Source organism: Protomyctophum parallelum (genome assembly GCF_964188405.1).
Source record: "Protomyctophum parallelum genome assembly, chromosome: 12".
NCBI lineage: Eukaryota > Metazoa > Chordata > Actinopteri > Myctophiformes > Myctophidae > Protomyctophum > Protomyctophum parallelum.
This window is the reverse complement of record NC_139712.1, coordinates 12,294,702-12,347,201: the sequence shown is the minus strand read 5'-3', so window position 1 is coordinate 12,347,201 and position 52,500 is coordinate 12,294,702. Positions and strand designations below refer to the sequence as shown.

At 42.9% G+C, this 52,500-nt stretch overlaps 1 protein-coding gene across 1 annotated transcript; it reads left to right on the top strand.

Annotated features, from left to right (window-relative positions):
• Positions 1–16,435: 16,435 nt before the first annotated feature.
• LOC310867510 (uncharacterized protein) lies at positions 16,436–43,404 on the top strand (the record flags this gene model as incomplete). Its single annotated transcript, XM_083777624.1, has 13 exons — positions 16,436–16,447; positions 23,038–23,261; positions 24,335–24,494; positions 28,791–29,017; positions 31,918–32,087; positions 33,104–33,286; positions 34,553–34,620; positions 35,002–35,161; positions 37,423–37,500; positions 38,471–38,583; positions 41,148–41,222; positions 41,422–41,578; positions 42,400–43,404. The coding sequence occupies exons 2-13, from the start codon at positions 23,039–23,041 to the stop codon at positions 43,402–43,404; spliced, it is 2,619 nt and encodes an 872-aa protein (XP_083633750.1). The 5' UTR covers positions 16,436–16,447; position 23,038.
• Between the last annotated feature and the right edge of the window lie 9,096 nt (positions 43,405–52,500).

The window sequence follows — 52,500 nt, the reverse complement described above, 5'->3', positions numbered from 1 at the left end:
TAATTTCTAATGGGAGAGTGAACGTGAACACAGCTTCTGAACCATTCCTTAACTCCATGGTCACTGGACTAAATACTGGACCCGATCCAATGAAAGATATTCATAGTATTAAAATATTAAAAGTATTAAAGTAGGAGGAGGAAGGAGAAAATCTACTCTGTTATCGACCTTTCTTTATAGTCTGGTATTTCCGCAGGATTTTTTTGCTAAAAGTGATTTTTTTCCTTTTTTGGCTTTCATAGGGACCAAACTGTCAGAAAATGATGGGGTTCAGATTTTCCCGACCCCCACCCCTTATTTGGGGGGTCATATATTTTTGGACCTCCCATAATAGTACGCCAGACAATGAATGTCCGATTTTCATAATATTAGGGTTGTTTTATAGGTTTTTGTTGATTTTTTACACTTTGAAAGTAGCCATAATAATATTTTCTGACTTTTGGTTGGGGTCTTTCTTCACCCGGGGCCCCCCGGACTCATCTCGGTACTCATTACATTCCTCGCTCTGCTCCTGTTCCAGAACAATGTCAAATTAGATTATAATATAAGCATTAAAAGTTTTTGTAGCTGGGCACTGATTACAAAAATGTGTAGTAGCTAATACCAGGGGTCTTCCACAGGGGGTCCGGGACCAGTTTTGCCCCTATTCTTGCACCCATGTATGTGTTTTGCAAGTATTTCGAATATAATTAGAATATCTTTTATGTAAAGTACTTTGATAGTGTATTAGTATTCTACCATTATGGTTGACAGGTGTTACTGCAGAGAATAAAAGTATTGCAACTTCTCACTTTATGCACGCATAAAGTGTCCATTCATTTCACACACTGCACTCACACTAACAACACAACACGCACACACCTATCCTCTTAACCCTTTCCGGGCACAGGGCGAGATCGGACGAGATTATTTTTTGATTTTATGCCGCCTAGGACGAGGTTGGACGAGATTTGTTTTTATATTTGCAGGCGCTATAAGACACACTCCCCCACCCTGTGACAAAGTTTGGTAGCGCTGCGATAAAAGACAGGCCCTAAAGTATTCAATCACACCATGACAACACAGGCTGAGCCAAAAAATGTTCCCATGAGCCACAAAATCCTCCACTCCAGTCTGACCCACAGTCGTCGGGACACACTGTCACTGACCCACAGCACATAGCAAGACAAAAGCAGATCAAAGACACCAGCGATCGATCAGGGCTAAAATGCCCCCCCAAAAAAAACCTGGCCGGACCCCCAAACGAGCCAGCGAGACGCTCATGCCAGGCTACGAGCGAGCCAGCGGGCAGCCTGTTGGTCGCCGCCGTGGAGCCGTGGAAGTCCCCGCTGAAGTGCGCGCTGGACCCAGCCGTGGACGAGCTGGCAAGCGGCCGCCAGGTAATCCAGGCCCTGGCCAAACCACAATGTATGCCTTCCTGGTTGCCCTTCCAAATCCAGAGACTGGATCAGAGATGGAAAGTTCAGACGAGGAGGAGGAACAGTCCAATACGCAAGGAAAAGAAAAAAGAAAACGAAAACAGTACTGTGACTGTCCGATGATACACTGTCTGCATCGGAGGATGCAACAGTGTCCGCGCCGCGGTCACCGGATCAGCTGGGAGCGGGACATCCGGCGGGGGCGGGACATCCGGCGGGGGACGAAGGTGATTGGCTTCCCATGAGACCGAAACGAAAATGTGTTCAAAGGATAATGAGTAGGCTAGTAAGTGCAATTTTATTTAGTTTTATTTAGTTTCGGACGGGGGTGATCTCGTTGCGACCGGGCCGCCGGATGGAGTAAATGGAGTTACTGTTTGAGTCTCATTCATGGGGTGAAAATAAGATTTATTCAACAAAAACACTTTTTTATACTTTTTTTTAACTTTAACTGCTTGAAGACAAATACTGTACATATATCAGATAAGTCACTATAGAAAAAGAAAAAAGTTTCAAGTGAGTATTCTGCTTGAGAGAGTGTCTTTCACAAAAGTGCTGTTTTCTCAGACAAATTATTTCAGAGGGCTGATTTTGATGAAACCATGACCTATTCAACTGCCTATAACTAAAGAACGGAACATGCTACAAACATAATTCTTTTTTTGGGGGAAAGATGAGACTTATCACTTTCATATGAGTTATTTCATGACATTGGGACATATTCACATAATATTATATATGGGCTTTGACAGATTGGTCAAATGTCCACATGCCTGGAGGAGAAGGGGAATATAATGAAAACAAACATGGCCTGGAAAGAGTTAAAGAGCCCATGGTCAATTATGCCTACAATACATTATTTGCAAGATCTATTCATCTTCGTCATCATCTTGAATGTCCTCCCTGATAGTGTTGACACAGTCTCCACCATAGCATTTGCAGAGAGCAGTGCAAGGCAGGTTATTGTTTGAGCAGCTGCACCATCCCTTGCAACCTGCTTTGCAACCACATGTGATGAGCTCAAGTAATAATAATAATAAAACTTTATTTGTATAGCACCTTTCATGACATGAAATGCAGCTCAAAGTGCTTTACAGAACAATGGAGAATAAAATAAAAGCAATTAAAAGCATTAAAAAACAAGCAGTAATGCAGTACAGTGAGGACATGAAAAATAAAAAATAAAAGATCAATTAAAAGCAATGTTGTAGAAGTGGGTCTTGAGCTGAGCTTTAAAAATGTCTACAGAGGCTGCCTGACGAAGGTACAGTGGGAGCTTGTTCCATGCCGACGGCCCGTAGAAGCAAAAAGCTGCTTCCCCGTATTTTTTAGTTGCCATTTTTTTGGGCAAAGCGAGCAGGCCAGCAGTGGAAGACCTTAGGGGGCGGTTTGGGACATATTTAGGCAGGCAGTCTAAAGTACTGCCTTTGGAGCACTGTAAACACGGCATGCAAAATGCTCCAATGACTCCAATGGTGATGGAAGCTTGCCGTTAACAAGCTCAGGAGGAATGGAACCCTTTCTGTGACGTCCTAGCCTCGGTACCAGGCTTTCATTTTTGTTGGTGCAAAAATGTAAAGCCTGGAGGAACGCATTGGCCGCTCTGTTCTAAAAGTGGGAGTCAACCCTTCTGGGTGGATGTCGCTCCAAATGATGTGACGTAGCGCTGCACTAGGGGGGAGAGGAGGGGCCGGGGGTGACGGACAGATCGATGAGATCCAATCAGGGCGTGCGCAAATCTGAGCCGCGACCCGCCCCCTCTAGACCAGAAACCTAACACGTTAGCTCAGGCTAGTGACGTCCAAGAACTTGAAAATATATCTATTTCCCTTTTGTTTGTACCTTTGCCTGTTGAAAATCTCAGAGAAGTTGGAGCTGCAATGCAATCACAAGACACCAAGTCAAGTAACAGCAGGAGAACGTCAGTGTCGGGTGACCAAACACATATTGATTTTTGTCGTTGCCTTGCTTTTCTTTTATTCTCCATTGTTCTGTAAAGCACTTTGAGCTGCATTTCATGTCATGAAAGGTAGCTATACAAATAAAGTTTTATTATTATTATTATTATTATTATTATTATATGTCTCGCAAAGCACCATTAGCAGCAGAGGCAAAGGACTTGGTGAGGAATCAGGGTATCAGCCTCTTCATGTGTGTGCACCTCCTCAAAATGACGTCCCTTGATTAAGTTATCATTATGACAACCAGCGTGAAAGAGCTGTCCCTTTGAGAAATACTCAAGCAGTCCCTGGCCTAACATACATGTCAGCTTGCTCTTGGTTGATGATGCAGACAGGGGTTCCTTGATGGACATGGTGAGCCTCATCTCTGGATGGATGTCGTATTCTACAGATGAAGTTGCTCTCTTCTGTCGAGTCTTATTCTTTAAAAACTGATCCATGTACCGATCAAAGACAATGTGTCCCTCATTATAGCCAGCCATCATCGTTTTGATGCGTTTGTTGAATGCATCCTGCAGATCTTACACTAATTACACTAATCTATGAGACAGGATAAACGGATCTTTATTTAGCAGCAATATTTGCTACACTTGGGTCTGAGGCACCTTACTTTGAAAATAGCTGATCTACAAGCTGAAACTACAACCATCAGCTAGTGTTGGCTAAAGTTCTCCTTGGAAAAGGGTGATGGTTTAAGTGGTTTAATGTAAAAAAAATAAAAAAAATAAAAAAGTTCCTATCCCACAATGATTTGGTGGGCCCCTGTAGTAACTCTGAGGGCCCCCTGTGGAAGACCCCTGGTATTGGCTACTACAATCTTTTTATATCAGAGCCCAGCTACAAATACTTTTATGCTTCATTTATGATCTAATTTGACGTTATTCTGGAGCAGGAGCAGAGCGAGGAATGTAATGAGAACTGGGATAGGCCCAGGGGTCAGTCCGGGAGGTCCCATGTGAGAAAACACCCCTACCAAAAGTAAAAAAAATAATCTTCTGACCACTTTCAAAGTTTAAGAAATCAACTCAGAATGTTTTAAAACATACTAAACAATTCTAATATTATGAAAATCGGACATTAACTGGCTGGCATACTGTTCTGGGAGGTCCCAAATAGATGACCCCCCCCCCCAGAAACGGGGTGGGGGTCGGGAAAATTTCAACCCCATCATTTTCTCATAGTTTGGACTCTATAGAACCAAGATCTGCAAAAAAAAAATTAGCACAACATTTTTTGACGCATCGTACCACACTATTATCCCAGCAACAAACTCTCACGAGATTTGAGAGGAGTCAGGAATCCTCTCTCTGTCCATCTGCAATTTGACGGACGACACATAGGGGGCGCTGGCCCCATATTTAAGATGAGAATATGTGATATATGTGAATAATATTATGAAATGAATGGACAGTGAAATAAAATGTGTGTTCCAATGCTTAATAATATATACATGTCCATGACTCTTGGTTGCGGTCTGTCTGTCTGTCTGTCTGTCTGTCTGTCTGTCTGTCTGTCTGTCTGTCTGTCTGTCTGTCTGTCTGTCTGTCTGTCTGTCTGTCTGTCTGTCTGTCTGTCTGTCTGTCTGTCTGTCTGTCTGTCTGTCTGTCTGTCTGTCTGTCTGTCTGTCTGTCTGTCTGTCTGTCTGTCTGTCTGTCTGTCTGTCTGTCTGCCTGCCTGCCTGTCTGTCTGCAGAACCTGGCAGCAGAGAAGACGTACAATAACCTGGACATCACGGTGACTCAGGCGTTAACCCATCGCTGTCAGTACTTTGAGGGCGTGGTCAAATGTAACCGCCTGGAAACCATGGAGACCATCATGGAGAGGATCGTACAGGCTGAGGCACGCACACACACACACACACAAACACACACACACGCACACGCACACGCACACGCACGCACGCACGCACGCACGCAATTTTTTATATTATGCAAATGAGGCATTATGTTGGAAAATATGCAAAATAATCAAAAATATGAAAAAGCTACTACTGTGGAAGGGTTATCATGTATTAATTTACTTTTATTGATCCTATAAACAATTTAATATAGGGTATAGTTTGCCCACCAATTTTGGAGCTCTGGCTCATGGACTAAAAACCGAAAAGAACTGAACCGGTTCCCACTGGGAACCAACCGGTGGAAAAGGGGCCTCAGACTCCTGTCTGTCTACCCGTCTGTCTCTCAGGTCTACAGACTGGTGGTGGTGGATGACCTGTCTGTCTGTCTGTCTGTCTACCTGTCTGTCTCTCAGGTCTACAGACTGGTGGTGGTGGTGGTGGTGGATGACCTGTCTGTCTGTCTGTCTACCTGTCTGTCTCTCAGGTCTACAGACTGGTGGTGGTGGTGGTGGATGACCTGTCTGTCTGTCTGTCTGTCTACCTGTCTGTCTCTCAGGTCCACAGACTGGTGGTGGTGGACGACCTGTCTCACATCGTGGGGATCGTGTCCCTGTCTGACATTCTGCAGGCCCTGGTGTTAACCCCCGCAGGTACGTACGCACGCACGCACGCACGCACGCACGCACGCACGCACGCACGCAGTGTGATATTTAAAATCTACAGGCTTTAATGTGTTACGTAGGCTAATGTATTGTCTGTCTGTCTGTCTGTCTGTCTGTCTGTCTGTCTGTCTGTCTGTCTGTCTGTCTGTCTGTCTGTCTGTCTGTCTGTCTGTCTGTCTGTCTGTCTGCCTGCCTGTCTGTCTGCCTGTCTGCCTGTCTGTCTGTCTGTCTGCCTGCCTGTCTGTCTGCCTGTCTGTCTGTCTGTCTGTCTGTCTGTCTGTCTGTCTGTCTGTCTGTCTGTCTGCCTGTCTGTCTGTCTGCAGGCGTCAGCAGGGAGGAGAGTCTGAGCGATGGAGAACCAGGAGCGGATCGGACCGTGGTGGATCTGGAGTCTGGTCTGATGGAAGCCGGGCCGGAGTCACAGCCGACCGGAGCGGAGTCAGACGACAGACAGACAGACGACCTGCAGGCAGACAGACGGGCACGGGGAGAGACAGGCGCAGAGACAGACAGACAGGCAGGTGGAGAAACGGAAGACACGGAGCAGGGCGGACAGGAAGAGGAGGAGACAAAGGAGGGGACAAGGGAAGGAGATGAGGAGGTAGGAGATGAGGAGACAAGCGAAGGAAAGGAGGAGTTAGGAGATAAGGAGACGAGGGAAGGACATGAGGGCATAGGAGATGAGACGAGGGAAGGAGCTGAGGAGGTAGGAGATGAGGAGACAAAGGAAGGAGAGGAGGAGGTAGGAGATGATACAAGGGAAGGAGATGAGGAGGTAGGAGACGAGGAGACAAGGGAAGGAGATGATGAGGTAGGAGACGAGGAGACAAGGGAAGGAGAGGAGGAGGTAGGAGACGAGACAAGAGAAGGAAAGGAGGAGACAAAGGAGGGGACAAGGGAAGGAAAGGAGGAGTTAGGAGATAAGGAGAAGAGGGAAGGACATGAGGGCATAGGAGATGAGACAAGGGAAGGGGATGAGGAGGTAGGAGATGAGACAAGGGAAGGAGATGAGGAGGTGGGAGACGAGGAGACAAGGGAAGGAGATGAGCAGGTAGGAGATGAGGAGACAAAGGAAGGAGAGGAGGAGGTAGGAGACGAGGAGACAAGGGAAGGAGATGAGCAGGTAGGAGATGAGGAGACAAAGGAAGGAGAGGAGGAGGTAGGAGACGAGGAGACAAGGGAAGGAGATGAGCAGGTAGGAGATGAGGAGACAAAGGAAGGAGACGAGGAGGTAGGAGACGAGGAGACAAGGGAAGGAGATGAGGAGGTAGGAGATGAGGAGACAAGGGAAGGAGAGGAGGAGGTAGGAGATGAGGAGACAAGGGAAGGAGAGGAGGAGGTAGGAGACAAGACAAGAGAAGGAAAGGAGGAGTTAGGAGATGAGGAGACAAGGGAAGGAGAGGAGGAGGTAGGAGACAAGACAAGAGAAGGAAAGGAGGAGTTAGGAGATGAGGAGACAAGGGAAGGAGAGGAGGAGGTAGGAGACAAGGAGACGAGGGAAGGAAAGGAGGAGTTAAGAGATGAGGAGACAAGGGAAGGAGAGGAGGAGGTAGGAGACAAGGAGACGGGGGAAGGAAATGAAGAGTTAGGAGACGAGGGGACACAGGAAGGAAGCGATGATTTAGGAGATGAGGAGACAAGGGAAGGAAATGATGAGAAAAGGGAAGGAGATGAGGTGTTAGGAGACGAGCAGAAGAGGGAAGGAAATGAGGATCTAGCAGACGAGGAGACAAGGGAAGGAAATGAGGATGTAGGAGATGAGGAGACAAGGGAAGGAAAGGAGGATGTAGGAGATGAGGAGACAAGGGAAGGAAAGGAGGAGTTAGGAGACGAGGAGACAAGGGAAGGAGATGAGACAAGGGAAGGAAGCGAGGACGTAGGCTATGAGGAGACAAGGGAAGGAAAGGAGGAGTTAGGAGACGAGGAGACAAGGGAAGGAAATGAGGAGTTAGGAGATGAAAATAAGTGATGAACAGGAAGAAGTAATTGACAACAGGAAGGGGCGGGATCACGAGCATCAACGCTGTCGGAACAATCTCATTGGCCAGCAGTGATCAGGAAGTGGCTGGGATCGATGTGCTGTGATTGGCCGGAGTGGCGCCTGGTTTTTCGGGGCCTTAAGGATGATTGACACTTGAGTCCAACCAATCAGGGATTGTGTCTGAATGTCACATGTCTCTCAACAAGCAGCACAACCAATCATAATGGAGATATATATATATATATAGAGAGAGAGAGAGAGAGAGAGAGAGAGAGAGAGAGAGAGATAGAGATGTTGTTGTTTTAAATTCCAAATACTCTTTACAATTTTAATTTGAAATAAATCAACACATTATAACCATCACTAAGTATCTACATTTACACAGATAATAATGATTTAATAATATATTGATTATCAGATAATGTATGTATAGATTATATATGTTTTATTGTTATTTTATGTTATATTTTAAAATTGTGTAAAAAAAAAAAAAATCATTAGATTTAGATTTAAGTTACATGTATTTATTCTCAAAAACACCTTGACCGCTGCAGATTCACACAAAAACGAATTCACTCAGAAGCTATTATTCTAAAATGTATTATTATTACTATTATTATTATTATTATTATTATTATTATTATTATTATTATTATTATTATTATTATTATTATTCATAACCGGTTCATGGACCGCGTTCAAAGTGTTACATTGAACTTTTTACGGTAAGTAGATTTCGTAGCGTAACTTAGTTCTATACTTTCTACGGTAACTAGATTTCGTAACGTAACTAGTTCTCTACTTTTTACGGTAACTAGATTTCGTAACGTAACTAATTCTCTACTCTTTACGGTAAGTAGATTTCATAATGTAACTTAGTTCTCTACTTTCTACAGTAAGTAGATTTCGTAACGTAACTTAGTTCTCTACTTTCTACGGTAAGTAGATTTCGTAACGTAACTTAGTTCTCTACTTTCTACAGTAAGTAGATTTCGTAACGTAACTTAGTTCTCTACTTTCTACAGTAAGTAGATTTCGTAACGTAACTTAGTTCTCTACTTTCTACAGTAAGTAGATTTCGTAACGTAACTTAGTTCTCTACTTTCTACAGTAAGTAGATTTCGTAACGTAACTTAGTTCTCTACTTTCTACAGTAAGTAGATTTCGTAACGTAACTTAGTTCTCTACTTTCTACAGTAAGTAGATTTCGTAACGTAACTTAGTTCTCTACTTTCTACAGTAAGTAGATTTCGTAACGTAACTTAGTTCTCTACTTTCTACGGTAAGTAGATTTCGTAACGTAACTTAGTTCTCTACTTTCTACGGTAAGTAGATTTCATAATGTAACTTAGTTCTCTACTTTCTACGGTAAGTAGATTTCGTAACGTAACTAGTTCTCTATACTTTCTACGGTAAGTAGATTTCATAACGTAACTTAGTTATCTACTTTCTACCGTAAGTAGATTTCGTAACGTAACTAGTTCTCTACTTTCTACAGTAAGTAGATTTCGTAACGTAACTATAGTTCCTGCTTTAGCAGTGTGGCGTCACCGTTGTAGACACTGATATTCTCGGTAGGTTATGTGAAAAGAGACATAGGACAGTGGTTCCCCCACTTTAGGGTCACGGTGGCACAGTTTGGTAGTGCTGTCGCCTCACAGCTAGAAGGTCCTGGGTTCGATTCCCGCTCGGGACGCTGTGGGTGCTGGCGGCGTGTTTCCTCCTCCGCGTCATCAGTGCCCATACCCGAAGGCGGGGTTGGCGAAAGGGCCTTTCTGTGTGGAGTTTGCATGTTCTCCCCGTGTCCCCTAGGGTAGGTACTCTCACAACAAACATGCAGTAATCCTGGTCACTAAACTGCCTCCCCCTGGCCAGCCGGGGCGCCTGATGGAGGGGAAAGGAACTGGTTGGAATAACGTGTTCCTTCCACGCGCTACGTCCAACCAGGGAAACTCCCCCCTGTCAGGTGTAAAGGAGCAACTTGGACACTCAGGCATGAAGGAAGCATGAGTTCAAGTCCGTTGCTCTCCCCTTGTCCCCCATATATGGGGACTAGGTTGGTCTCCCCTTGTCCCCCATATATGGGGACTAGGTTGGTCTCCCCTTGTCCCCCATATATGGGGACTAGGTTGGTCGCCCCTTGTCCCCCATATATGGGGACTATGTTGGTCTCCCCTTGTCCCCCATATATGGGGACTAGGTTGGCGGAGGGTGTGTAGAGCCCAGGATCACATTAGATGATTGACACATGGGTGAAAAATGGGTTACAAAATCGTGGGATATAAAAAAGGACCCCCACTTTGACACTAATTAGATTCCCGTTGGACCCCCATTTCAAGAGATATACCAGGGACCCCCATAAGAAAGATTTTTAGGGCCCCATCAGTGATTCTTAACCCGTTTAATTTCAAGGACCCCCAGTTTGACATGCATTAGTCTTATATGGACGTTTAAAGGCATTTTTATCTGGGAGGGGCAATTTATATTGTAAAAAATCACTGCTAATTTAACTCTGAGAGTTACAGACCCTTAAGGGTCCATTTGGTTCCATTTGTATACACTCTCAGAGTAGATCTGCTATTTTTTGAAAAATCTTGAAAATGTGGCTCAGATCTTTGAATATATATTCTTTCAGAGCGAACGTTTTTTAACTCAAATCTTTGCTTCTGGGAGGGGGAGGGGGGGTCCCTGGAACAACATATTTTCAGATGGGGGTCGGCGGCCAAATACATAATATTTTTGGGGTCCTTATTGACATGAAATAGTTTGAGAACGACTGACATAGAAACATAAGGTTTTTCTGAAAACTGTCAGGATTTAGAAGGAATTGGTAGAATGTCTCTTTATGACAAAAGAAAATCTATAAATACTAATTTACTGTTACAGGAAAGTTTATAGGTGCAATGATGGAGCGTAAAATGTAAAAATCACACCTGTGTGCAGTGAGGGGCGCTAATAAAGTCTAACTCATGTTGATTTGGTGATGTAATGCAGTGTTGTTTTCGTCGACTAAAACTAAGACGAAAAATGTTCGTCGACTACCTTTTTCCACTGAGGAAAACTAAATGGAAACTAAATTAAAACTATGCTATGGTGACTGAAACTAAGACTAAATATACTGACAATTTCGTCAACAAATAAAAAGTGGACAACAGATCCAGTATAAGTCATTTTAAACTTGGTTGCTGAAAATAGCAGATCTACAAGCTGCGACGCGTTGTGAGCTTGTAGATCGGCTATTTTCAGCAAGTGTAAAATAAGTCATTATGACGGCAACAAGGCCCGCAAAAATACATTTTAGTCGACTAAATCCACGTACATTTAGTCGACTAAAATCTTATGACATTTAGTCGACTAAAACTAGACTAACACTAATACATTCCAGGTGACTAAAATGTGACTAAGACTAAAGTGAAAACTATTCAGGAGACTATGACTAAAACTAAAATAGAAATTTGCTGCCAAAAGCAACACTGGTGTAATGCAGGTGATTAAACTTAAAAAAAACGTAAAAAGTATAGTAAAATGAAAACATAAAGCAATCATTTTTTTTACATATAGCCTGGCTACATAGTATACAATTTATTTTATAATCATTTGAACTGCTTATTTATTTATTTGTTTGTTTGTTTGTTTGTTTATTGTTTTGTTCTTGTGTGAATCAATCGTGTTTATATTAATGTTCCTGGTTCATTTCACAGACTGATCCCTGGGCAGTCTGGGAAATGTAGTCCGTATAGGCTACAAGTATAACAAACAGGGAAATGTAGTCCATATAGGCATTTACACGATAAGAAGCAGGTGACAGGAAATGTAGTCCGTACAGTTATAGCTACAACAAACAGAACCAGTGATCCTATAGGGTAGTCTGGGAATTGTAGTACCAGTCCAGTATACATACAGTTTAACATCCATATAGTCATTATGTTATAATTATATTCTACTCAGACTCATAGCCAATCAACTGATCATATTCTATCATGCATAATCAATCGCCCAATCATATTCTGCCAAAGAGCCTGATCACCTTATTGATCAAATTATTTGTCAATAAAATGAAATAAATTGAATTCTGCAGAATTGTCTCTCTCGTGTGAATGAACTTATCACCCTATCTCTAATGGAGCCACCTGTCGAAGAAAACTCATTCCGGCCGCTTGTATTCGCAACCTTATTCTCTGGGTCATGATGACCCACACTTCAGGACCATAGGTGCAGACACGTGCACACATATAGACATCAAAGAGGGCTTCGGCTCCTGCCCTTTTACCCCGTCTGTTAAAAAAAGGCCCTCTGTCCAGACCACGAACGTAGCATTTACCACATGGCGAAAGAAATGCAAATGCCCTCCTCTCCTTTCCAATTTGTTTCGAAATCCATGTTGTATACTTAATATAATACACCACATCTCCAGTAAATTAAGACTGCTGGGTTTGCGCCCCGAACATAGCTGATCTACAAGCTCTCAACGCGTCGCATGAGCGCGACACGTTGAGAGCTTGTAGATCCGCTATATGTTCGCTATATTTTGTCCAAAAGTGCCCCTGCCTGCCTGTGTCAGTTCACCCTGCCACTGAGACTGAAGATAACCAACAGAGTTTGAACAGAAATGAGTTTAGTTTGACATTATTCATTGTGTATTTGTTTGATAATTGATTGTTGACTTCATTGAAGGGAGCAACTATACTGTGGGGTATGGGGGAACATGCCAACAGTGGGAGGGTTTGTTTAGAGAACTCTTTAATCATTATTATGTGGATAATTTATAGTATTATGTGACACTAAAATATGTTATGAATTGTGATGTCTCTGGACATTGGGAATGCACTGGTATACTGGGTATGACTGTGGAATCAATCCAGGGTTGGTTTGGTCCATGGGAGGGGCCTAGCCTTTATAACCCATTCTGACCTGAGATCAGATTCATTTTGAGGTTTCCACCGGACACACACTGGTCTGATGAACCCATTCTGACCTGAGATCAGATTCTAAAAATGTCAGTCGCTCTTCGATTTTTCAAAAATAGCAGACCTACAAGCTCGTATCGCGCCACTCGGTGGCGCGATATGAGCTTGTAGATCTGCTATTTTTAAATAGCTAAAGCATAACATGATGCTGACACCAAAATGGGTGCCCGGTCAGAATGGGATAAGGAGCACCTGCCACTGCCCGGGCAATCAATGTAGGATTGCACCCATAGACTGTAAAAGAATATGGACAAAGCGTTCTCCGGGTCTGATATGGACGTAAAATGAAGCCTGTCAGTCCTTGCATTGTAAATCGCCATCTTTCTAGATCCGTTTGGGCCCAGCTGGCCCATTGGCTGGCCCAGACAACGAGGCGGGACTCCCCCCCCCCCTTCTTCTTCGTTGGTTTTTATTTTGACTCGATGGGTGGGGGATCCCGTTCATAGACTGTAACGGTAGCCACGCCCCTCAGAACATTACTTTATGGTAATTATTTTAATAAATGGGAGCATAATTTTCCAAAAAGAATATTATGACATTAGAAATGAGACTTTAAAGTAGTGACTGGAAGCAGAAAGTATTCATGACCATGTTTATTAAGGTAATACAGTCTAGGTGAAGTTGGGCCCAAATACATGGATCTCTATGGGGCTATGGGTTTTTTGAGCCCAATGACAGCGCCACACCAGGCCATTATATGAACTTTCAGGAAATCCCGATTTCCTTGTGGCTTCACAAAATATCTGTCTGACTGTCCCCCTGATTGCACCACAGGGTGCAGAGCAGACCTCGACAGAGCCTACCTGGCCAGTGGGCTGTATATATAGTACTTATTTTTTGTATGCTGTTTGTTGGAACGACCCTTTCATGTGAACTCTGCAAGGTGAATAAAAAACGTATTGATTGTGCATCAAAAGACTTTGTTTTTCAGTACTTTTCACTATTTTTGAGCTGGTCATTTTTGGGCCCACGCTACTTTCACACTAGGACAAAGTGTGACACTGCCTCTCTCTAGCACTCTCTGCAGGATAGGTGAGAGTAGGGATGATTCAACTGAGATTTATCGCTAGACAGAGTGCAGTTGTGATGTTTGATTGATTGATTGATTGATTGAAATGTGTATTAACAGTTTGCAGAATTACAGTATATTTCAAGCACAAACTTAATAAAAGGACTGTTAACTGTGAGTGGACGACCCAATTAAGCATTATACACTTGTTTTCAAGAGGGTCCACCTTGTTCAATTCATCAAAACATTTAGAGACGTACAAATAGACACTTCTATATAGCCAAAGAACAGAACAGGATTTAATCATAAAGGAGGTAAAAGGGGAAAAGAAACTTAGGGCGCTTTCACACCGGACATGATGATGACATATCATAACACTTATACAGTGAGGGGAAAAGGGGGGGGGATTCAGATTTTACGGGGGCCAGTTCTGAATTGCAGCCGTCCGTATAGGTGCCCTTGTCACCAGTGTTGTTTTCGTCGACTAAAACTAAGACGAAAAATGTTCGTCGACTACCTTTTTTCACTGACTAAAACTAAATAAAAACGAATCTATGATGACTAAAACTAAGACTAAATATACTGACAATTCCGTCAACAAATAAAAACTAGACTAAAATGTTAGGAAGGGACTAGTGGACAAGAGATCCAGTTTTATGCTGGGTTGCATGCTGAAAATAGCAGATCTACAATCTCGCAACGCGTCGCATTGTAGATCTGCTATTTTTAGCATGCAACCAAAGTGTAAAATATGTCATTACAACGACATCAAGGCCTGTCAAAACAAATTTTGTATGACTAAAACTAGACTAAACACTAGAACATTCCAGGTGACTAAAATGTGACTAAAACTAAATTAAAACTATTCAAGAGACTATGACTAAAACTAAAATAGAAATTTGCTGCCAAAAACAACACTGCTTGTCACTGCACTTATCTGCAGGTCTGAGTCACGTACAGAAAGTGTTCTATTGGAAATCCCACAGAGAAAATGTATTCTAGTCATAATGTGGACGAGCAAATGGGCTATTTCCGTCCGCCACAAACCTTAAATGCTATTGACAAATAAATGAGAATTTTACGTCATATGATAAGAGCGCCCCTCACTTCACACGGGTGGTGATTTATTTTGTGCTATTTTTTATTTTAATTAAAAGAAAAAATATATATATGATTTTTTTTTGTGTTTGACTGTTGTTGTTTACATTCAAATTGACCCTCATCAGCACACGGACCCCCATTTGTAAAGATATGCCAGGGACCCCCATAAGAGAAGATATTTACGGCTCTAGCAGTGATTTTCAACCCAAGGGACCCCCAGTTTGACATGCTTTAGGCTATGGGCCCCCCCATGTAATGGAATTTCTGTCTCTGCATGGACCCGGACCCTAATTCATATTGTAAAATCACGGGTCCAATTGGTTCCATTTGTACACTCAGAATTATAGTCTCATAAGGGGTCCACTTGGTTCCATTTGTAATACACTCTCAGAGTTACAGACTCATAAGGGTCCATTTGGTTCCATTTGTACACTCTCAGAGTTACAGACCCATAAGGGTCCATTTGGTTCAATTTGTACACTCTCAGATTTACAGACCCATAAGGGTCCATTTGGTTCCATTTGTACACTCTCAGAGTTACAGACTCATAAGAGTCTATTTGGTTCCATTTGTACACTCTCAGAGTTACAGACTCATAAGGGTCCATTTGGTTCCATTTGTACACTCTCAGAGTTACAGACTCATAAGGGTCTATTTGGTTCCATTTGAACACTCTCAGAGTTACAGACTCATAAGGGTCCATTTGGTTCCAAACTATCATTTTAGCTAGGGACCCCCTGGAACTGCCTCATGCCTCAAGGACCCCTGGGGACCCCCTGGAACTGCCTCATGCCTCAAGGACCCCTGGGGACCCCCTGGAACTGCCTCATGCCTCAAGGACCCCTGGGGACCCCCTCGAACGCCCTCATGCCTCAAGGACCCCTGGGGACCCCCTGGAACTGCCTCATGCCTCAAGGACCCCTGGGGACCCCCTGGAACTGCCTCATGCCTCAAGGACCCCTGGGGACCCCCTGGAACTGCCTCATGCCTCAAGGACCCCTGGGGACCCCCTCGAACTGCCTACTAGTAACTAGTAACTAGTAACTAGACCATACGGGCCTTATACTTTACTATTTATACTTTATACTTTTTATATTTATATTTATATTTATACTCGTAAGTTGGAATTACACGACAAAAATGACCATAGCTATATAAACTGCATGAATCCTTTCATTATTAAAAAGGTAAAGTATTTTGCATATAAAAAAACCTATAAATAATATATAAACACACACGCACGCACACACACGCACTATAGGCCTACTAACTATAGGCTATCATTAATATTAATACAATACAAAAGATTTGATATGTTGTTTTTTTCCTCCATAATATGCGGACATGTCTTCCTCCTCGCCAAATGGCGGCGCTGCTGACCGTCACGTCCCCCCCCCCCCCCCTCCCTTTTGCGTTTTATTTTGAAGGTTCATACTTGGTTTCTCATCCGGTGTGACACCGGAAGTGCTGTGTTTGAACGGGAGAAGGGACTGAACGCCGAGCGGAAGGTAAATAAAGACGATAATAAAAAATATAAAATCCCTTTTTTAAAGCCCTTTAAAAGCCTTTATTTGAGCCACAGACGGGTTTTTAATTAATGACACTCATGGTAGTTCAACCGACGCGTCAGTTACGTTGAAGCACAGACTGCTGAAAGACATTTAAAAGTCGTTTTATTTGAACATTTAAAAAACATAAAACCGGTACAACTTTAAAAACAGAACGGCTTTATTATTAACGTTACAGATAAACGTTACAGACGTTACAGATAAATAGCAGATCTACAAGCTCATAGCGCGCCACCGGGTGGCGCGCTATGAGCTTGTAGATCTGCTATTTATTTAAACTGTCAGGATTAAAGACATTTTTTTTTAGAATCTGATCTCAGGTCAGAATGCCGATAAAGAACCACCGTTCTTCTGTGCGTTATAATCTGATCTCAGGTCAGAATGGGTTAACTACAGCAGGGGGTCTTAAACTTTATCACGTCAAGAAGGGACCCCCACATTGACAGACACTATAATCAGCCCCCCGCGGACCCCCCATTTGAAGAGATATTCCAGGGACCCCCCATTAGAGAAGATTCTTCTCTAAGCAGTGATTCTCAACCCGTTTCATTTCAAGCAGTGTTGTTTTTGGCAGCAAATTTCTATTTTAGTTTTAGTCATAATAGTCTCTTGAATAGTTTTCACTTAGTCTTAGTCACATTTTAGTCACCTGGAATGTATTAGTGTTAGTTTAGTTTTAGTCGACTAAATGTCATAAGATTTTAGTCGACTAAAATGTGTTTTGACAGGCCTTGATGTCGTTGTAATGACATATTTTACACTTTAATTGGTTGCATGCTGAAAATAGCAGATATACAATCTCACAACGCGTCGCGCTTGTGAGATTGAGATGTGAGATTGTATATCTGCTATTTTCAGCATGCAACCCAGCATAAAACTGGATCTCTTGTCCACTATTGATTGATTGATTGAAATATTTATTAACAGTTTGTAGAATTGACAGTACATTTTAAGCACAAACTCAATACAAAGACTGTTAACTGTGAGTGGACGACCCAATTAAGCATTACACTTGTTTACAACAGGGTCCACATTTTTCAATTCATCAAAAAGTCCCTTACTAACATTTTAGTCTAGTTTTTATTTGTTGACGAAATTGTCAGTATATTTAGTCTTAGGTCGCATTCATACCAGAGAGCTTTGCTGCGATTAAAACGAATCATGCTGCGCATTGTCAGAAAGTGCGCTTCGTTTGGCAGGTGTGAAGGCTCATTCGAATCCTAATGCGCAGCAAATAACCGCATTTTACTCCGCCCAAAAACGTGGGTTTCGCTTCGCTTCGAATCGGACTTGACTACGATTCGGTGCAGGTGTGAATGCAATCCGCAGTAAATAAAGGAAATGAAGCAAACATAATGTGGCGGGTGAGGAGCTGAACACAGTTGGAGACGGAGAAGGCATATTTTACGCAGCGCAAAGATGTCCCGTTACTGTGGATAGACGTGGTCGAATAAGGAGACTGAAGCCCTGATCGAAATGAGGACGTGTAGGCTACATTAATCAATTGCTTAAGAAAACACATAAAAACACTGCAGTGTATTATAGCCTACATAATATTCTGTCTGTCTGTCTGTCTGTCTGTCTGTCTGTGCGTGCCGTAAACATGGAGTGCTGTCACTGTGTGGGACTGGGGAGTTATATCAGTGCGCTCATGCAGCGCTGTGCCTCCATGCCCAAAAGAACAGTGTGTGGCGGCTGCGTGCGTAGAGAGAGAGAGAGGGGGGGGGGGGGGTCCCAGACGGCACGACACATGCACGTTATGAGTGTAATTTTATCACCATAGATTTCACTGTGTAGGCTATAGTTTATGAACGGAACACATTGATAAAGGTCCCCCCTGCTGCGTTTCCAATTGCTGCGAATGACAGTGTGAAGGCAAACCCCAGCCAATTAAATATGCAAGAATCCCCTTTCCCCGCCCATACGGATCTGAGTCTACCAAGTATTAGGTGAGAATGTGACCTTAGTTTTAGTCATCATAGATTCGTTTTTATTTAGTTTCTATTTAGTTTTAGTCGGTGAAAAAAGGTAGTCGACGAACATTTTTCATCTTAGTTTTAGTCGACGAAAACAACACTGTTCTCAACCCGTTTAATTTCAAGGACCCCCCCCCCAGTTTGACACTATGCATTATAGTCTATACGGAGTCCGGACCCCCTTTTAATGGCACTTCTATCTCGGGGACCCCCAATTTATATTGTTAAAATCAATGTTTATTGTTTGTTTATTGTTTATAAGGATCCCCATTAGCTTTTGCCTTGACAAAAGCTAGTCTTCCTGGGGTCCGACACAGACAAACATTTAACAAAGGCAATACTTACAATTGATTACAAACACTAACTCAAAATAAAACATAGTAAAATAAAATATAAAATAAGAAAATAAAAAACATAGCAAAAAATCACTTTCAACACATTATACATTTGGTTTGTTATTTTCCCAGGGTTACTGCAGTATGGTTTACATAAGGTGTTCTTTTAACTTGATTTTAAAGATGAATTTTGTATTTAACTCAGAGAGTGTACAAAATGGTTTGTGTAGGACGGGAATGTACACTTTATAGATTAGGAGGAAAAAGCTTACATCTTTTAACTCAAAGTATTGCAATTTAGGTGATAGTTGTGGCATTGTGGCATTCAGGGGTTTTTGATTGATTGAAATATGTATTAACAGTTTGCAGAATTTCAGTACATTTCAAGCACAAACCCAATACAAAGACTGTTAACTGTGAGTGGACGACCCGATAAAGCATTACACTTGTTTACAAGAGGGTCCACCTTGTTCAATTCATCATAACATTTAGAGACGTACAAATAGACACTTCTATGTAGCTAAAGAACAGAACAGGAATTCATCATAAAGGAAGCAAAAAGAGAAAAGATACATATACAGTGAGGGGAAATGTGAGGCGGTGTGGGGGGGATTCAGATTTTACAGGGGCCAGTTTCAAATTGCAGCCGTCCATAGGTGCCCTTTGAGAGCGGTTTTGAAGGAGTCAAGGGATTCACATGTCTTAATGACTGTTGGTAGGGCGTTCCACATTTTGGTGGCATAGGAGCGAAAATAATTTCCGGGACCCCCATTTAATGGCACTTCTATCTCAGGGACCCCCAATTTATATTGTTAAAATCAATGTTGGTTTAAAGGACCACTTCACCACTTTTCAACCTATCTTCATATAATAGGTCCTCACTAATAATCTTGAAAAAAATGGTGCAATTTTTTTCTACTCGGTCTGTGTCTCATAGGAGGGCTGTGGGCAGTTCAGAAACCGTCTTCCAGTGACATCATCGATGGGGAATACAAGCTAATAGAAACTGCAGGCTTTCTAGTCCTGAAAAGTTGCAATGCAACTCACGATAATCAAAATTTAAACATTTTTGTAAAAAAAATCTTGTTTAAAAAATAATCTGCCTAATGATGATGTCACTGGAAGACGGTTTCTAAACTGCCCACAGCCCTCCTATGAGACACAGACTGAGCAGAAAAAAATCGTGCCATTTTATCATGATTATTAGTGAGGACCTATTATATGAAGATAGGTTGAAAAGCGGTGAAGTGGTCCTTTAACTCAGAGAGTGTACAAAATGGTTTGTGTAGGACGGAAATGTACACTTATAGATGAATTTAGGAGGAAAAAGCTTACGTCTTTTAACTCAAAGTATTGCAATTTAGGTGATAGTTGTGGCATTGTTGTGACATTCAGGGGTGGGCAACTGGCGGCCCCCACCTTAACTTAATGTGGCCCTCAGGTTAATAATATCAGAATACTGATATATTATTGGTTCCAGCTGTTTACAATTACACAACATGCAAAACATGACCCGCTTTAATTACGTCAGTCTAAATGTGTAGCTCAATGCTCAACACACGTATAATTAAAGGCATTTGAAATTACATAAAAATGTAAATTTTCAGGATTCCAATTCGAATATAGCAAAAGATAGCCGATCTACAAGCTCAAAACACGTCGCAGCGAGCTTGTAGATCGCCTATTTTTGCTACGACAGTAATATATGGCCCTCTAGGGCGTGAGTGAGTGGAAATATAGTGGCCCTCTCCATCGTCAAAGTTTCCCACCCCTGTCCTAGATGAACTAATCTAGATACAACCTTATATTGTTTCATTATGCTAGTGGTGTTTTCATCACAATAATTAATTATCTGAACCCCCCCCCCCCCCCCCCCCCCACTGTATATGTTTCTTTTCCCTTTTTACCTCCTTTATGATGAATTCCTGTTCTGTTCTTTAACTATATAGAAGTGTCTATTTGTACGTCTCTAAATGTTTTGATGCATTGAACAAGGTGGACCCTCTTGTAGACAAGTGTAATGCTTTATGGTGTCGTCCACTCACAGTTAACAGTCTTTGTATTGAGTTTGTTTAACAAACATTAAATTCTCCTCAGTGTCCAATGGCGTTTTCAAAACAAACATTAAGTTATCTTCAGTGTCAAATTATGGCGTTTAAAAAAAAAACATTGAACTAAAAACAAACATTAAACCTGTATATCAAAAGAGACCCAACATATCCTTTAAATAAATCACACCTGTGTGAATTGAGGGGTGCTCTTATCATTACACATCATCATACATCGTCTCATGAACAACTGAATGTATGTGATTGCTTAGCCCATTTGCTTGTCTACATTTTCCCTTTTTTTAATTTAAGTCATATTTGAGGCACATACTGTATGACCTAATTTCTCCTTTCATTGTCAATGGCAAATTAACCCATTCTGACCTGAGATCAGATTCTATAAATGTCTTCCACATCCCGACAGTTTTGTGAAAAAAGCTATGTTTCTATGTCAGTCGTTCTTCGATTTTTCAAACAAAGGAAAAGATTAATTAATTGTCATAGATAGAAATCTATGACATTTAATTAATCTATTTTCCTTTTTTTGGTGGGGCGCCTAGTCACTCCAATTGACGAAAATATGCACACAGCAGCCATCTTGACAGCAAGGTGCTAACAAGGTGCAACTTCCCATAGACGGCCCGTTCATCCAAACAGAACAGTCCCCTCTGATTGTATTAAACAGCATCAAACTCGCCAACATTGCAGCTGTACGGAAAGCATGAATTATCCTCCTTTCTAAAAACGGGTTGTCCCAATACTTGATTCTGATTGGCTGGTTACCGCCACGCGACCGGTGTAAATTCCACCGATAACCCACTCCTTCAATCACTGGGGCTATACTCGCCGAGCAAAACAAGGAAGTGATGTGGGCTGTTGTTTTCGTCGACTAAAACTAAGACGAAAAATGTTCGTCGACTACCTATTTTTACTGACAAAAACAAATGGAAACTAAATGAAAACTAAGCTACGATGACTAAAACTAAGACTAAATATACTGACAATTTCGTCGACAAATAAAAAGTTAAAAACGAAACTAAAATGTTAGGAAGAGACTAGTGGACAAGAGATCCAGTATAAGTCATTTTACACTTGGTTGCATGCTGAAAATAGCCGATCTACAAGCTCACAACGCGTCGCGCTGCGACGTGTTGTGAGCTTCTAGATCGGCTATTTTCAGCAAGTATAAAATCTGCCATTACGATGGCATCAAGGCCCGCCAAAACACATTTTAGTCGACTAAATCACCTGTAGATTTAGTCGACTAAAATTGCATGAGATTTAGTCGACTAAAACTAGACTAACACTAATACATTCCAGGTGACTAAAATGTGACTAAAACTAAGTGAAAACCATTCAAGAGACTATGACTAAAACTAAAATAGAAATTTGCTGCCAAAAACAACACTAGATGTGGCTCGCTCTGGTGGCGCAAAGCGTATAGCTACTTTTGTGAATTAAATCGTTTTATTAGGTTAATATTGCTATATGTTTGTAACCGTTTTTAGAAAAGCAATAAGCCACTCGAGGCCCCAGCTTACCGGGTAAAATACCCGGTAACCTGAGACCTCTCGTGGCTTATTGCGTAAATCTGCAATGTGTTTGTTGGTGATTTTTGAGTGCTGGAGTTTGGAAGCGCTTGTTGAATATCACTCAACTGCCCATGCGTAGTTTGCGCACCACCTGTTTAGAATTTGCACATAATGCGGGAGGCAGCAGGAGTTTGCTTCGCGGATAACGAGCGCTAACGACATGTTATGAGCTAACTATTTCAAAGTATAAGTGTTGCTCTGGTTTTGGTGAATAATATGCAGTAGTTCCGGTCATGTGTTGGTGGTCCCGCGCATTCAAAACTAATGAATCCACAACACTAGCGTCATTTGTATTGTTGACCTATTTCTAAAATATTTATAGCGCAGCTTTCGTTCAACTTTGACCCCTACGTCACAAAAAAACGGAATATCGAATGGCTGAAAATGATGTAATCTTTTTATGTATAACGTAAAATTTACATTTTTACAAACGTGTGTGTGTGCGTGTACGCGTCTCTTTGTGTGTGTGTGTTTGTGCGCCCGTGCGTGTCTCTGTGTGTGTGTGTGCGCCTGTGCGCGTCTCTCTGTGTGTGTGTGCGTGCGCGTCTCTGTGCGTGTGTGTGTGTGTGTGAGGTTCAGGATGTCCGCCGAAGCTGTGTGGGCGGAGTCTATGGAGGAGCAGCCAATGGGAGGAGAGGAGGAGGAGGCGAGGACGCGGGGAGACAAGTGGAGGGACGTAGCCTGCCAGTGGGAGGAGCCTGACGAGGGGGGCGGAGCTACCAGGGAGGTGGGCTGTCAGAGCGGAGCAGGAGGCGGAGTCATCATGATTGACGTGGCCGTCCAAGTCGACCTGAACAACACTGGTACCTTATTTAATAAATACTCTAGTTACTTATTATTTAATATATACTCTAGTTACTTATTATTTAATATATACTCTAGTTACTTATTTAATATTATACTCTTGTTACATAATATATACTCTTGTTACATAATATATACTCTTGTTACTTGCGCAAGTAATAGTCACCATCGAAAGCCGTCACTCATCCGTATTAATTGAACATTAACATTTCTTTTCATCAGATATCGATGATTTATTTTTCTTTGAGAAACTTAAAAGGGATCCAGAATAATTCTAAATCGATAAAACTGTATTTCTTTTATAGATATAAACTTTTACCATACTTCACAACACTACTTTTTTTTACCTCCAAAAACTAGGTACGTAGCAAATAGCTAAACCTAATAATTCAATATTTCACTTTCACAGAGAGGCTGAGATTTGACATTTTGTAGATTTCGACAGTACTTGCACGCTCTGCTTGCGCACTAGTAGGCCTACTAGTGCGCAACAAGCAAGTAGGCACTCGACAGAGTGCGCTTCTAGTGCGTGATGTTTTTTGTCCAGGTGAAACCCTTAGAGTCTCTCTGTCTCTCTGTCTGTCTCTCTCTCTGCCTGCCTGCCTGTCTGTCTCTCCTTCTGTCTCTCTCTCTCTGCCTGCCTGTCTGTCTCTCTCTCTGCCTGCCTGTCTGTCTCTCTCTCTGCCTGCCTGTCTGTATGTCTCTCTCTCTCTCTGCCTGCCTGTCTGTCTCTCTGTCTGTCTGTCTCTCTCTCTCTCTGCCTGCCTGTCTGTCTCTCTGTCTGTCTCTCTCTGCCTTCCTGTCTGTCTCTCTCTCTGCCTGCCTGTCTGTCTCTCTGTCTGTCTCTCTCTCTGCCTGTCTGTCTGTCTCCCTGTCTGTCTCTCTCTCTCTCTCTGCCTGTCTGTCTCGCTGTCTGTCTCTCTCTCTGCCTGCCTGTCTGTCTCGCTGTCTGTCTCTCTCTGCCTGCCTGTCTGTCTCTCTATCTGTCTCTCTCTCTGCCTGCCTGTCTGTCTCTCTGCCTATCTGTCTCTCTCTGCCTGTCTGTCTCTCTCTCTGCCTGTCTGTCTCTCAGACGTCTCCCTCCAGTGTCTGCTGGTCAAGTCTCAGAAGCGCAAGCGTGGTCGACCCAAGAAGTACCCGTCTGTCTGCCCGCCCGTGCCCCCCTCCCTCCCCCCCTCCCCCCTGGGCCCCGAAGGGGAGGGGGAGGGGGAGGAGGAGGAGGAGGAGCAGGAGTCTGGAGGAGGAAGAGGGGATGAAGGAGGAGGAGGAGGAGAAGAAGGAGAAGAGGAGATGAGAGGAGTGGAGGATGACGGCGATCCTACATGGAAGCCAGGTTTGTTGTCATTGTTTTGTAGTCATCAGGATGATATTGTTACGTCATGTTGTAGTCATTGTTTTGTAGTCATCAGGATGATATCGTTACGTCATGTTGTAGTCTTTGTTTTGTAGTCATCAGGAGGATATCTTTACGTCATGTTGTAGTCATTGTTTTGTAGTCATCAGGATGATATTGTTACGTCATGTTGTAGTCATTGTTTTGTAGTCATCAGGATGATATTGTTACGTCATGTTGTAGTCATTGTTTTGTAGTCATCAGGATGATATCGTTACATCATGTTGTAGTCATTGTTTTGTAGTCATCAGGATGATATCGTTACGTCATGTTGTAGTCATTGTTTTGTAGTCATCAGGATGATATCGTTACGCCATGTTGTAGTCATTGTTTTGTAGTCATCAGATGATATTGTTACGTCATGTTGTAGTCATTGTTTTGTAGTCATCAGATGATATCGTTATGTCATGTTGTAGTCATTGTTTTGTAGTCATTGTTTTGTAGTCATCAGGATGAATTTGTTACGTCATGTTGTAGTCATTGTTTTGTAGTCATTGTTTTGTAGTCATCAGGAGGATATCGTTACGTCATGTTGTAGTCATTGTTTTGTAGTCATCAGGATGATATTGTTACGTCATGTTGTAGTCATTGTTTTGTAGTCATCAGGATGATATCGTTACGTCATGGTGTAGTCATTGTTTTGTAGTCATCAGGATGATATCGTTACGTCATGTTGTAGTCATTGTTTTGCAGTCATCAGGATGATATCGTTACGTCATGTTGTAGCCATTGTTTTGTAGTCATCAGGATGATATTGTTACGTCATGTTGTAGTCATTGTTTTGTAGTCATCAGGATGATATCGTTACGTCATGTTGTAGTATTGTTTTGTAGTCATCAGGATGATATCGTTACGTCATGTTGTAGTCATTGTTTTGTAGTCATCAGGATCATATCGTTACGTCATGTTGTAGTATTGTTTTGTAGTCATCAGATGATATCCTTACGTCATGTTGTAGTCATTGTTTTGTAGTCATCAGGATGATATCGTTACGTCATGTTGTAGTCATTGTTTTGTAGTCATCAGGATGATATCGTTACGTCATGTTGTAGTCATTGTTTTGTAGTCATTGTTTTGTAGTCATCAGGATGATATCGTTACGTCATGTTGTAGTCATTGTTTTGTAGTCATCAGGATGATATCGTTACGTCATGTTGTAGTCATTGTTTTGTATTCATTGTTTTGTAGTCATCAGGATGATATTGTTACGTCATGTTGTAGTCATTGTTTTGTAGTCATCAGGATGATATTGTTACGTCATGTTGTAGTCTTTGTTTTGTAGTCATCAGGATGATATCGTTACGTCATGTTGTAGTCTTTGTTTTGTAGTCATCTGGATGATATCGTTACGTCATGTTGTAGTCATTGTTTTGTAGTCATCAGGATGATATTGTTACGTCATGTTGTAGTCATTGTTTTTTAGTCATCAGGATCATATCGTTACGTCATGTTGTAGTCTTTGTTTTGTAGTCATCAGGATGATATCGTTACGTCATGTTGTAGTCATTGTTTTGTAGTCATCAGGATGATATTGTTACGTCATGTTGTAGTCTTTGTTTTGTAGTCATCAGGAGGATATCGTTACGCCATGTTGTAGTCATTGTTTTGTAGTCATCAGGATGCATTCCTTATGTCATGTTGTAGGCATTGTTTTGTAGTCATTAAGATGATATCGTTACATCATGTTGTAGTCATTGTTTTGTAGTCATCAGGATGAATTTGTTACATCATGTTATAGTAATTGTTTTGCAGTCATCAGGATGATATTGTTACGTCATGTTGTTATCATTGTTTTGTAGTCATCAGGATGATATGGTTACGTCATGTTGTAGTCATTGTTTTGTAGTCATCATGATGATATGGTTACGCCATGTTGTAGTCATTGTTTTGCAGTCATCAGGATGATATCGTTACGTCATGTTGTAGTCATTGTTTTGTAGTCATCAGGATGATATCGTTACGTCATGTTGTAGTCATTGTTTTGTAGTCATCAGGATGATATCGTTACGTCATGTTGTAGTCATTGTTTTGTAGTCATCAGGATGAATTTGTTACATCATGTTATAGTAATTGTTTTGTAGTTATCAGGATGATATTGTTACGTCATGTTGTTATCATTGTTTTGTAGTCATCAGGATGATATGGTTACGTCATGTTGTAGTCTTTGTTTTGTAGTTATCAGGAGGATATCGTTACGCCATGTTGTAGTCATTGTTTTGTAGTCATCAGGATGAATTCCTTATGTCATGTTGTAGGCATTGTTTTGTAGTCATTAAGATGATATCGTTACATCATGTTGTAGTCATTGTTTTCTAGTCATCAGGATGAATTTGTTACATCATGTTATAGTAATTGTTTTGTAGTCATCAGGATGATATTGTTACGTCATGTTTTTATCATTGTTTTGTAGTCATCAGGATGATATGGTTACGTCATGTTGTAGTCATTGTTTTGTAGTCATGATATGGTTACGTCATGTTGTAGTCATTGTTTTGTAGTCATCAGGATGATATTGTTACGTCATGTTGTAGTCATTGTTTTGCAGTCATCAGGATGATATCGTTACGTCATGTTGTAGTCATTGTTTTGTAGTCATCAGGATGATATCGTTACGTCATGTTGTAGTCATTGTTTTGTAGTCATTAAGATGACATCGTTACATTATGTCGTAGTCATCTGCTATTTTCAGCATGCAACCAAGTGTAAAATGACTTATACTCATCTCTTGTCCACTATAGTCCCTTCCTAACATTTTAGTCTAGTTTTTATTTGCTGACGAAATTGTCAATATATTTAGTCTTAGTTTTAGTCGTCATAGCTTAGTTTTCATTTAGTTTCCATTCAGTTTTCCTCGGTGGAAAAAGGTAGTCGATGAACATGTTTTTGTCATAGTTTTAGTGTCGGTAGGGGTCCCCCTTAGTGTGGGACCGTCCCTCATTTCCAAGACTTCTCAGGTGTCCCACAAATGGAGACCCTGTCTGTAGGGCTGGGTGCAATAACCGCAATTTCGCCATGCCGCCGGTATGAACGCATACCGCGGTATCGGGTTCATTGCCGCGGTTTAAAAAAATAAAAGTATCATAATAAACAGTGACACTCAGTCAGTCTAATCATGCCAGCAACACAACAACACCAGAGGGAGTTAAAAAAAACTGGTTGATTGATTGATTGATTTAAATATTTATTAACAGTTTGAGTGGACACTTGTTTACAAGAGGGTCCACCTAAATTCATTTCACTCCTATGCCACAAAAATGTGGAACGCCCTACCAACTGTCATTAAGACATGTAAATCCCTTGACTTTTTGAAATTTCTGTAGACTTAGATAGCATTTGATACAGACTTATAGCATGTTATGTAGACAGCACTATAATTGCATTGTATGTAGTCATAGCACGTCATAGTACATATGTATAGCATAGTAGTATAGATGTATAGTTTATATGTATAGCTTCATTATATAGATATTCCACTGTTACTTTCTTAGCTTACGCATGTTTCATGATAAATGTTTTTATGTGATGTATTCCCATGCTTTTTTGTTCTTGCTTAATGTAAATCGCTCTGGATTAAGAGCGTCCGCTAAATGCCTAAATTGTAAATTGTAAATTGTCTGTCCCACATTGTGACTGACAGACATCAGTGTTCACATTGAGACCCTGTCTGTCCCACATTGTGACTGACAGGCATCAGTGTTCACATTGAGACCCTGTCTGTCCCACATTGTGACTGACAGACATCAGTGTTCACATTGAGACCCTGTCTGTCCCACATTGTGACTGACAGACATCAGTGTTCACATTGAGACCCTGTCTGTCCCACATTGTGACTGACAGGCATCAGTGTTCACATTGAGACCCTGTCTGTCCCACATTGTGACTGACAGACATCAGTGTTCACATTGAGACCCTGTCTGTCCCACATTGTGACTGACAGACATCAGTGTTCACATTGAGACCCTGTCTGTCCCACATTGTGACTGACAGACATCAGTGTTCACATTGAGACCCTGTCTGTCCCACATTGTGATTGACAGGCATTATTGTTCACATTGAGACCCTGTCTGTCCCACATTGTGACTGACAGGCTCTGTCTCTCTCTCTCTCTCACCCCAGTGCGTCTGAAGCGTCACAGGGTCATAGGTCGTAAGGTCATCGGGTCGTACCGTCGCTACATCAAGGTGGAGGAGCCGGGCGAGGGGGAGGAGCCATGCGAGGGGGAGGAGCCCAACGAGGGGGAGGAGTCGGACGGTGGCGGGGGCATGGCCAGGAAGAGGAGGAGGAGGAGGAGGAGGGGCAGGAGGCGGAGCAACGCCGCCATGGAGGAGGAGGAGGAGGAGCCAGGAGAGCAGGAGGACCAAGGTAATGGTATTGCATCATCATCGTCGTCGTAACGTATCTGTCGTTGTTTTTTATCAGTAAATCCTTCTTTAATAATAATAATAATAATAATAATAAAACTTTATTTGTATAGCACCTTTCATGACATGAAATGCAGCTCAAAGTGCTTTACAGAACAATGTAGAATAAAAGAAAAGCAAGGCAACGACATTAAAACACAAGCAGTAATGCAATTCAGTGAGGCCCCTAGAAGCAAAAAGCTGCTTCCCCGTATTTTTTAGTTGCCATTTTTTTAGGCAAAGCGAGCAGGCCAGCAGTGGAAGACCTTAGGGGGGCGGTTTGGGACATATTTAGGCAGGCAGTCATGTAGGTAGGAAGGTGCGAGACCATTGAGAGCTTTATACACAAGTAAAATAATTTTAAAATCAATCCTAAAAACAACCGGAAGCCAGTGCAGTGAAGCCAAAACTGGAGTAATATGTTCTCTCATCTTAGTTCTTAGTTCTAGTTGTCTTTGTTTATTAAAAATGTTATTTATTTGAGAGGTAATGCCTCTGTCGGGTGTTTTATTGTAAGCCTAATTATTTGTGCGTCACTGCTTTCATGAACGCTGCTCTACAATTGGGGCGAAAGCAACAGTTGTTGCTTTTCGTTAATAATTGCTTAACCCATTCTGACCGGGCACCCATTTTGGTGTCGGCATCATGTTATGCTTTAGCTATTGAAAAATAGCAGATCTACAAGCTCATATCGCGCCACCGAGTGGCGCGATATGAGCTTGTAGGTCTGCTATTTTTTGGAAAAAAAAAAAAAACTACTGACATTTTTAGAATCTGATCTCAGGTCAGAATGGGTTCATCAGACCAGTGTGTGTCCGGCGGAAACCTCGTATGAATCTGATCCCAGGTCAGAATGGGTTAAGAAGTCCACGACCACTGTGATGTCAAAATAATGTGCCACGTTATGCAAAGTTGGCACCTATATAGCCACTACAACCCCTTCGGAGCGCATCTTCTCCAAAGCGGGATTTATTGTCTCTTTTCTGCACTAATATAACTACGGTAACTTACTATAATATAAACTCTCAGAGACAGAGCCGCTTTTTTGGTTGTGCGAACGCGCCTGCGAGACGGCATTTTTGTATTCTTTGAAATGGAACGGCTCTCTCTCTCTCTCTCTCTCTAAGCAATATCAATTGTCTCTCTCTCTCTCTCTCTCTCTCTCTAAGCTATCTCTCAACTACCGGTATTTAATTACATATTTCCATTTTGCACCAATATTATACTGCCATGTCTTAATACAGTGTTCCTTTTTACAAATAAAATATGCACATTAAGAAGGTTGATCACAAAGTTAGTGTGGTATAGGCTATAGGCTACTTTGATGGGAATGCGAAGCGATTAAGAACACCTGCCTGCATGGGTGCTGTGCGAAGAGTGAATAATTATATAGTTTCTTACCTCGTGGCTCGTGCCATGGTTTGAAGAAAGAAGAATTGAATAAATCCAATAAATATAATCCAAGGTTTGTTTGTCTGGAGAATGGAGATCCAACACTATGTCATATTATTAAAGTAAGTAAAGAGCTGGTCATTGTGCTGCAGATTGAGAAGCTGCTCCGCTCTGCTAATTGATCTGACCTATATATATATTTGCACAACTGACTGGCTTGAGGTAGCCTAGTAATTATACTTATTTGGCAGCACCTGCAATTCAGTAACATATACACATTTCAAAAGGCTTTCATATGCTATTAACATTTATTTCTAATAAGGTTTGTCCTTATAGATAGAAATGTGATCATTTTTGTATAGTTTTGGATATTAACAAATTAATTATTAAAGCACAGGGCCTCGCATATTTCTCCCAGGCAGCTATGATTGCGAGCCATGCGTGCGCCTCGCATGCAAGCACTCGTCTCGCTGCTGTCATAAAGCCTCGATTAAATGACGCTTTATTTCAGTTAATGTTACGGCAAGAGGAGAAGAAAAGAAAATCCATTAGTTACTTCGTTTACACTTGACAGCGTGTGTTGTTTTGAATGGTAGCCAAACAGTTACTTTTATTAAGTTTTTTTTAGTTTTTTGTTCCATAGAGAGCCTAGAGGGTTTGATTGATTTAAGAGTTCATTCATGTTACGATCGGGTGGTGTTTTTTTTTGGGTTTCTGAAGAGAAGCAAAATGCCTTTCGTTTACAATGTCTGGATTATATATTATTTTTATTTGAGAGGTAATGCCTTTTATTTAATGTTGACTTGTTACGGTCGGATGTTTTATTGTAAGCCTATTTATTAGTGCGTCACTGCTTTCATGAACGCTGCTCTACAATTGGGCGAAAGCAACAGTTGTTGCTTATCGTTTAAAATAAACGAGACCAATCCAAGCATGCGTTTCTCTCAGCTATATATCGTTGTTTAAGCCAAAAAACTAAGCTACGATGACTAAAACTAAGACTAAATATACTGACAATTTTGTCAACAAATAAAAACTAGACTAAAATGTTAGGAAGGGACTAGTGGACAAGAGATCCAGTATGAGTCATTTTACACTTCTTTGCATGCTGAAAATAGCTGATCTACAAGCTCACAACAGCTTGTAGATCGGCTATTTTCAGCAAGTGTAAAAACAGTCATTACGACGGCATCCAGGCCCACCAAAATACATTTTAGTCGACTAAATCACATGAACATTTAGTCGACTAAAATCCTATGACATTTAGTCGACTAAAACTACTAACACTAAGACATTCCGGGTGACTAAAATGTGACTAAAACTAAATGAAAACTATTCAAGAGACTATTATGACTAAAACTAAAAAAGACTGCTGCCAAAAACAACACTGGTGCGTGTGTGTGTGTGTGTGTGTGTGTGTGTGTGTGTGTGTGTGTGTGTGTGTGTGTGCGTGTGTGTGTGTGCTAACAGATGACTTGGCGGACAGGAAGGCGCCGGGCGGCGGCGTGGTGTGTGAGGTGTGTGGGAAGGTGATGTCGTGTCGGACCAACCTGGCGCGTCACGCCATCACGCACACCGGCCTCCAGCCGTTCCCCTGCCCCGTGTGTGGCCAGAAGTTCAACCGCTACTCCAACGCACAGGTGGGTGCCCCGTTCTGACCTGAGATCAGATTCATACGAGGTTTTCTACTGGACACACACTGGTCTGATTAACCCATTCTGACCTGAGATCAGATTCATACGAGGTTTCCACTGGACACACACTGGTCTGATTAACCCTTTCTGACCTGAGATCAGATTCATACGAGGTTTTCCACTGGACACACACTGGTCTGATTAACCCATTCTGACCTGAGATCAGATTCATACAAGGTTTCTGGCTGCTATATAAATAGAGCTGGTCACTGAGCTCTCATTGACTCCAGTGTATTTTATATATAAATAGAGCTGGTCACTGAGCTCTCATTGACTCCAGTGTATTTTATATATAAATAGAGCTGGTCACTGAGCTCTCATTGACTCCAGTGTATTTTATATATAAATAGAGATGGTCACTGAGCTCTCATTGACTCCAGTGTATTTTATATATAAATAGAGCTGGTCACTGAGCTCTCATTGACTCCAGTGTGTTTTATATATAAATAGAGCTGGTCACTGAGCTCTCATTGACTCCAGTGTATTTTATATATAAATAGAGCTGGTCACTGAGTGAGCTCTCATTGACTCCAGTGTATTTTATATATAAATAGAGCTGGTCACTGAGTGAGCTCTCATTGACTCCAGTGTATTTTATATATAAATAGAGCTGGTCACTGAGCTCTCATTGACTCCAGTGTATTTTATATATAAATAGAGCTGGTCACTGAGCTCTCATTGACTCCAGTGTGTTTTATATATAAATAGAGCTGGTCACTGAGCTCTCATTGACTCCAGTGTATTTTATATATAAATAGAGCTGGTCACTGAGTGAGCTCTCATTGACTCCAGTGTATTTTATATATAAATAGAGCTGGTCACTGAGCTCTCATTGACTTAATGCATTCCACTGAAATTCCGCGTGCGTCGAATCTCCCGCCTGGAATTTGGGGAAAAATTTACGTTGGTGTCTTTGCCTCCTCCCCTTTTATTTCCCGCCTGCCTCGTGACTCCGCCCACAGAGCCACATGCGCCGCATGCACTCGGAGGCGGACTCTCGGCCGCGGGGCCGGCGCGGGGACAACAGCGCCCCCTCCTGGCTGTGTGAGATGTGCGGGAAGAGCTTCAACTGTCACTCCAGGCTCAGGGTCCACGTCATGGGCCACAACGGGGTCAAACCCTACGGCTGTCACATCTGTCCTAAGGTTAGTTTACTATTAAACCCTACGGCTGTCACATCTGTCCTAAGGTTAGTTTACTGTTATTACTCTAAGGTTAGTTACCCTTACAGAGTGGTGTCAAAACATATCCATATGAATCGATTATCACATCTGTCCTAAGGTTAGTTTACTGTTACCACGTGGTGTCAAAACATATCTATATTGCCTGATGGAGGGGAAAGGAACTGGTTGGAATAACGTGTTCCTTCCACGCGCTACGTCCAACCAGTGAAACTCCCCCCTGTCAGGTGTAAAGGAGCAACTTGGACACTCAGGCATGAAGGAAGCATGAGTTCAAGTCCGTTGCTCTCCCCTTGTCCCCCATATATGGGGACTAGGTTGGTCTCCCCTTGTCCCCCATATATGGGGACTAGGTTGCTCTCCCCTTGTCCCCCATATATGGGGACTAGGTTGGTGGAGGGTGTGTAGAGCCCAGGATCACATTAGATGATTGACACAGGGGTGAAAAATATATTTAAAAAAGCATATATATATATATATCGATATGAATCGATTATCCATTTTAACATAAGCATGTGCATAAAGTGGCAAATCGAGTGGAAAAGTGATTTTACCATTGTTTAACGTTGTTTAATGCGATCAGACAGGACTTTTCTGATTGGTTGTATGGGCTGTCAGTAGGCGTTCCCACATAACCTCCTATGTTATTGTTATTGTTGTTATTGTTGGTATTATTATTATTGTTATTCCAGACCTATGTTATTGTTATTGTTGGTATTGATATTATTATTGTTGTTATTGTTGTTTCAGACCTATGTGAGCGCAGCAGATCTCTATATTATTATTATTGTTATTGTTATTCCAGACCTATGTGAGTGCAGCAGATCTCTATATTAATTTTATTGTTATTGTTATTCCAGACCTATGTGAGCGCAGCAGATCTCTATATTATTGTTATTGTTATTCCAGACCTATGTGAGCGCAGCAGATCTCTATATTATTGTTGTTATTGTTATTGTTGTTTCAGACCTATGTGAGTGCAGCAGATCTCTATAATATTATTGTTATTGTTATTCCAGACCTATGTGAGTGCAGCAGATCTCTATAATATTATTGTTATTGTTATTCCAGACCTATGTGAGTGCAGCAGATCTCTATAATATTATTGTTATTGTTGTTTCAGACCTATGTGAGTGCAGCAGATCTCTATATTATTGTTATTGTTATTCCAGACCTATGTGAGCGCAGCAGATCTCTATATTATTGTTGTTATTGTTATTGTTGTTTCAGACCTATGTGAGCGCAGCAGATCTCTACAAACACATCCGTAAAGTACACGAGGAAGGAACGACTGTCAGGTAAACATCTTTTTATTGTTTCTTACTCATTCTTATTAACTAATGAGCTTTAATTGACGTAGATCCAGGCCAATGGCGGCAAGTGGGTTTTAACCCGTTCTGAACGGGAACCCATTTTGGGGTTAGCGTCATGTTGTGCTTTAGCTATTGAAAAATAGCAGATCTACAAGCTCATAGCGCGCCACTCGGTGGCGCGCTATGAGCTTGTAGATCTGCTATTTTTTGAAAAATCGAAGAACGACTGACATTTTTAGAATCTGATCTCAGGTCAGAATGGGTTCACTTATTTTACATCATCTTCTCAGGTATCTCAGGTATTCAGGAGCTCCTCTGTTGTGTGACAGGTGTAGCAGAGTATTAATTGACTCCTCCCCCTCCCAGGTATTCGGGAGGCCCTCTGCTGTGCGACAGGTGTGGCAGGGAGTTTAAGTGCCGCTCTCTGCTCGTGGCTCACTACCGAACTCACACCGGAGAGCGACCGTTCCACTGCGACATGTGCACCCTGAAGTTCGCCCGGCCACACCTCCTGAGGAGACACAAGGTAATCTGATTACATCACACCTACTGAGGAGACACAGGGTAATCTGATTACATCACACCTACTGAGGAGACACAAGGTAATCTGATTACATCACACCTACTGAGGAGACACAGGGTAATCTGATTACATCACACCTACTGAGGAGACACAGGGTAATCTGATTACATCACACCTACTGAGGAGACACAAGGTAATCTGATTACATTACACCTACTGAGGAGACACAAGGTAATCTGATTACATTACACCTCCTGAGGAGACACAGGGTAATCTGATTACATTACACCTACTGAGGAGACACAGGGTAATCTGATTACATTACACCTACTGAGGAGACACAGGGTAATCTGATTACATTACACCTACTGAGGAGACACAAGGTAATCTGATTACATTACACCTCCTGAGGAGACACAGGGTAATCTGATTACGTCACACCTCCTGAGGAGACACAAGGTAATCTGATTACATCACACCTACTGAGGAGACACAGGGTAATCTGATTACATTACACCTACTGAGGAGACACAGGGTAATCTGATTACATTACACCTACTGAGGAGACACAGGGTTACATCATGATTTGAGGATGTACGTTTTTTGTCCTAATACAAAACATTAAATGCCAATGCTGAATATATAATATATATTCAGGGCTGCACGCAACCTTTCTGGTCTAGTACTCAGAGGAGCACCTGGAGGAGTTTCTTGGTGCTCCTAAAATGCGGTGACCCATCTCACCGGATGGATAAAAGAGGGATGAATAACTTATAGCAAAACGATATTTATTGGATGAGTGGGGAGTCAATGGAGGGTATTGCAACTCTAGATTTAGCCCTAGAATGGCTCTTGTTGTAGATTCATCCCATTATTTAAAAAATCTAAATTTACTAAAATCTAGGTCCATGTGTGGTCCAGCCCTATGGGATGCATGTTCTAATAAAAACAAGTTAATACTTCCTAAGGATAATATGAGCATCAAAGCAATATTTAGATTTTTTTATTATTTTGTATTTAAATAACCGATCTACTAGCTCAAAATGTGTCGCAACACGTTGTGAGCTTGCAGATCAGCAATTTTTTTAACATGCGACACATATCGTACAGCGAAGCATACATCAGGCTTTACTTTTGTTTTTAGCTGAGGCGACGTACGTAGTCAGACAGTCAGACACACATGGCTCCTGGGTGCAAAAATAAACAGTGTACACTACCCGACTTTACGATAATAAGGGACAGTGTGTCGAGACACGGTGTTCATGTTGGGCAGCAGCAGTGCCAGTCCGCAATGCTTTAAACTCTTCCCACTCCACTATGTCGGAACTAAAACCTTAGTACCCGTAAAAAGTCGGTGGCCGGTGCCTAGGCTGTGAGAGACACTAATATGGTTTCTGCCTCGGATTCGGGTTCTGAGACGGCATCGCACACGAGCAACCATGCTGCTCCAGCAGCCGGAAAACAAACACAAGCACAGCGGCAAATGGGAAGAGTGCAAAGCATCCAAAGCATGCCCTTTTACACCGGGGACTACGGTAGTTTGCTATCTGAAACGGAGAAGACGAAACTATTTGTGTCAGGTTTTCTCCTGTCAACCGACCTCCTCCCAGCAGAAAGCAGCATGGAATCCCCTCCCCCTTTTGAGTAAGGACGCGCTGTGATTGGCCAGTAGCCACTTTGAGTGGCAGTCGGTGGAAAATGCTCTCGCCACAGAATTGACTAGTATTCTGGCCATAATAAATAATCATTCTAGGCGGCCCCGGCTATTGGTACGCAGAAGCGCTTCCCGGCGCTTGATTGACAGCGCATTTTTTATTTTGACGACGCATGCGCGCTGGCGCACCGCTTATGTGCAGCCCTGTATTATATATAATCTATCTATCTATCTATCTATCTATCTATCTATCTATCTATCTATCTATCTATCTATCTATCTATCTATCTATCTATCTATCTATCTATCTATCTATCTATCTATCTATCTATCTATCTATCTATCTATCTATCTATATAGGAGGGGCTACAGAAAGAAATGAAAAAAATCACACTCGTGTGAAGTGATCATCATCACATTCCGTGCTCAGCCAATCAAATCATCACAAATGTCATTCCGGCCAATCACTTTCATCCTAAATATGTACTTTGCTCAGCTTTTTTTTATTTATTTTGTATTAATATTATTTTTTGCATTTCCCCCACTTCCTGTGTTTGGTGTGATGTCACTTCCTGTGTTGTGTGATGTCACTTCCTGTGTGTGCCTCCAGGCAAACGTCCATGCTGAAGGTCGTACGAGAGTGAGGTCGGAGGTCACCGCAGAAGAGGAGCGACCTTTTGTCTGTCAGGTCGGAACGCGCGCACGCACACACACAGTCACACACACACACACACACAGTCACACACACAGACACACACACACACACACACACACACACACACAGTCACACACACACACAGTCACACACACACAGTCACACACACACACACACACACACACAGTCACACACACACACAGTCACACACACACACGCAAGCACACACGTGTGCACGCGCACACACACACACACACACTTAAGCGATCTACTATTTGAGACTATAATTATGAGACAAATAATCAATTTTTTTTGTTTAAGTTAGTAGAACAGCCCTGTTTTATTTTTTGTTTTTTTTATATTTTTTATCCCACGATTTTGTAACCCATTTTTCACCCCTGTGTCAATCATCTAATGTGATCCTGGGCTCTACACACCCTCCGCCAACCTAGTCCCCATATATGGGGGACAAGGGGAGAGCAACCTAGTCCCCATATATGGGGGACATGGGGAGACCAACCTAGTCCCCATATATGGAGGACAAGGGGAGACCAACCTAGTCCCCATATATGGGGGACAAGGGGAGAGCAACGGACTTGAACTCATGCTTCCTTCATGCCTGAGTGTCCAAGTTGCTCCTTTACACCTGACAGGGGGGAGTTTCCCTGGTTGGACGTAGCGCGTGGAAGGAACACGTTATTCCAACCAGTTCCTTTCCCCTCCATCAGGCGCCCCGGCTGGCCAGGGGGAGGCAGTATAGAGACCAGTTCCTTTCCCCTCCATCAGGCGCCCCGGCTGGCCAGGGGGAGGCAGTAACGCAGTATAGAGACCAGTTCCTTTCCCCTCCATCAGGCATACAGCCCTGTTTTACCGTGTAACCGAATATCCACACACTCCTAGAATGTTCCTCTCAATGCAGGTCTCCCCCCCCCCCCCCTCCACGTGTGTGGTAATGTCTCTCTCTCTCTCTCTCTCTGTGTGGTGTCTGTGTCTCTCTCCCCAGGTGTGTGGTAAGAGGTTGAAGACGGTGGTCCAGTTAGAGTCTCATGTCAGAGTTCACACAGAGGACCGTCCTCACAGCTGCTCTGTGTGTCTGAGAGGGTTCTCCTCCTCTAGGTAACTACTGTACTCTACTGTACCTATCTACTGTACCTCTGTGTGTCTGAGAGGCTTCTCCTCCTCTAGGTAACTATATCTACTGTACCTCTGTGTGTCTGAGAGGCTTCTCCTCCTCTAGGTAACTATATCTACTGTACCTCTGTGTGTCTGAGAGGACCGTCCTCACAGCTGCTCTGTGTGTCTGAGAGGCTTCTCCTCCTCTAGGTAACTATATCTACTGTACCTACTGTACTCTGTGTGTCTGAGAGGCTTCTCCTCCTCTAGGTAACTACTGTACCTATATCTACTGTACCTATCTACTGTACCTGGCAACCCGCCGACATTCAAATCTCAGCCTCTCTGTGATAACATTGAAATTAAATACTTAAAGTCGGGTCATGTGGTGACGCAATTTACGATATGTTTCAATATTGGTTGGGTAACCTAACCGGTAACGTATGTATGTGTGTATGTATATGTATTGGTTGGGTAACCGGTAACGTATGTATGTGTGTATGTATATGTATTGGTTGGGTAACCGGTAACGTATGTATGTGTGTATGTATATGTATTGGTTGGGTAACCGGTAACGTATGTATGTGTGTATGTATATGTATTGGTTGGGTAACCGGTAATGTATGTATGTGTGTATGTATATGTATTGGTTGGGTAACCGGTAACGTATGTATGTGTACATGTATGTAAGTTGTAAGCTGAAAGTACTGTACTGTGGTCGGCTGGCTTCATGCCTATTCTCGGAGGTAAATATACTGGCGGTCGACGGCGACGTAATAAAGATATGTTTCGGTGAATTAAAGGTAATGTCTGTATGTATACCTGTATGTACGTAAACTGAAAGTAACCTATCTGCAGTGTTGTTTTCGTCGACTAAAACTAAGACGAAAAATGTTCGTCGACTTGGACTACCTTCTTTCACTGACTAAAACTAAATAAAAACGAATCTATGATGACTAAAACTAAGACTAAATATACTGACAATTTCGTCAACAAATTAAAACTAGACTAAAATGTTAGTAAGGGACTAGTGGTCAAGAGATCCACTTTTATGCTGGGTTGCATGCAACCAAAGTGCAAAAAATATGTCATTACAACGACATCAAGGCCTGTCAAAACACATTTTAGTCGACTAAATCAACTGTAGATTTAGTCGACTAAAATCGTATGACATTTAGTCGACTAAAACTAGACTAAACACTAGAACATTCCAGGTGACTAAAATGTGACTAAAACTAAGTGAAAACTATTCAAGAGACTAATGACTAAAACTAAAATAGAAATTGGCTGCCAAAAACAACACTGCCTATCTGCAGCCAGTTATAATAACCCGACATTGATACATATCTTCATTACCATCACCATCAAAATGTAGTATATATATATATATATATATATATATATTGTGGCGTCTCGGGCCGGGACCGCGCGCCACGGTATAGCCACCTCGGGGAGAGAGACAGAGAGACAGGCAGAGTCAAGCGTTGCCAACGGCAACGGGTCCTGGACGGAAGGTACATCCCAGCCCGTCTCCTCGTCTGCCTTAACAAGCCACCTGCTGCGCGACCACACCCAGGCAGGTTACAAAAGGCTCTGTCCTGCTGTGCTCACACGCTCAGACTCTCCCGAGAGACAGGCTGGCGTGCGGCACCCGGCTCACCTACCCTGACCGTAGAAGTGATCGCTGGGCTCTGGGAAACAGGCATACTGGCTGGGACACAGGAGTGCCCCTAGCCCCCCCCCCTTTGATGAAGATTGAGGGACAAGGTCCCCAAATCCTATTATAAGAGACCTAAGTTGTGGCCATGCTCTATGAAACAAAGAGCCCCTGAGTCAAAGCCCATTCCCTATAACGGGTGGACATTTATGTTGTTTTTGACCGACCAACAAATAAAAGTGCCGTTGTATTTAGCACTCTGAACTTGAACTCTGTGCCTTTTTTGGTCTGGTGAAACAGTGCCCCCACAATATATATATATATATATACCTCCGAGCATATGCACACATTCGTACCAGCACGACCACAATACTTGCGCACTCTGCTTGAGGCAAGTAATAATAATAATAATAATCTTTATTGTCCTGAAGGATATTTGTCTTCACAATCTGTTCAACACCCACATCAAAAACAACACAGAGCACATAACACCAACACAATACAAAAGAAAACATGAGGTCCCCACTGTGTGTGTACAGAACCATCCTATCATACTGTGCACACTGTGTACAGAAACCATCCTATCATACTGTACACTGTGTACAGAACCATCCTATCATACTGTACACTGTGTACAGAACCATCCTATCATACTGTGCACACTGTGTACAGAAACCATCCTATCGGCGGGGCAGTTTGTTTAATGCCGCGATGGCTGAGGGGACAAAACTCCTACTGAAACGGACCTTTTTCCATGGCAGGGTTCTGTATCTTCTGTCCTGATGGCATGAGGTTAAAGAAACGATACAGAGGATGCTCAGTGTCATTTGATATTGAGAGTGCTAGTCGTGTGATGGCCTTATTGTTCATATCAGAAAGTAATAACGTCTTATTGTCCTACGTCCTTTAGGACCCTGAGGCAGCACCAGCTGACCGTCCACGCTGAGGGGGCGGAGAGACGCACCCCCACCCGCAAGACCGCTAGGTAACCAATCAGAATGCTTCATTTTCCCTGATTCATTGATTGATTCAGGGAATCAATTTGGGGCGGGAACCCCTTTTTGATGTTTTAAACTAAGGCATTTTTTAGTACAACGAAGGTCGGGTCTAAAAATAAACGGGTTAACGTCATTGGTCCAACGGGCACTACTGATCCTATCTCTCATCTCATTGGTCGACCACAGCGCCGCCCGCAAGGCGGAGAAGGAGGAGGAGCCGGAGGCGCCCTCGCCGTACGTGTGTCCGACGTGCGGACGAGACTTCAAGTTCAGGTCCACGCTGGCCCTGCACAGCGTCACACACACCAAGGAGAGACCCCACCCCTGTGACCTTTGTCCCCAGGTCAGTACCCTGCACTGTGTCACGCACAGCAAGGAGAGACCCCACCCCTGTGACCTTTGTCCCCAGGTCAGTAGAGACCACACCAGTGTTGTTTCCGTCAACTAAAACTAAGACGAAAAATGTTCGTCGACTACCTTTTTCCACTGACTAAAACTAAATAGAAACTAAATGAAAACTAAGCTACGATGACTAAAACTATAAGACTAAATATACTGACAATTCCGTCGACAAATTAAAAACTAGACTAAAATGTTAGGAAGGTACTAGTGGACAAGAGATCCAGTATAAGTCATTTTACACTTGGTTGCATGCTGAAAATAGCTGATCTACAACCTAGTCCCCATATATGGGGGACAAGGGGAGACCAACCTAGTCCCCATATATGGGGGACAAGGGGAGACCAACCTAGTCCCCATATATGGGGGACAAGGCGAGACCAACCTAGTCCCCATATATGGGGGACAAGGGGAGACCAACCTAGTCCCCATATATGGGGGACAAGGGGAGAGCAACCTAGTCCCCATATATGGGGGACAAGGGGAGAGCAACGGAGTTGAACTCATGCTTCCTTCATGCTTGAGTGTCCAAGTTGCTCCTTTACACCTGACAGGGGGGAGTTTCCCTGGTTGGACGTAGCACGTGGAAGGAACACGTTATTCCAACCAGTTCCTTTCCCCTCCATCAGGCGCCCCGGCTGGCCAGGGGGAGGCAGTATAGAGACCAGTTCCTTTCCCCTCCATCAGGTCCCCTAGGGTAGGTATATCTGATACAGTATCTTTACTGTATATCTGATACAGTATCTTTATTTGTTTACATTCCAGAGGTTCGGTCTTCTGGGTCACCTGAAACGCCACCGCGAGGACGTGCATCCCGACGGGAAGGCAGGGCCTAAGGAGGCCCGGATCTTCTCCTGTCCGATCTGCGGCAAGACCTTCAGGAAGTCCCGCCTCCGCCTGGAGCGTCACATGACCAGCGTGCACGACCAGCCGCAGCTCTGGCCCCTCCCCCCCGCCGACGACGTCCCCCCCCCTCCCCCCTCCTCCTCCTCCTCCGAACGCAAAAGAAACGAGCGTGTCGCCACGGGAGACAACGGCGTAGGAACCATCATCATGGTCACCGTGCCGGGGAACGAAAACCAAGACGCACCAGAGGAGGAGGAAGAGGGGGAGGGGGAGGAGAGCGACTCCGGGCGGACTGACGGCGACACACACCACGCCGTGGTCTCGGTAACGCCGCCCAACGACACCGAAACACACCACGACATGCTGGCCGCCGTGACACCAAACGACGACACCGAAACACACCACGACATGCTGGCCGTCGTAACACCGCTTGACGAGCCCCAGCAGGAGCACGAGGAGGCGGCGGCGCCTCCTCCCGGCGGAAACGAAACGTCGTCGATCCCCGTCACTCCGCCTGACACGGCGCTCGTCGACGCACACCACGACGATTACCACACGACGCATCACGTGATAGCGGTGACGACGCGGCCCGAGGACGACGGCGGCTACGCGCAGATGATCCAAGTCACGCAGAGCGACGACGGCAGCTACGCCCAGGTGATGGCCGAGGTCGAGGCGCAGCAGAGCGACGGCGAGGCGGGCTACGCCCAGATCATAGAGGCGGCGACGCAGCCTGACATCGTAGAGGTGACGCAAGCCGACATCGTGGAGGTGACGCAGGCCGACATCGTAGAGGTGACGCAGGCCGACATCGTAGAGGTGACGCAAGCTGACGGATACGCTCAGGAGACCATCATCATAGAAGTGACTCAACCCGGCATGAGCGTCGAGGCAGAGGAGGTTTTCGTGCCCCCGCCCACATAGGGGACGAAGCCCCGCCCACCCGCATGGGGGGGGCGAGGCCCCGCCCACTTAGTGAACAGGCTCCACCCACCCAGACTTCTTAAAGTTTGCGGGGGTGGGGAAAAAATCTGAGAACCAAACTGTGCATAACTATCGTCTCTTGCTCGGGCAGTAATCTCACGGGTTTCCAAAACGTGCTTGCTATATTCAGGATTCCGATTCAAAAGTAGCTAGATCTACAAGCTCGTTTTTCAGCTTGTAGATCTGCAATTTTTTTTAATGCTTCTGTGCGACGCTGTAGTACGACCAAGGAGGAAATGAATGAACACTTTGACTGCCCACGTTAGTCGGAGATGTATCCATCCATGTGCCGCGCTAGCTATTTGAGCCTCAGGAGCCTCTTTTGGAGGGAAAGAAATACGCCGGCAGCTTCATCTGATGTTAGCAAACGGCTAACCAAATCTATCGCGGGAGGATCACCAACCACCCGAGGCATGAATTAGTTTACCGCGACTAGCGATGTGAGCGCGACCGACCGTCAAAAAAAAACGCTTGTTTTGATTAGAATCGTAATCTGTGATTTAGATTCAGAGATAAAAGGGGGGGGGGGCATTTTGGCTACCGTTGTTGTCAATGAGGGGGAATCATTATGCAGGCGCACCCATCGACTTCCGGTCGTTTTGTTGCGCAGCGCAGACGCTCATAGATGGCAGTATAGCGCGCTCTGGTGGTGAATAAATATAAAACCTTAAATTACAGAGATCTCCGTCTAGGGCAGACAAAGTGTTAAAAAAAAACAAAAAGAAAATGCCATAAATTAGAATGTGGAAATAGAGGTTTCTGCTTTGATCTCGGCAAAACAGGAAGTTATAATCCTGAATCATCAGAAATTATGGTGACTCATCAGAAGGTTATAATCCTTACCATTCTGACCTGAGATCAGATTCATACGAGGTTTCCACTGGACACACACTGGTCTGATTAACCCATTCTGACCTGAGATCAGATTCATACGAGGTTTCCACTGGACACACACTGGTCTGATTAACCCATTCTGACCTGAGATCAGATTCTAAAAAATGTCAGTCGTTCTTCGATTCTTTTCAAAAATAGCAGACCCACAAGCTCGTTGCGCTCCACTCGGTGGCGCGCTATGAGCTTGTAGATCTGCTATTTTTCAGATTATAATCCTTATGGTGACTCGGCAGAAGATTATAATCCAGGGGTGGGCAACTGGCGGCCCGGGGGCCACATGCGGCCCCCAACCTTCACTTAATGTGGCCCTCAGGTTAATGTCAGAATACTGATATAATGTTGGTTTCAGCTGTTTAGAATTCCACAACATGCAAAACATGACCTGCTTTAATTACTTCAGTCTAAATTAGTAGCTCAATGCTTCAACACACGTATAATTAAAGGCATTTGAAATTACATAAAAATTCCAATTTGAGCGCGACGCGTTTTGAGCTTGTAGATCGGCTATTTTTGCTACGACAGTAATATATGGCCCTAGGGAGTGAGTGTGGAAATATAGTGGCCCTCTCCATCGTCAAAGTTGCCCACCCCTGTTATAATCCTTGCGGTTACTCGGCAGAGCGTGAAGTAATTTATAAACGCATCGAGGTGTAATTAACTATTAATTTGCTTTGCTTATATTGTTGTTGTAAATACAGGTTTAATTAATATGAACGATGATATTTAGGTTTGTTTCAGATCTGATAGTTTTTATTTTTCTCTTTTTTCGTTTTCATTTCATTTTGTTGAGGTTTTATTTTTTTATTTCTAGTGATAAGTTACAGATTAATAGATTAACCCCTTTTGGTGTTAGCATCATGTTATGCTTTAGCTATTGAAAAATAGCAGATCTACAAGCTCATAGCGCGCCACCGAGTGGCGAGCTAAGAGCTTGTAGATCTGCTATTTTTGAAAAATCTAAGAACCGCACTGACATAGAAACAGCTTTTTCAGAAAACTTTCAGGATGTAGAAGACATTTTTTGAATCTGATCTCAGGTCAGAATGGGTTAACCCTTTCCCTACCATTATGAGAGGAGGAGGGGGGGGGGGGTGCAGAAGGTGATATTTTTGTTAAAATAAAATAAAGCCTTTTTTGGTTAAATGTTAAATGTGTATATTGGACAGATATTTGTATTTATTTTTTTGCCATCCGAGCAGTGGTTCTCAAACTTTATTTTTTTTTAATTTAATTTTAATCCATTTTTTTAGACCTAATAACCGATTCTATACAAAATAATCTTCTAAATGACGAGTTTTCTGAAAACCTCATGTTTCTATATCAGTGGTTCTCAAACTATTTCAGGTCAAGGACCCCCAGAATTATCTGTATTTGGCCGTCTGAAAACATGTTCAAATGGAACCAAATGGACCCATTTTGTACATTCTGAGTTCAATTAACATTGATTATACAATATAAATTGGGGGTCCCAGAGATATAAATGCCATTGGGTTCCGTACACTAATGCATGTCAAACTGGGGGTCCTTGAAATTAAACTGGTTGAGCATCACTGCTAGAGCCGTAAAGGTATTCTCAAATGGACCTGTACGGGTCCATTTGGTTTCCATTTGGTTTAATTTTACACTCTCAAGAGTTAATTGCTCTATAAGGGTCCATTTGGTTACCACCAACTCTGTCATTTAGCTCCATGGGGACCACCTGGAACCCCCTCAAAGACCACTGGTGGTCCCCGGACCACCTGGAACCCCCTCAAGGACCACTGGTGGTCCCCAGACCACCTGGAACCCCCTCAAGGACCCTCGGGTGTCCCCAGACCACCTGGAACCCCCTCAAGGACCACTGGTTGTCCCCGGACCACCTGGAACCCCCTCAAGGACCACTGGTGGTCCCCGGACCACCTGGAGCCCCCTCAAGGACCCTCGGGTGTCCCCAGACCACCTGGAACCCCCTCAAGGACCCCTGGGGGTCCCCGGACCGCTGGTTTGTGAACCTACTGCTCTAAAACTAAAGCGACAATGTTTCAACCAATAGAAAATATCTTTACAATAGTAATGGTGTTTTCCACTGAATCGAGCTCTGTGATTGGTGCATGGGTTTAACCCGCTGTTGCCTGGGATGTCCAAAGCGACCAATTAAATGCATCTTCAAGTTGTTTTTCTTGTCCGCGGCGTCTCCTTTAAACCCATGCCTACCAGTGACATCAACTATGCTGTCTACTTTTTAGACCTGTCTACCAGTGACATCACCATCATCTAACTGTAAGTCTCCTTTAATCCTGTCTGCCAGTGACATCATCAACATCTAAAGTATCCTTTAACCCATTCTGACCTGAGATCAGTTTCTAAAAATGTCAGTCGCTCTTCGATTTTTCAAAAAAATAGCAGACCTACAATCTCGGTGGCGCGCTATGAGCTTGTAGATCTGCTATTTTTCAATAGCTAAAGCATAACATGATGCTAACACCAAAATGGGTTCCCGTACAGAATGGGTTAACCCATGTAGGCCTGACGTCGAAATTAAAAAAAAAAAAAAACGTTTTCTAAATCATGACCGTTTTGTGAAATAGGCCTACCTCTGTTTCTATCTCAGTGGTGCTCAATATTTCATGTCAAGGACTTCCAGAAATCATCTGTATTTGGCCGCAGACCCCCATCTGAAAATATGTTGTTCCAGGGACCCCCCCCCCCCTCCCCAAAAGCAAAGATTTGAGGTAAAGGACCACTTCACCACTTTTCAAACGATCTTCATATAAATAGGTCCTCACTAATAATCATGATAAAATGGCACGATTCTTTCCCTACTCAGTCTGTGTCTCATAGGAGGGCAGTTTAGAAACCGTCCTCCAGTGACATCATTAGGCAGATCTTTTTTAAGATTTTGTTTTTACAAGAATGTTTAGATTTTCCTTATCGTGAGAATTGAGTTAGTTATCCGCTGACGTCATATGCTGGGACGGCGCATACGCATCAAAAGTGGCGCAAAGTAACCACAGTATACCGCCAATCAACTTATAAAATACATATACACAGAAGCATTTAGTATTAATATCACTATAGTCCAAGATTAAGTCAATTTAAAGCAATTGACAATTTTAAAAAAATCATTAAATAATTATACGGTATACGTGATAACATGTTTTATTTCAGTTTATATACCTTTTCATCGGATATGGATGATTTATTTTTATTTGAGAAACTAAAAGGGAAAGATAGAAACTTGTACCATACTTAATAATACTACTTTTTTACATGCATAAAGTAGGTAGGTAGCAAATAGCTAAACCTAATAATTCAACATTTCAAACGTTCCTTCACAGAGAAGCTGAGATTTGACAGTTTGTAGCGGTCGACAGTACTTGCGCGCTCTGCTTGCGCACTAGTAGGCCATGTATGGCCTACTAGTGCGCAACAAGCAAGTAGGCACTCGACAGAGTACACCTCTAGTTATATCTGTATTTATAGACAAAATAATAACTTATAAATATGTGGCTTATAGTTACAGAACAGAACATAATCATTAAAATAATTAATTAATTATAACCATTATTTTACATATATAAATATATTTTTTTTTTATATATTATTATTATCCCACGATTTTGTAACCCATTTTTCACCCCTGTGTCAATCATCTAATGTGATCCAGGGCTCTACACACCCTCCGCCAACCTAGTCCCCATATATGGGGGACAAGGGGAGACCAACCTAGTCCCCATATATGGGGGACAAGGGGAGACCAACCTAGTCCCCATATATGGGGGACAAGGGGAGACCAACCTAGTCCCCATATATGGGGGACAAGGGGAGAGCAACGGACTTGAACTCACGCTTCCTTCATGCCTGAGTGTCCAAGTTGCTCCTTTACACCTGACAGGGGGGAGTTTCCCTGGTTGGACGTAGCGCGTGGAAGGAACACGTTATTCCAACCAGTTCCTTTCCCCTCCATCAGGCGCCCCGGCTGGCCAGGGTGAGGCAATTTAGTGACCAGGATTTTACATTTACATTTTACATCTTAAAATCGTTTCATATAAGCATTGTGGTCCAGAAATAAACAAGCTGTCTCGGCGTTATTGTCAGGGAGGTGTCTCTGTATCGTTTAATATTTTATATTTTGATAGTCTTTTTCTAGCAAAAATGTAACTAATTCAGTAGCAGTTGTAAGAATAGCGTTGTCAGTTGATACTTCATATCCATGTGAGTGAATAGCGATATTGACGTCATACTTCGGTGCTCTATATTATATTTATTACATAACTACTAGTTTAGTTGACAATTTTATGCACCGGAAATATCTGATCTACAAGTCCACAAGGCGCCGCGGGTGTGACTCGTTGGGTGTAGGTGCCAAAATCCCCCAAAATGTAACTTATGCGTTTCAAAAAGATTAGAGTCCATTTCCAACGTACACTTTATTCATTCATTAAAACTAAAGTGTGTACTGTAAACTCAATCAAACAATAACGGTAAAATAATTGTTTCTGGTCTAACCTCAGTGTTGTCTTTCCACTTAGAACCACACTTGTACCTTAACCCATAGAGCACCGAAGTCTGACGTCACTTTCAGTCAGTCCACAGGTTCATGTATTTTTTTAGTTGCATTATAATCCCCATAGGGCGATTTTAGATCGCTTCAAATAAGAACTGTGTTTGAAAAATGAACCGACCACCCCGGCCTTTCTGTCAGGGGGGTGGCTGTGTGTCGTTAATGATGTTCATTAATATTTGATACAGCCAGTTTCTGGAGAAAATGGAATTACTGTGGCCGCAAAAGCCTTGAAACTACATATGAAGGCAATGTCGCTGCTAATATACGTCGCGACCAGCTGTCAACACATTGCGTTCCTGAGATTCCTCGTTGACATAAGCTCAGCTGGCGGTGACTCAACTCGTACTAACCACGAAACATTAAATATCAATAAAATAAAAATAAACTTAATTAACATTCAGTTTCTGTTGTGCGACGGGCAGATGCAGCCACCAGCCTACCCGGAAATGTATAGTCTCTGGGTTATTTGACTCGATTATAACGCTTATTTTGTTACTCTTTGGGTATATTTGTACATTTCCACCTTCAGTCGATGCTTCATATCCATATGAGTGAAAAGGCCGGGGTGATCGGTTTATTTTTCAAACACAGTTCTTATATGAAGAGATCTAAAATCCCCCTATGGGGATTCTAATGCAAAAAAAAAATACATGAACCTGGGGACTGACGCCCTCTACCGACAGTGACGTCAGGACTTCGGTGCTCTATTAAACTTGTACCTTACCTCATCAAACCCAAGACACTGGCCCCGATGCCACCCTTAGATCTCCATATATGGAGCTGACCTGTCCTGACATTCCATATGTTGTTGCTTTTCACCCTCAGGGCGTCTTACACGTGTGTGTGTGTGTGTGTGTGTGTGTGTGTGTGTGTGTGTGTGTGTGTGCGTGTGCGTGTGAGCGAGCGAGAGACACATCAATCTTGTTCACACACTTTTATTAACGATGCACAAAAGACAAAATTGACAAACTGTAACTATATCATCACTTCCTGGTTACAGACGTTACCATGACTACTGACCCCGCCCCCTGTCCAGGTGAGACCCTACACCGCAAGGTGGCACGCACGCACACGCACGCGTGTGTGTGTGCGCACAAACACAGACAAACGTGCGCGCGCACACACACACACACGTAACTCTGACTGTGTACAAATGGAACCAATATGACTCCACAAAATGGTTCCATTTGTACACAAAGTCTCAGAGTTAAATTTACACTCCAGATTCTCCAGATGTATCAACTTGTATCGTTGCGTGCGTGTGTGTGTGCATGCATGCGTGTGTGCGTGCCTGCGTTTCCTCCCGGTCTCACTTTGAGCATTAAATAAATACAATTTTCTTCGTCTCTGTCTCAGAAATCTCCCTCTTTCGTTTTAAATACAGCGACATTTTACAAAAACAATAATACGATACATGTATTACAATTTAACAGCTTATCCTGCGTAACCCCGCTATATATTCACGCCTCATATTCCATTGTCTTAACCTGCATAACGTAACACTAAACCCGCCGTTTGATTTTTTTATGTCCAATTCGCCGTTTTGTAATTATATACTTTAATGACAAACCGGCTATGTCGCGGACAACGTGACGAGGGCCGACGCGTTATGATGACGTAAGCGTAAATGGACCCGTGCTCTGGGCTGCAAGGGCTTCTGGGAAAATGAGTTAATCTAATGAGAGTGAACGGTTGGTTTTACACTGGGATCATAGACTGTAAAAAAAGATGTGTTCCCCGGGTCTGACATGAACGTAAAATGAAGCCTGTCAGTCCTTGAATTGTAAATCGCCATCTTTCTAGATCCGTTTGGGCCCAGCTGGCCCATTGGCTGGCCCAGACAACGAGGCGGGACTTCCCCCCCCTTCTTCTCCGTTGGTTTTTATTTTGACTCGAGTGGGAGGGGAATACCGATCATAGACTGTAACGGTAGCCACGCCCCTCAGAACATACGCGACTTTATGGTAATTGTTTTAATAAATGGGACCATCATTTTCCAAAGAATATTATGACATGAGAAATGAGACTTTAAACTAGTGACTGGAAGCAGAAAGTATTCATGACCATGTTTATTAAGGTAATACAGTCTAGGTGAAGTTGGGCCCAAATACATGGGCCTCTATGGAGCTATGGGGTTTTTTGGGCCCAATGACAGCGCCACAACAGGCCATTATATGAACTTTCAGGAAGTCCCGATTTCCTTAGTGGCTTCACAAAATATCTGTCTGACTGCCCCCCTGACTGGGATCCATCCGCCATTACTGTTTGCGACGAGCGGTGTTGTTTTTAGCAGCTCATTTTAGTTTTAGTCTTAGTTTTAGTCTCTTCAATAGTTTTCATTTAGTTGCAGTCGCCTGGAATGTTTTAGTGTTAGTCTAGTTTTAGTCGACCAAATATCACAAGATTTTTGTCGACTGAATCTACAGTTGATTTAGTCGACTATAATGTATTTTGGCGGGCCTTGATGCCGTCGCAATGACTTATTTTACAATTGCTGAAAATAGCCGACGCGTTGTGAGCTTGTAGATCGGCTATTTTCAGCATGCAACCAAGTGTAAAATGACTTATACTGGAACTCTTGTCCACTAGTCCCTTCCTAACATTTTTGTCTAGTTTTTATTTGTCGACGAAACTGTCAGTATATTTGGTCTCAGTTTTAGTCATCGTAGCTCAATAGTTTTCATTTAGTTTCCATTTAGTTTTCGTCAGTGAAAAAAGGTAGTCGACGAACATTAAACATTATTCGTCTTAGTTTTAGTCGACGAAATCGACACTGCGACGGTGGATACATTCTTTCGGCTACAGGCGACAAACCATATGGGACTGCTCCAAAGATTTAGGCCTGACGTCGACATTAAAAAAATATGTCTTCCTCATGTTTTTCTGTATCAGTGGTGATCAATGTTTCATGTCAAGGTCCCCAAAAATGATATGTAATCAGCCGCCGACCCCCATCTGAGAATATGTTGTTATGGGTCTGTAACTCTGAGAGTGTACAAATGGAACCAAATGGACCCTTATTGGTCTGTGACTGAGAGTGTAACACATGGAACCAAATGGACCCTAATGGGTCTGTAACTCTGAGAGTGTACACATGGAACCAAATGGACCCTTATGGGTCTGTGACTCTGAGAGTGTACAAATGGAACCAAATGGACCCTTATGGGTCTGTAACTCTGAGAGTGTACAAATGGAACCAAATGGACCCTTACGGGTCTGTAACTCTGAGAGTGTACAAATGGAACCAAATGGACCCTAATGGGTCTGTAACTCTGAGAGTGTACAAATGGAACCAAATGGACCCTTATGGGTCTGTAACTCTGAGAGTGTACAAATGGAACCAAATGGACCCTTATGGGTCTGTGACTCTGAGAGTGTACAAATGGAACCAAATGGGGTGGGGGGGATTCAGATTTTACAGAGGCCAGTTTCAAATTGCAGCCATCCGTAGGTGCCCTTTGAGAGCGGTTTTGAAGGAGTCAAGGGATTCACATGTCTTAATGACTGTTGGTAGGGCGTTCCACATTTTGGTGGCATATGTTGTTATGGGGGGTCCGCGGGTTAATAGGGGGTCCTTGACATGAAAAGGTCTGAGA